At 38.6% G+C, this 72,089-nt stretch overlaps 3 protein-coding genes, 1 long non-coding RNA gene and 1 other non-coding gene across 5 annotated transcripts; 4 read left to right on the top strand and 1 right to left on the bottom strand.

Annotated features, from left to right (window-relative positions):
• The first annotated feature begins 33,652 nt into the window (after positions 1-33,652).
• On the top strand, positions 33,653-37,794 carry LOC141614877 (uncharacterized). The gene is made up of 3 exons (XR_012529435.1): positions 33,653-33,814; positions 36,105-36,200; positions 37,595-37,794. It is a non-coding gene; the product is annotated as an uncharacterized LOC141614877 (long non-coding RNA).
• A 12,145-nt stretch (positions 37,795-49,939) lies between these two features.
• LOC141613465 (uncharacterized) lies at positions 49,940-50,410 on the top strand. Its single transcript, XM_074432200.1, has one exon. It carries the CDS (start codon positions 49,940-49,942, stop codon positions 50,408-50,410), a length of 471 nt encoding a protein of 156 aa, XP_074288301.1.
• Positions 50,411-53,874: 3,464 nt separating this feature from the next.
• On the top strand, positions 53,875-54,510 carry LOC141613464 (uncharacterized). Its single transcript, XM_074432199.1, has one exon. The coding sequence runs from the start codon at positions 53,875-53,877 to the stop codon at positions 54,508-54,510; it is 636 nt and encodes a 211-aa protein (XP_074288300.1).
• Positions 54,511-56,589: 2,079 nt separating this feature from the next.
• On the top strand, positions 56,590-57,228 carry LOC141613463 (uncharacterized). The gene has a single exon (XM_074432198.1). It carries the CDS (start codon positions 56,590-56,592, stop codon positions 57,226-57,228), a length of 639 nt encoding a protein of 212 aa, XP_074288299.1.
• Positions 57,229-63,241: 6,013 nt separating this feature from the next.
• On the bottom strand, positions 63,242-63,348 carry LOC141615430 (small nucleolar RNA R71). Its single transcript, XR_012529851.1, has one exon. It is a non-coding gene; the product is annotated as a small nucleolar RNA R71 (small nucleolar RNA).
• Between the last annotated feature and the right edge of the window lie 8,741 nt (positions 63,349-72,089).

Raw genomic sequence — 72,089 nt, 5'->3', positions numbered from 1 at the left:
AAATTATTATAAATACAGAATGTTGTAATTTATGACTCGGGAACTCATTGCGGTACAAGTAATTATGAATTACTAGGTTAATTTTATAAGTGACATATTTTATTAATATGTTGATTTTTAATTGTTAAAAATACATTTTATACACATAATATCATGGAACATGTTACATGTGACAATTGACAAATGACAAAATATAAAATGGACTTCCCATTTTATATAAGTGCCGATAAAATGGAGGGAGTGTAATGCTTAATTTATGTTAATTATTTAAGTGGAAACAAAATGATTACACACCTAGCTAGTAGCCATGCATACCTATGTTTTCTTGAGAAGAATAACTTGCCCATGCATTGGCTCTCCCTCTTTCACCCCACCGGTTTTCAAAGGCCATCATAGAGAGTTTTTCTCTCTAATTTTTCATTCACAACTTCACACATTATTTCTAGTGTAAGAAATACAAAAACTCTCTACATTTTTATGAAATATTAGAGAAATAAAATCTCCAAAATTCTTTTCTCTATACCGAAATAATAGAGACCAATACAATAGTTTTGGGTCAATTTTAGTAAGATTTATATTGTTCTAGTTCAAATAATATTTATCTTTTAAGAGGTTATCTTGGGTATACATCTTTGGGAGGGATTCTATCTTTGAATCCTTGTTCTTCCATTTGTAAGGAAAGCTCAAGAACAAGTGAGAAGGAGAACTCACTTGTGCCCTAAATCCGAAATACCCATAGTAAGAATGACGATTTCTTCCCTTTTCTAATTATGTTTGCATGCATAAGATCAAGATTTAATTTTATGACCAAATTAAATATCACATATATGGATATGTTGTATAATGAGATTAATTATTTTTTTAACAGTTCGGTATCCCTAGAGTACGAATGGGAGTTTGCTCGGCGAATCGCGGTAGTTGTCTTGCATTTTCTTGATAATGGTGACAAGAGTTTTGTTTTCTGCCTCTACCACTCCGTTGGTTTGGGGATGGTAGGGGGATGATCAATGTCGTTTGATCTTGTATTTGTTCAGCAAGGCCTCTGTTTCCGCCCGGAAGTGAGAGCCTTGATCGTTGTTGATTTCATGGGGTACCCCATATCTGCAGATGATGTTGTCTTGGATGAACTTGGCCACCTGTTTGGCGGTCAAGACTGCATATGACTGTGCTTCCACCCATTTAGTGAAATAGTCGATGGCGACGAGGTCGAAGCAATGCCCCTTGGTGCCTATCGGGTTGACTTTCCCGATGATGTCGATGCCCCAGATCGATAAAGGCCAGGGCGATGTCATGGTGTATAAAAGGGATGGTGGTATGTGTTGTATGTTGGCGAAGATTTGGCATTTGTGACAATGTTTGACATAGTTACGGCAATCGGCATCCATCGTGGTCCAATAGTAGCCTAGCCGCATGATTTTTCGAGTCAGCATCATTGCGCTCATGTGAGGGCCATATTCTCCGTCGTGAACCTCTCCCATGACTTTTTTGGCTTTGTGATGGTCAATGCAAAGGAGGAGAATCCCTTGGGTTGTTCTTTTGTATAGTTGGTCTTGGCTTATCACGAATTGTGATGCAAGTAAACGGATGGCTCTTAGTCCTCTTGGATCAGAGTTAGGAGGGAATTCATTTTTGGTTTTGTAGTTGAGGATGGCCTGGTACCAGAGTTCATCATGGTTTTCCTCGTCGTTGTTGATGGCACAGATATGAGCTGGCCCGCTCCTTCTCTCGACACATAGGGGCTTTGATGTCATGTCGTCATGTATGTTGACGAGCGCGGCAAGTTTTTCTCAGGCATCATCAAATTGATTTTCCTCTCGTGGCAAGTGGAAGTAGTCGACTTGGTCGAAGAACTCAGCCTCTTGATTGATTTTTGCTCGGTAGGGAGCTAAGCTGTCACTTCGAATTTTCCATGATCCGGACACCTGATTGATGATGAGCGAGGAATCGCCATTGACCGTCAGTCTCTTGATGCCAAGTGTGATGACTGCTTGTAGGCCGATGAGACATGCTTCATATTCGGCGGGATTGTTGTGGACGGAAAAGTCTAGCTTGACCGATATTGGAACGTGTTCTCCCTTTGGTGATATTAGAAGGATTGCTACCCCGAAGCCTCTCATATTAGATGAACCATCGAAGTGTAAGTCCCATGCGTCGGAGTCGGCATAAAGGATGTCTTCGTCAGGAAGTGACCATGTGTCGGTTGCTGGATCCTCGTTGACGAGATTTTTTGCTAGGAAATCGGTGACTGCCCTTCCCTTGATAACCTTGAGGGGTATGAATTTGAGGTTAAACTCGGATAGCATGAGTGTCCATCTAGACAGCCTTCCGTTTAGTACGGGTTTCTCGAAGATGTATTTGACCGGGTCCCTTGGAATAGATGTGGACCGTGTAGCTGAGCATGTAATGCCGCAGCTTCTTTGTTGACCATACTAGGGCAAGGCATGTCTTTTCCAGTTGGGTGTACCTTGTCTCATACTCAATGAACTTCTTGGTGATGTAGTAGATGGCTCGTTCTTCGCTGTCGACTGTTTGTGCCACCATAGCTCCCATGGCTATGTCGGTGACAGCCAGGTAAAGAGATAAGGGAATCCCTTGTTGAGGTGGCATGAAGACATGAGGTTTGGATATGATTTCTTTTATCCTGTCGAAGGCTTTTTGACAGTCGTCATCCCAATTGATGTGATCGGAGGCGCGAAGTTTCTTGAAGATTGGTTCACAAATCATGGTGAGCTTCGCTATGAAGTGGCTGATGTATTGAACCTGACCGAGAAATCCCCGAATCTCCTTCTCGTTCTTTGGCCGAGGCATTTGTTGAAGGGCTTTGATTTTGGTTGGATCAATCTCAATGCCTCTTTTGCTGACGACATGTCCCAAGAGTTTTCCGGAGGTGACTCCGAATGCACATTTTTAAGGATTTACTCATGTTATATTTTCGCAGACGAGCGAAGAATTTCCGCAGGGCGTTGATGTGGTCGTCCCGTTCTTTTGGTTTGACAATCATGTCATCGACATATACCTCTACCTCCTTGTGCATCATATCATGTAGGAGAGTGGTAGCGGTTCTTTGATAGGTTGCTCCGGCATTGATGAGACCGAAAGGCATGACCGTATAGCAATATGTACCTCACTGTGTAGTGAATGCAGTCTTGTGCATGTCTTCCTCAGCCATTTTGATCTTGTTGTACCCGGCATACCCGTCCATGAATGATAGGAGAGTATGCTCGGCGGTATTGTCCACCAGGATGTCAAAATGTGGCAAAGGAAAGTCGTCCTTTGGATTTGCCTTGTTCAGATCCTTAAATTCGACGCAAACCCGAATTCTTCCGTCTTTCTTTGGTACGGGAATGATGTTGGCCACCCAGTCCGAGTATTCTTAGCATCAGACGGATCCGGGGTGGGTCCGATTGGTTGTAATTTCCCTTGGTCCATAAGACCTTTTAGGGCGCTTCCATAAGTTGACCCTATGTTGGACCATATGGTTTATATGTTTATGTTTTGTTGATGACAAGGTGCCTTATATATTATATACTTGTTGCGTGTAATTGTTTGTTAAGTGTTTTAGCATTAACCTATTACGAGAAACCAAGAGGATTGTGACGATTACATGAGAAGTTCAAGTCTCTATTAAAGATCAAACAATCCAAAGATTCATTCAAGTATTATGAAAAGACGGAGTTAAATCCGGAAGATTAAATCAAGCTTGGATGTTGATGTAGCCTATACTCGAAGATCTCCTTGAAGATTAGAATAGTATAGGTGATTATCTCGTAATGGTAATCAAGTATGAGTTTCTTAATTAGTAAAGTTATAGCTTTGCAGCTATAACATTACTAGTAAAAGAGTTCAATGTTATAGCTCTTCTACTATAACATTGAAATGCGAGTTTTTATACACAACTTTTAAATGGTTCGAAAATTGTTTTGTAATTTCTTAAAGTTTATTTTATATGTTTTAATGAAAGTGTTTATTTTATAAAGCCCGGTTTAGTGAGGAATCCGGTTTTATGGTTGGCGTTAATTGATGGGTTTTGGGTCAACTTATGAGTTGGACTTTACTATCAATTAGGGTTTTCATCTGACCTCTCCTAAAACCTAAATTCTAATTATATAATAAGATTAGGGTTTGCATGGATTCACGAGCCCATGAGCCGTGTTATGCCGTGTTGCCTAAGAGATTAGGTAAAGATTTTATTCTATAAAATAATCTTTACATATCTTGTATATCTTACTTATATATTTGTTTATGGTAAAAGATTTTCTTGTTTTAGGAAATCTTATCATAATCTTAGAATTTATAGTAAAGATAATATTAGAAAGATTATATTCTATCTTTTAGAATATTCTTTATTATCTTCTATGGCTTTTAGGTAAGAGATAATAAGAAGATATAATTTATAATTACATCCTATTATTCGGCTATTAGGGTTTCCTTGAAACCGTGTAGCTCTCCTTCTCTTTGCCTATAAATACTTTGTCATTTGCAACATCTAAAATAGAGACCTTAAGCATAAAATTGTTTTCATATTTTAAAAGTGCAAACCGTGTGTTTTTAGCGAAAACCGATTTGCAAATTTCGAAAGGTCGTGTTCTACAAACTCGCATACTTGTTCTTCATTATCGTTATAAGATAATAGTGCTATAATTGATTTCTTACTTGTTCATTAACGTGAACTATTAGAAGAATCATTAGTGCTTTCTTATTAGCGTAAGTTAGTCACTCGAGTATTTAACGGTACTCATTGAGTTACAGCTAGAGTTAGTTGTACGAGTTGGGTTAGTAAATTTGTAATCCGGAGAAAGGTACTAAATTTATTAATCGAGAATAGTGGACGTAGGTTTCGACTTGTGAAACTGAACCACTTCAAAAATCCGTGTGTCTCTTCTTCTTTCGTTCTTTCATTTACTTTGCTTACAATCATTAGTTGATTAGTTAAAGTTTAATCGATAAACTTTAAATAATCAATTACATTCACACAAAAGAAAAAGCTTTCATAAAGTTTTAAATCCTCAATTCACCCCCCCTCTTGAGTATTTTGGATCAATAGACTCTTCAATTGGTATCAGAGCCTCGTGCTCTTGATTGCCTAACCGCAAAGAGGCTGATCTATCTTGTTTTTCATTTATCTTATTGTTTTATATTCCGCTGCCTATCACGTGATAAATGGATTCCAAATATCTCAAATGTCCCGTCTTTGATGGGAAGAAATATGGATTGTGGAAAAACATGATGACTCACTATGTGAAAGGACACGATTGGGAGTGCTGGAGGATTATCCAAAACGGACCGCATAAAATTCTTGTGGCATCCGAGGAAGGCACTACCTATGAAAAGAAAGAAGAGGACTATGTCGAGGCCGACTACAAGAAAGCCGAGAAAAACTCCAAAGCAATAAGTCTTCTGCAAAACGGAATGACTTCCACTGAGTTTGATCGGTTCTCTTCATGTTCCACGGCCAAGGAGATATGGGACGGGCTCGAATTAGCTTATGAAGGTACTTCCATTGTTAGGAAGCACCGAATTGATTTGCTTATGCAAAAATATGAGCTATTCATCATGGAGCCTAATGAGTCCTTAGATAGTATGTCCGCAAGGTTTTCAAGCATCATAAACGAACTAAAAACCTAGGTAGGAAATTCATGCGATCGAGGACATTGCTAGAAAGGTTCTTAGGAGCCTTACTAAAAAGTGGCGTGCTAAAGTCACCGCAATGGAGGAATCACGAGATCTTGAAAACCTATCTTATCAAGAACTTATCGGTGCTCTCATGGCACATGAAATTACTCTTAACAAAGATGACGCTGAACCAAGTCGTAATAAGAGTATGGCCTTAAATAGTGAGGAGGTTGACTCTGAATTAGAGGATGAAACCGTTTTGTTTGCACGACGTTTCAAAAATAAAATATTTCGAAATAAACAAACAAAATCATCCTACAACAACAACAACAAGTCATTCAACAAGAAGGTTAATGACTCAAAGTCGTCCTTTGCAAATAGAGGTTGCTTTAAGTGTGGAGAATCTGGTCATATGATCAAAGATTGTCCAACATGGGAGAAAATAAAGGACAAGACGAAACGTGAGAAGACAAAGAGAGAATTCAAGCAAGTTATGATGGCTTCGTGTTGGGGAGACCTTGACTCGAAAGATGACGAGGAATCAAGACGACGAAGTAGCAAATCTTTGTCTCAAGCATGTCGTCTTGACCTAATCTCCGACAAAGGATGACGATGAAAGCACAAATTCTCATTCAAACTATTGCTTTCTTGGAGAATCAGACGAGGATGACGATGAAGAGGTAAGTTATCTTGAGCTTAAGAAACGCGTTAGGAAATTGTCTAAAAGTTCTTTAATTCAATTCTTTGAACAATCTCTTGATAAGTGTCACGAACAGGATTTGGAGTTAAAGGATCTAAAGGAACAGATTCTCGAAATTGCGGAAGAGAATCATATTCTCAAGACTAAAGCTAAGAAGTTGAAGTCTAAAATTATAGCAGAAAATGCTACAACATTAGATTCTACTATGGCTGAAAAGAAGGAATTAGAGTCCAAAGTTATAGCTAATGAAGCTATAACTTCCGACCTAAAGCTTAATATTAAGCACCTTCAAGCCAAAGTTACAGCTAATGAAGCTATAACTTTAGAACTTAGAAAAGTCAGAGAACTTTTGGAAGCTAAGGTCAATTCTAATGAAGAAGTGATCTTGGATCAAAAGGAAGAGATAGATTCCCTTTCAAAGCAATTAAAAGAATCTAAGACCGATATGATCAATATTAAGAAACACCACACCGATGTTGTGTTCATTCTTAACAAACGATTCCAAGACTTTCGTGACAACTTTAAAAAGGACAATGATGTAGATCACACGAAATGTCAAGAGGAAATTAAAACCCTAAAAGACCTTCTTCTACACGCTAGAAAGGTACATGACAAATGGGAAGGTAGCACGAAAGTCCTGAACTTCCTAACCGAACAATCTGACAATAATATGAAGATGGGGTTGGGACATGAGTGCTATAGCCGTAGAGATCACTCTAAATGCAAATCAACACCTTCAGATTTTGACTTTAGAAAGAGGAAGTATGCTGATCTTCCGGAATACTTGATTTGCAATTACTGTGGTCATACGGGTCATATCCAAATCAATTGTGTCAAAAAGGCTCACGATTTACGAAAAAATGCCGAACATGCTAAAACTGTTAACACAGTTGTCGAGGATGAGGAAACCCCCATTAATGAACCTAACGAAGAAAGGAACAACAAATTTCGTTGGTTCTATGACATGGCCTTTGACTATTCTAAGAAACCTAGCACCTCACAAAGCCCTTGTAAATCTCAATCCAGTAAACCTACTCACAAGGCAAATAGTCAAGAGAGACCTAGAGAAGTTCCGAGACCTAGAGAAGTTCCGAGACCTAGAGAAATTCCGAGACCTAGAGAAAACCCTAACCCTAGAACTCCTCCCAAGCCAAACAAACCTAAAGTTAGAAAAACGGTCATTAGACGTGCTTGGGTTCGAAAAGATTTGGTATTTAGAGTAACTAATAATAAGGGACCCAACTTAGCTTGGGTACCTAAAAACTGTATCTAATCCTTTATTCAGGAAGTAGTGAAAGAAAACAACCAATGGTATCTTGACAGTGGATGTTCAAGACACATGACAGGAGACAAAAATCTATTTCTTTCACTCAAGCCCTTCAATGGAGGAAAAGTGACGTTCGGGGATAACAAAAAGGGAAAAGTGGTTGGCGTTGGCAAAATTGGAATTTCTAAGGATCACGCTATCAGTGATGTTTATCTTGTGGATGGTCTAAAGCATAACTTGCTCAGTATATCTCAACTATGCGACAAAGGTAACAAAGTAGTCTTTCATACTGATAGTTGTCGCATTATTATTGAAGGAACCAGTAACGTTATTCTTGAAGGCCACCGTAAAAGGAACGTTTATATGGTAGATTTAAATGCTGTGCCTACTAACTCGTTTTCATGTATGAAAGTTACACTTGATGATCCTTGTCTATGGCATAAACGGTTCGGTCACATTAGCTCACTAACCTTGAATAAACTCAAGAAGTGGGACTTGGTTGAAGGACTGCCTAAGATCAAGTTCGACCAAGAAAAGATGTGTGACACGTGTGCTAGGTGTAAACAAGTAAGATCATCGTTCAAACCTAAACGAGTAGTGAGCACAAATGAAGCCTTGGAACTGGTACATATGGATCTTTGTGGACCTATGAAGGTAAGAAGTATAGGAGGATCCAGGTACGTCTTTGTTCTTGTAGACGACTACTCAAGGTATGTATGGCCTATCTTTCTTCATTCAAAAGATGAAACTTTTGATGAATTTGATTGTCTTATAAAACGTGTTCAAAATAAATATAAGACTAATCTAGTATCTATTCGTACGGATCATGGCACCGAATTTGACAATCAAACCTTTATAGAATATTGTCGAGTTAATGGTGTAGGACATAACTTTTCTGCACCAAGAACTTCTCAACAAAACGGTGTCGTTGAACGTATGAATAGAACCTTAGAAGATATGGCACGTACAATGCTCTTGTGTAGTGGTTTACCTCGTAACTTTTGGGCTGAAGCCATTAGCACTTCTTGCTACATCCACAATCGTGCTATGATCCGACCTATCCTTAAGAAAACCCCCTATGAACTCCTTAGAGGTCGAAAACCGAATATCTCCCATCTTCGTTGTTTCGGGAGTAAATGCTTTGTACATAATAACGGTAAAAACCGTTTAAGCAAATTCGACCCTAGAAGTGATGAGGCGATTTTTATAGGATACTCAGATCATAGCAAGGCTTATAAAGTCTTCAATAAGAGAACCCTCTGTATTGAAGAAAGTGTCCATGTTATCTTTGATGAAGATAACGTGTTCGATAAGCCTTTACAGGATGAGGAAGAAGACTTGGATGAACCCGACTTCCGTCTCACAAGAGATGACCCCCCGGATTTGGAATTAGAGGATAATGAGATTGAGGGAATAAACGATGAAATTGATCGTTCCTCAAAGGATAAAGGCAAAGTTATAGTTGATGATACTATAACATTGACTAAAGACAAGAACTCCCAAAACAATGTTATAGATGATGTTATTCTTTGTAACATTGAATCCAAATCAAGGTGTAGAGTCCGAGGTTATAATCGGCTCAAATACAACACCCGAATTGGATTCAGGGGGAACTTCCTCAAATTCCGAACCAAGTGAAGTCGGGTCAAGCTCAAATAACGAGGATGAACCAAGTACTTCGACGAAGTGGAAATACAAGAACTCACACCCTATGGACAATATTCTTGGGAATATTAAGAAGGGTGTCCAGACAAGACGTTCCTTGAACAATTTCTGCTCTTTCTACTCTTTCCTATCTATGATCGAACCAAAGAACATCAATGAAGCTCTTGCTGAATCGGATTAGATTGTAGCTATGCAAGAAGAGTTACAACAGTTCGAAAGAAACAAGGTTTGGCATCTAGTTCCTAGTCCAAAAATCGAATGCATCATTGGAACTCGGTGGGTCTTCAGGAACAAATTGGATGATGCCGGAGTCATTGTCAGAAACAAAGCAAGATTGGTGGTCCAAGGATATAATCAACAAGAAGGAATAGATTATGACGAGACTTTCGCACCTGTTGCTCGTCTTGAAGCTATTAGGCTTCTGATAGCATTCGCCGCACACAAAGGAATGAAGCTCTTCCAGATGGACGTCAAGACGGCATTCTTGAATGGATATTTGCAAGAGGAAGTCTTCGTTGAACAACCCCCTGGTTTTAATAATATCAAATTTGAGGATCACGTGTTCAAATTGGATAAAGCCCTATACGGATTGAAGCAAGCACCTAGGGCTTGGTACGACAGATTATCCAAGTTTCTACTTGACAAAGGGATTGATGAGAGGATCCGTCGACAAAACCCTATTTCTAAAAAAACGAGGATTCGACCTTTTGGTTGTTCAAATATACGTCGATGATATCATCTTTGGATCGACCAACCGAAGCCTATGCAAATACTTTTCTGAATTGATGACTTCCGAGTTCGAGATGAGTATGATGGGAGAATTAAAATTCTTCCTAGGTCTGCAAATACAACAAACAGATGAAGGCATTAAGATCCATCAACAGAAATATATCAAGGAGTTGATTCGGAAATTTGGAATGGAAAATTCACATGCTATGCCTACTCCAATGGTCGAGAACAAGAAATTGACATTGGATGAAAACGGTAAATCAGTTGATGAGACTACTTACCGTGGGATGATTGGGTCACTGTTATATTTGACCGCTAGATTACTGCTAACAGAAGTCAGCGACAAGTAGGGTCGATCTCCACAGGGAGGCGGTGTACTATCTATTTGTCTATTCTATCCGTCTGATGTCACAAATGTGGGTTGAATTGATTGTGTTGACTAAACTAAAAAGGCTAAAGAAGAGAAATGAATAAGAGAATTAACAGTAAGAGGAACGGAAGTATGCTAGGAGTCGGTCCACCGTGGCAGCTATCAGATCTTATACTATCGGGAATACTAAGGCGATTAGACTATTGATAAGAAGAGCTATGGTCGTCACCTTTCGGTCCTTAAACCGCCCTAGAGCGTAAACAGCTTAACTTTCGCCCTCACTGCTATACCCTATTGTAATTAAGCAAGCCTTCCCTTCCAATCTTTCGATCTAGGTCGGGGTTAACTAGATTTATGGTCTCCTGCATGCATTCATTCGACCGGATAACAGTTAAATTGCCTAATACAATTCCTATCGCAAGACTAATCTATTTAATACAATTAAAGCATCGCTACCACGGCTTCCCGAATCCTAACATACCAGGGGGATTTAGCTAGACATGGAATAAATAAGTACAATAAATAAATAGGGAGAGGGAATAATAAACATTAAAATAAAAAAGAGAGAAAAGAGAGAAGAAATTACTGAAATTAAGGATCCGGAAATAAGAACAGAGTAACAGTAATCAGTAATGTAGCAAAAGTGTCAGGGCGATATAATGACAAACTGACTTCCTATTTATAAGAAAATAGGATTAGGATTAAACCTAATGACGGAATTAGAGCTAAAAAGCCCAACCCGTAGCGAAGTCCACTCGATCGAGTAGAGAAATCACTCGATCGAGCAAACTCAGCCAGAAAACAGCTCGATCGACCATTTATAGTGCTCGATCGACTGATTACACATAAGGGACTGGTCGATCGACTAAGGAAGCAACTCGATCGACTATTTATTGCACCTAAAACCACTCGATCGAGTAATAAATCACTCGATCAGGTGGGTCTTGACTTCAGCAGCTACAATTCTCGTTAGTTTGACTTTGACCTGTCCTTTTAGCTCCCGAAACACCTTCACGCATCCCAAGACAACTATAATTCCCGCTCCAAATCTACTCTTCCTCCAAATGCATGCTAATCGGACGGTAAAAGGCTTGATTTCCGCTACTTTATGGCTCATTCCTGCAAATAAGACAAGAACTTCCAAAGTATGCAATTCGGGGCATTTCGTAGCATAAAACCACGATAAAAGCATAGAAATACGTGCATAAAATAGGCTAAAAAGACTATATAAAATGCACGTATCATTTAGCGTATGCGTTTGTGCGAGATATCAATCGTCTCCCAAAGAATCGCATATGACGGCCGTAAAACGAATTTTGCGTTATTTAATTGGAACGGCCAACTTATACCTATGGTATCCAATGGAGTGCAATTTTTATTTAATCGGTTATTCCGATGCCGACTACGCGGGATGTTCTCTAGATAGGAAAAGCACGTCGGGTGTCGCCACATTTGTCGGACCGTGTATCATCACGTGGGGATCAAAGAAACAAAATTCGGTTGCTCTCTCAATCTTTGAAGCCGAATATATTCTTTGCAGGGATCGTATGTACTCAACTTTTATGGCTTAAGCAACAATTACGTGATTATGGTGTTGATGTAGGATGTATTCCTATTTTATGTGATAACACTAGTGCGATAATAATTTCTAAAAATCCCGCACAACATTCACGTACCAAACATATTGAAATAAGACACCATTTCATACGAGACCATGTTGAGAAAGGGAATATAAAACTTGAATTTTGTAGTACTGAAAAACAATGGGCAGACATTTTGACAAAATCATTAGCTAGAGGACGTTTTGAGACTTTACGGTTGGAAATTGGTTTAATCGGTGGCACCTAAACTAACACAATTATTTCCTAACCGTATGACTGGCTAGTTAAGATGAGATTATATGACTGTGTTCGTATTTTCCGTTGCAAGTACATTCTTATATAGTATTTTATTATTTTATGAGAATATTCCGTTTGCTAGTCTATTATATTTTGTGCTGTATACAAACCATAACTCTTGTTCATCACATATACATTCTAAGGTTTAGAGATTCATAAACCAATGACATTCATGATTGGTTTCTTTTAGGATGTGAGTAGTACTCCTTACATGGCATGTAACATCAAATTGCATAAGCATGAAATTTGTCTCTTATTGCCTGTATACACTCGGGTTTGTGGTGGCGACACATGTGGAGAGGCGACCCTTCCTTTACGTTTTACCTATTAACCTCACATTAGCCAAATTTGCCTTGTTTTGACCTATTTATTCAACTACATTCCATATGGCCTACCCTTGTCAAGCTAGTCTTGTTGGTAAGTTTGGAAGTCTTGTTGTGGTCAATTTTGTTGCTTTTGTGATGAATATTGGAAGGAAGAAGAAAATGATGGAATGAAACAAAAAAAAAAAAAAAAAAAAAAAAAAAAAAAAAAAAAAAGAGAAAAAAAAAAAAAAAAAAAAAAAAAAAAAAAGGAGAAAAATGATACTATATGAAAAAAAAATGGAAAGATAAAAATCTCTTATTACTCCTATTCTTATCATTCCATATTACTTGAGGAGAAGAACTTGTTGATGTGAGTGAGTTTGTGCCATACTTGGCATAGTGTATGATCCTTTATGTTGGGTTGGAAAGTGGAATATGGTTACCTTTGGTCGTGATCGGTGCTAGCTTGGCTTTTACCTCCACATATCCAAATTATTTTGCCCCTTCTTACCCAATTACCTCACCTCACATTCATATGTAAGTCCTCGACATGTGTTTTGGACCTCGATTGGTTGGAGTGTATATGTACGGTTACTAGAGATATCTATCATGTTAGATTGCATGCATGCTTTTGTAGGTCGTAGTTAGGTGAGTGACTAATTTTCTTCTCTCCTACAAAATCTCTATTCATCTCGGTTTGTATTACACACTCTATATTTCGAGCTTGCTTATGTTGAAATCGTTCTTATACTATAATATGTGCTTTAATTAATATATATTTCTTGCCTCGGTTGATATCATTCTAGTCGTTTTATGTCTGTTCTCGTCTTTTCGATGATGTCAAGAAGGGGAAGAAATAACCATGATTTAGTATTTGCCTAAGCTTGCTCCTTGTCAAGACCAATTGTCTCTTAAAGTCCTTAAAGCTTGTTTTTGAATATAATTGTTTGATCTTGCGTTAATCTTTATTATCAAGATAATGGTATTATATTAAGGGGGAACTTTTTCATTAGTCACAATTTTAGGAGACTTGCCATCATCAAAAAGGGGGAATTTGTTGGACCATATGGTTTATATGTTTATGTTTTGATGATGACAAGGTGCCTTATATATTATATACTTGTTGCGTGTAATTGTTTGTTAAGTGTTTTAGCATTAACCTATTACGAGCAACCAAGAGGATTGTGACGATTACATGAGAAGTTCAAGTCTCTATTAAAGATCAAACAATCCAAAGATTCATTCAAGTATTATGAAAAGACGGAGTTCGTCTGGAAGATTAAATCAAGCTTGGATGTTGATGTAGCCTATACTCGAAGATCTCCTTGAAGATTAGAATAGTATAGGTGATTATCTCGTAATGGTAATCAAGTATGAGTTTCTTAATTAGTAAAGTTATAGCTTTGCAGCTATAACATTACTAGTAAAAGAGTTCAATGTTATAGCTCTTCTACTATAACATTGAAATGCGAGTTTTTATACACGACTTTTAAATGGTTCGAAAATTGTTTTGTAATTTCTTAAAGTTTATTTTATATGTTTTAATGAAAGTGTTTATTTTATAAAGCCCGGTTTAGTGAGGAATCCGGTTTTATGGTTGGCGTTAATTGATGGGTTTTGGGTCAACTTATGAGTTGGACTTTACTATCAATTAGGGTTTTCATCTGACCTCTCCTAAAACCTAAATTCTAATTATATAATAAGATTAGGGTTTGCATGGATTCACGAGCCCATGAGCCGTGTTATGCCGTGTTGCCTAAGAGATTAGGTAAAGATTTTATTCTATAAAATAATCTTTACATATCTTGTATATCTTACTTATATATTTGTTTATGGTAAAAGATTTTCTTGTTTTAGGAAATCTTATCATAATCTTAGAATTTATAGTAAAGATAATATTAGAAAGATTATATTCTATCTTTTAGAATATTCTTTATTATCTTCTATGGCTTTTAGGTAAGAGATAATAAGAAGATATAATTTATAATTACATCCTATTATTCGGCTATTAGGGTTTCCTTGAAACCGTGTATCTCTCCTTCTCTTTGCCTATAAATACTTTGTCATTTGCAACATCTAAAATAGAGACCTTAAGCATAAAATTGTTTTCATATTTTAAAAGTGCAAACCGTGTGTTTTTAGGAAACCGATTTGCAAATTTCGAAAGGTCGTGTTCTACAAACTCGCATACTTGTTCTTCATTATCGTTATAAGATAATAGTGCTATAATTGATTTCTTACTTGTTCATTAACGTGAACTATTAGAAGAATCATTAGTGCTTTCTTATTAGCGTAAGTTAGTCACTCGAGTATTTAACGGTACTCATTGAGTTACAGCTAGAGTTAGTTGTACGAGTTGGGTTAGTAAATTTGTAATCCGGAGAAAGGTACTAAATTTATTAATCGAGAATAGTGGACGTAGGTTTCGACTTGTGAAACTGAACCACTTCAAAAATCCGTGTGTCTCTTCTTCTTTCGTTCTTTCATTTACTTTGCTTACAATCATTAGTTGATTAGTTAAAGTTTAATCGATAAACTTTAAATAATCAATTACATTCACACAAAAGAAAAAGCTTTCATAAAGTTTTAAATCCTCAATTCACCCCCCCCTCTTGAGTATTTTGGATCAATAGACTCTTCACCCTATGTTGGTGAACACTCTTTGAGGGCGCTCCGCTCTCTTGGTGGTTGGCTCGAGGAGGTTGACCTCGTCAATTTTGTTTGTCTGAACATAAGGGCGAGATCCAGTTGATGTGGATCCCTGGTAGCCTCTACCGGTGGTTTTGGCCAGGACACCCTTTCGAAGGTCGTCTTCAATGCGGGTTCCGAGGATTTGTAGATCCTGGAATGTCTTGATGTTTTGGTATCTCAGTAAGTTGGCATATACCAGGCGGAGATTGTTGAAAAACTTTTCCACCAAAGTTGACTCACTCGGCTTGCTGACCAACTGAGTGCTTACTCTCCTCCAACGGGTCAAGAATTCGGTGAATCCCTCCTTATCATTTTGAGTTAGGACCTCAAGAGTACGGGCATTGGCTTGGATTTTAACATTGTTGGCATATTGCTTAGCAAATTCATCTGCAACCTCATCCCAGGTAGTGATATTCTTCGGGTCAAGGGAGTAGTACCATTGACGAGGGATCGGTTCCAAGGATGATGGAAATATCCGGGTGAAGAGTTCCTGTTTGACCCCTTTTATGGCCATGTAGTCTTTGAAGGCTCGGATGTGATTGAGTGGGTCCTCCACTCCCTTGAATTTGGGCACATCAGTCAAGGTGAAGTTGTCGGGTAGTTGATCCCCAACGTGTTCAAACCTTCGATTGTTCTCAAGGTGGATGTTTTTACCCCAGGCTAGGAGTTGTTCTTCCAAGAGCTTGAGCCTTTTCTCAGTTTCAGTCAAGAGCGGGGTATTGTGTTCCCCAGTTTCCTTGTTTTACAGGATGTCGATACGGGTCTCGACACGGTCCAGGGTAACCTTAAGAGCCGTGAGTAGGCTGGCTAGCCGAGCAGTTGTGACATCTCTGTTGTCATTGTTGTTGGACGAAGTTGAAAACGGGGCCATGGTTCTGAGTCAGAAAAACGGCTCACATTACAACTCAATCCGACATGGTTCGAAGACAAAACGCAGACAACAGGAAGGACGGAACAAATATCAGACTCAACAAGATGAGGGTGACTGTGTGTGGTACCTCGGTGCTGACTTGATTTATAATGTGACGGTGTTGACCGGACTTTGACCCGCGTCCAACGTAGTGGTGTGACGCCGTTGGACGTGTCTCGTGGTGAGACGACTCATAAGTAAAGACCCATAAGTATGTTTGTTTCGACTCGATAGACACGAGGCAGAATTGGAATGGTGGACTCAAGTCGAAAATAGAGATTTTCCAAAAGATTCGTTTGTCGCTTTATGGATGGCTTCCGAAGATAGGGATCTCCGCAAGTCGGTCAGTTGAAGGGTTGTCTTAAGTTTGTTTTCAAAAGACGGTTTGAGTTTGAGTCGGCTCGGAAAATAATGTATTGTTTCCCAAGGCGGTTTTTGAAATTCAAAATTGTATGTTTTGAAAATCGGGTTTTGAAATGTTTGAAAAGGTCTCAGGGACGGTGCATGGTCCCCGGGATCTCTAAAGTGTTTTTTTTTGGTAGAATGTGAAATTCTCATTAAGCTCAATAATCAAACAGGTTACAAGATCCATCAACACATTAGAATACATAACTCACAGTACAATCAAACTCGCTACAAATCTCTCACATTAGCATATAAGGAGGTTCCTAGCTTCAAGCCAGGGACGACTTTTTAGTAGCTTTGCTTCTGATTTTATCACTTGCAATCTGAACTTTACCATGCTTTGAACCTGCTGCAAAACTCTATGAGGTCTAGGTATGCACCCATCATGTTTTGCAGAGTTCCTACATACCCATATATTGTAAATCAAGCTAGCAATGCCAGCCATGACGATCTGTTTCTTCAACAAACTTCGAATTTCCAATGCAAAGATATCTTCCAAGGAAAAACTAGTCCAGTGAAGTCCCACCAAGTACTCACCAACTCGCAAGCAATTCTCGCTAAACCGACAAATCAAAAATAAATGGTCCTGAGATTCTGGTCCCGCAAAGACAAATGCTACACACCCATCGAAACAACCCCAACTTCGAGAAGGCGCCGCTTAGTAAGCGCCTATTCTTAGCAAAGAGCCAAGATATGAAGTTAACTTTAGGAAGGCAAAGACGATTCCAAACAAATGGGTGCCAAGGCACCTGCACACCAGCAGCCATCAGACAATCATAAGTCTGCTGGGTAATGAAAGGCTTCAACCCATTCTTTGAACATTAATGGCCGTTTGTTTATCTTTGACCTTGCAAATTTGACGCCACACCCAACTGGAATTTACAGTGGGAGAGTAAGTCCACCAGTCAGCCTGCTTGATGTAAATATGATGCACCCATCTCACCCAGAGGCTGTCCTTCTTATTTGCAATCCACCAGGTATATTTGGCAATGCTGGCCACATTCCGAAAGAAGCAATCAAGAATTCCCGGACCTCCTTTATTTTTATCCTGGCAAACTCTCCCAGACACTGCAGAACTCTATGGTACTCATTATCACCAGACCATAGGTAATTCCTGCAAATGATGGTCACTCTGTTGAGGATGCCCTTAGGAAGAAGAAAAATACGAGCCCAATAACAGTGAAGCTGTGATAGCACTGTTTTAACAAGGATTAATCTCCCAGCATAGCTAAGCTTTTTAGCCCCCCAACTCCTGATTCTAAGCACCATTTTGTCCACTAGCTTGTTACATTGATAGTTAGTAAGCCGTTTGTAGGAAATGTCACTTCCCAAGTACCTGAAAGGGAAACTTCCTTGCTGAAAACCAGTGATATTCAGAATGTGAGCAATTTCAGAATCAGGTACTCCATTCATGTACACATCAGATTTGTTGGAATTGATGGTGAGGCCAGAAGCTAAAGAAAAAGTAAGCATAGCCCTCATGAGAATTTTGACAGAGCCAGTATTCCCTTTGCAGAAAAGCAACAAGTCATCTGCAAAAGCAAGATGACAGAGGCCTAAAGCTCTACACAAAGGATGATACTGAAAGTCAGGTCTGAGTGTCACCACATCAATGATTCTAGTAAAGTACTCTAAGCATAAGGTGAAAAGAAGGGGAGATAAGGGATCCCCTTGCCTCAATCCCCTTCTCCCTTTGAAATAACCAAATTGAGAGCCATTCAAAGACAATGTGTAGGAGGGAGTAGAAACACATTGCATAATCCAATTGATCATAAGAAAGGGAAATTTCAGGGCAATGAGCATGTCTTCAACAAAATTCCACTCAATAGAGTCGTAGGCTTTCCTAAGGTCAATTTTCATCAAAACTCGAGGGGAGCATTGCTTCCTGTTATAAAGCCTCATCAAGTCTTGGCAGATGAGGATATTGTCAACAATCTCTCTCCCATGAATGAAAGCACTCTGATTAGGGCTGACAATATCAGGTAGGATCTTAGACAGCCTAGCACAGATGATTTTGGAGATGCATTTGAATATAACATTGCAACACGCAATGGGCCTGAAATCCATGACAGTCTCAGGGAGATCTTTTTTAGGAATCAGGGTCACCATTGTAGAGTTTAGCTGCTGCAGTAACTTGCCATTCTCAAAAAATTCATGTACAGCAAGAAGAACATCTTTACCAGTGATATCAAAAGAGTCTTTGAAGAAACAAGAAGTATAACCATCCGGGCCAGGAGCCTTATCAATGGGAATATCAAAGAGAGCCTCCTTGATTTCAACATCAGAGATCCTCTGAATCATGGCACTAGCTTGCTGATGATTAATACATTTGCCTCTTCTCACAACCCCCAGGTTCACCCTAGTAACTTCTTTAGAACTTCCCAGGAGATCTTTGTAATAGGTCAAGAAGGCATTCTCAATGGTCTTGTTATCAGAGCAGAGAACCCCATTCTGATCCTTGATGGTCAGAATTTTGTTGAGAGCTCTTCTAGCTTTGATAGAGCTATGAAAGAACTGTGTGTTCTCATCATTGCATTTCATCCATTGAACTTTAGCTTTTTGATTCAAGAACATATCCCTAGCCTCACTGAGTTCTTTGTAGGAAATAGCAGCAGCTCTTTCCTCATTCTGCAATAAGGTATTCTGAGGGTCCTGATGTAGCTTTTTCTGAATATCCTCAAGCAGGAGGTGAGCCACCTTGGTGGTGTTAATAATGTCCCCAAATCCCTCTTTGTTCAGTTGCTTTAGAGGGTATTTGAGCATTTTAAGCTTCTTAACTACCTGGAAACTCTTGCAACCTCTGATATGTTGCTGCCAAACATCCATGACAGTGCTGTGAAACCTCTCATCTTTGCCCCACATATTAAAATATTTAAAACAAGAAGGTTTCCTAGCAGACTCATCCCACAACCTAATGATGCAAGGGCTATGATCAAAGAGTCCCTCAGGTAAGAAGGAAGCAATTCCTGAGGGGCCACTGTCAATCCACAGGTCATTAGCTAAAACCCTATCAATTCTGCTAAAAACACGCTTATTCTCTTCTTGTTTGTTGTTCCAGGTGAAATAAGCACCTTGGTTCACAAGGTCATAGAGCCCACAGCTATCCACACACTGTTGAAAATCTGTGATCTCAGCTAAGGTCACCTCAGAGCCAATACGTTCCCCTATGTGAAGAACATTGTTAAAGTCCCCCATGAGAAGCCAAGGGCCATGAACAATGGATTTGCACTGGAGAATAGACTGCCACAGACTGGTTCTCTCAGAGTCTTTGTTACATGTATAGATGATGGAGCAGGTCCAAGAGTAGCCAGACTGTAAGTGATCAACAGAAACATGAATAGCCTGTTTATCCTTCATAATCAGAACTACATGAAATAGGCTAGGATCCCAAAGGAGCCAGATCCTACCACTCTCATGGATATCATTATTATTGAGAAAATTCCACTTATTCCCTAAACCATCTTGAATAGAAGTGATGTTATTGGTTCTAACTTTAGTTTCAACTAACCCAAACAATCCTACATTATTAATATGCAAGAGACGCCTAACATCACCTTGCTTATTCTTTTTATTCAAGCCACGAACGTTCCAAAACCCGATGCTAACCATTGAGATGTTGAGAGGAGGGTCCCTTTCCCATGCTATTCAACAGATTCTTCCTTATAGAATAGCTGAGAACATCAACAAAGGTGGGTCCTGAAGAGATCCCCTCCCCTTTCTTGGTTAGTCTATTGAGAAACCTGGCAGGAGTCAAAGAGTTCAACATTGAGCCCTGATATGGCATGGGTGTGACTACCATATGTGGCTGCAATTGAGGAAGAACTACATCAAGCTGCCTGCTCTTGGCCTGTTGAGGCACAGGCAGATTCTCAGAGACTTTTGCTTGGGGGACAGGTACCTTAGGTTTCCAAACCTGCTGCACAATCACTACTACAAAAATCATCATAGACATCAGACATTTTCATCAATATGCATCAGATTTTCTACTGATGCACAGTTGACACATGTATATTCTATATGCTTATACATCAGTCTTAAGTCTGATGTCTATTCGAAAATAGGCATCAGACTTTCATGAAATCCGATGTCTATAAGTTTTATAGACATCAGATGTTTATAAAAATCCGATGTCTATTCGAGATCATAGACATCAGACATCTTAAAAAACCGATGTCTATACTTTTTTTTTTTCATAAAAAAAAATAAATTACGCTATTGTTATACATTAATCCTACACATGATCACAAATGCAAGGTAATTCGATAATCAACAACAAATATCCTTATACAATTAACCGATTATTCCAAGTCAATTACCAAAAGATATTTAACCAACTAACCTATCAACAAAAATAACGCTTCATCAACGACTCATTTTCAAATTCATACTTAAGCCGCAAGAGTATCCATGCCACTCTCAAATTCATACTTAGCAGTAGGCTGTTACAACTCCAACTCCCTTTCCTTTCTGAAGATGGAACATGCTAGGAATGAAATTCAAAAGATCCTAGGATAACCCTGTCACTCAATCTCATGATACCGTACATACTCTAGAAATCTAAACCATACATACTCTAGAAGTTCTTTCCACAACAAAGCGACCAAAGCTCTCGAACCTCGTTCATTTGTTCAATTGTCATTTGCGAACCTGAAACACACTACATACAAGAACAAGGATTAGGAAGAGGTACAGTGTAAACACTTAGAAAATACGAACAATATCTATACATAAAAATTCAAACAGTTCGAGACAATAGATCAAGATACCTTTACTATGTCGTCCTCTGATGATACGTAACCTACGGTAATATCATACATCCACTTCATAACATAATAACCGCACTCAACTCTGCGGCTGTTGAGGGCACTACATTTATACAAAATTAAGAGTAAGTAGGCAGCCGACAAGGACACTAAGTGTATGCAAAATTAAGAGTAACTCTGCAGCTGTTGAGGGCACTACATTTATACAAAATTAAGAGTAAGTAGGCAGCCGACAAGGACACTAAGTGTATGCAAGCAAAAGTTCCTAAATTCATGGAGATATATAGAACAACATATAATTTATGATGCTTGCATATCGACAGCAAGATCAGCATACATATGCACCAACATACAGGAGCACCATCCATAATCTAAGTCTATTAGTGAGTTAACTAGGCGTAATTGGTTCAGTTTGCTACTCAACACCTCAATCATACATATTAAACAAGATCAGCCAGTTTGAGCACCAAATCGGCACCAAATCTACGTATTGGACAAACATTGCCATCATATGACAGTAAGGCTCCTTACCAATCAATACAAAGAAGAAAATGGTAGCAAAGTCTGCAAAAGGCGCAGTTCATACCAAAGGCAGTTCAAGGCACATTTCATACCAAAGGCATCTATACTCGGCGTAATTGAATTTCTAAGGAAAACAGCTGCCTTTGCTACCATAATTTATAAATAAATACTCCAAATTACAAATATGCACATGTTTTGAAGATACTAGTTGGGATATGAACCGCCAAGTTATTACATAACTTACCTGCGAGTTGTTTACCTAAACTCAAAGAAAAGAGTATATACTGATCAGCACCAGCATCTAGCAGCTAATCCAGACAAAAGTCAAAGTTCAAGCCCTCTTCTCCTTGACAATGAGTCAACGAATCAACAATTTCCACTGCCCGAAATGCTGAAAAATGGCAAGTGAGAAAAAGAATCAGATATCAAGATCACATTCATAGTGTACAAGAACAAAGTGAGATCCTTCCACAAGACAATAAATACACAAAGGGCTCTATTAGTTTTCCAAGAAAAAATTAGCATAAATTATAACGTTTCCAGAACAGCTCCATACCGCCAATTTAGAGGTCGATTTGAACTGATTGAGGAAAAGACGGACTGAAACCCCACGGATCAGTACCGTGGTAAGAGCTATCGACGCTGCCCTAAAATGCGACAAAACTCAAATCAGCTAGTTTAAAAGCTTAAAACTTTTAAACCGATTAATACACAACCAGAGAAGAGTATTTTAGAGCATTTCTGACGAACCCGATCTAGTAAAATAATGTACCCTATCGATCACATATTGCAAGGCAGCAACAGGAAACGCGGAATCTGCTGCCGCAATTGCAACTTCACTCAAAACCAGATCTTGGGAAGCTATCACCTCCGTAGATACATCAGTTATAGCCTCAGCAACATCACTCAAGTACCCGACTTTATCAACTCCTTCCCCAATATTAGTCGACATAAACCTATGATGATAATAACTACCTTCATTAGTTTACAGCTCAGGGCTCTATGATGATATAGTTGAGGGCCTTAACAATAAAACGATTAATAATAAAAAGCAAAAGGTGTAGTAAAAGAAGGCAATTTCCAAGTAAAAGTGTAGCTGGGAAGGAGAGTAAAAAAGGTGATGAAGAGAAAATGAGCAATTGCAACCACCACCTCTCAATCAAAACACCAAGGAAGCAACATACATAAGGAAAATTTCGAAAATCACCATGTTTGTTCACAATATGCAGATAACAAAAACTCAAATCTATTAAACCACAGTAGTAGCAATTAGATTCAATATCCCAGAGAATAAGAGCGCTAGTCGTGTATATCAACTTCCTCCAATTTCTAAATCATAAAACCTTAATTAAAGTCTTCGCATACCCAGAATTCTGGACCAAACAGCAATTGAAACCCAACGAATTTCTCAAAACTCATTGAGACAATTCATCAAATAAGTATAGGCATAATTAATTAGCCTGGATAAAAGCAAATTAAAGACAACAACCAAACGGAAATAAATAAATTACGCACCTCAAGTAAATTAATCCTTCAAAATGTGATGGCAAGGGAAGGACAACCAATGTAATGTAACTCAATTAACTAAAAGTATCTGCCTGGTACCTGTTAACCCAATGAAAACTAAAATTAAGGAATAACTACATCAAAATATGATTTAGACATATGATAATCTTACCATTACACCTAAATATCCTAATATGGGTCTCATAATTCCAGTATAGCTAACTTAGAAATTTGCCCAAATGGAACCTAAGTTATCCTCTACCTCAATTAATCAAAACGTCTAAAGGAACTGGGTTTAGAAAGGTGTATTCTTTATATCCTCTACCTCAATTAATCAAAACGTCTAAAGGAACAGAAAAACGAAATGAATCGTACCTTAGTCGGCCTTTGGACAAATCCTAGTAACATCGCCCAAAATGCGAAATGAATACGAACGACGATGACAACTGTGAAACGATGTGCAACAAGTTTAGCCCAATAAAGCAACAACATCATACAACAAACAAATTTAAATTGAATAAAAACCCCCAATTTTAATAACCCTAAAAATCAAGTAATATTAATTTAATCCTAATACTTCAAATACAGCAGCAATTGATTATCAAACAAGAACAGTAACAGCATACAACAAACTAATATAGTCGATTTAGCATGAAAATGGATCAAAAATATACATATAAACCTTAACTAAAATGAAATTATTGGAATGGTAGATTATACATACTGTGTTCAGAAACTTTTCAAATGTGAGAATGGAAAAAAAGGAAGAGAGGATGAATCGCCAAGTGAAAGATTGTGTGGGTCGAATGATGAGAGATCGAGTGGTGGTTTTCGAGGGATTGTAATGGTGGAACCCGATAGTAGAAAAGATGGAAGGGAGGATGTAATGTGAGAGTGAGAAAAGAATACGGTCTGCTTAGAGAATAGAGAGTGACTGCGAGAGGTTTGGTCATTCTTTACCTATTTTGGGTGAATTTTATATACATCAGATATTATAAATGTCTGATGTCTATTCAATAGGCATCCGTTTTATAAAAAATCCGATGCATATTGAATTGTATAGACATCAGTTTTTTTTAAATATCTGATGTATAAACTTATGCATGGGATTTTTTGAAATATCTGATGTCTATTGAGCGATGTCTATTATGATTTTTGTAGTAGTGAATCTTAGGTTTCGCCTTAACTGGTTTTTTCTTACAGAGACCAGTCTCATGTCCTATTCCATGGCATAGGTTACAGGAGACTGGTTTCCATTCATAATGAACCTGCTGCGTCTGACAAATATCATGTTCATCTATGAACTCAATTGCATCAGGCAGCTGCTCTCCCACCTTAACCTCAACCAAGTATCGAGCGAACCCTAAGTATTCCTTGTCTTTAGTAGCCTGATCACTGCAAATTGGTTTACCCACTAAGCCTACAATCTTAGGCAAGGCCAAACCCCAATATTTGATGTCCAGGTCATATAGACGAATCCACACAGGCACAGCCACAGGTTTATCCTTAAGAAGCTTCATTCCAGGAGTCCAATCCTTGACAATGAAAGGTTTATTGTCAAAGAAGAGAGGGCCTGACTGAAGAGCACGTTGCTTATCCTCCGTTGTCTTAAATCGGATTAAACAGACACCATTCGGTTGATAAGCAATAGAAGCAATCGCTAAATTGTTCCAAATACGTCTGATAAAACCTCCTAGCACAAGACTCGGTGGATTAGCACCAAGGACAAAGCATGAAATCGCAGACGCCCAATATTCCAGTTCCAGATTGACATCAGAGGCGTCAATTTTCAGAGAAGGACGCTTACCAGACTCTGCAGACTTCTGTTTCCTTCTATTGCTCACCACCGTCTATTCCTCATCATCAGTTGATTTGTCCTCATTGATTGATTCCAATTCCTTATCAAGGTTGAAAGCTCGAAGATCAGTCGTGCAAGAGCTTCCCACCTCAAAAACTTGTGATACAGGTTCACTCAGATTTGTATTATGTGTCTTACTAGTACTAATTTTTGTAGTAGATTTAATAATAGATGATGAATTATTATTTTTTTGTGTTTTAGAAGTACTATGCGGAGACGAGACTCGCTTGTTCCTCGCCATTGCTGAAGGATCTCTAAAGTGTCTCGAGAAAAGGGTGTGTGCTTTTCTCGAATTTTGAAAGAGCCATTGTCGGCGTGAGACGGGTTAAAATCCGTGTCTTGACGCGGCAATTATAACGGCGTAAAAAGGTGTTTTGAAGTGGCTGTAAAAAACCGAGTTTGAAAATCGTTATTATGACGGCTTAGAAAGGCGTGTTGAAATGGTCGTAGGAAATCGGGTTTGAAAATCGTCATTACGACGGCCTAGAAAGGCGTGTTGAAATGGTTGTAGAAAACCGGGTTTGAAAATCGTCATTACGACAGCCTAGAAAGGCGTGTTGAAATGGTTGTAGAAAACCGGGTTTGAAAATCGTCATTACGACGGCCTAGAAAGGCATGTTGAAAAGCAACGGTCGACGAAAGACCGAGGTTTGAAACGGCCGTTATAACGGCGCAAAAAGGTTTTTTTAAAAGTTTGAAAATGACACGAAAGGACTTATGATCACATAGCACATAAGCACTCAAAGTTCAATATATTATGCATAATGTTGACACGGGTTTTGGCTTAAAAGGGTGGGTTACACTCCAAGCAATCAAACCCCGATTTGCGAGAGGGATACTAATCCAAACAAAATGTGTAAGAAGGGTGCCCTAGCCTCGTGCTCGAAGGTGATGAAAGCCCTTGGACGAAACAGAAATGTGTAACGTCAATGGTATGCTTGACACAATCGGGATTCGAAATGCGGGGATGAGAAAACTTACGCCGACGAGACGAGCCAATTGGTCGAAAAGGGTTTGGTTATGGACCCGGACAAGGAACCCGACCGTGACCGTAATATCAAGTAATGCATTTCAACCAAGACCTCATTCGAGTTTCACCATCTAGGGATCACAAAGACACAAGTGTCCTAGCTCTCCCCAGCAGAGTCGCCAATCTGTGGACATGGCCACCTACATGCCAAGCCGATATGTTGGACGTATAACGGTCTTTTGAAAGCCACGCTCGGCGGCATAAAGAATGATTTCGACCGGATCGTTTTAGATCGGTCGGTTTCGTCTCGGTAAGGGTCTCTAAACGATTGGAGATGTTCGGAGTCTCCACCAAGCATTTGTGGGATGCTTGGAACCCGTTCGAATCCACTTTATACCTAGGTCAACCAAGGCAAAAAGCGGTGTTTAACATAGGTACTAAAGATAAGGAATCGTCCCTCTTTAGCATCCTATCTCTAGAATGACTCTCGTACGCCCTGGATAAGGTCGTCCACTATCCAAAGTTTCTGAGTAAGAGGTGAAGGTACATATAGGGAAGCCCTTTAATCAGACACCCAATCCTGCCCGCGGTAGCGGCCTCTACTGATCGATCTTGGTTGGTTGAATGCAAAAGTTGATAAAACGGTTTAAATGCATGCATGCGCATCAATTGGTTTAAACCTAACATGTGAGAGCTTTCTATGTCGGTTGATTTAATCCAAGTATCAAGTATAAGATGTCAAGTTGGATTTAATGTTGATTTGCATGCAAGACGGAAATTAAACATCCATTTACCAAATTAGGTTTATGGTGCATAACGTGATCCATTTGTCTTAGTAAGGCAATTTGCAAATACGGTGTTTGAATGAGCAAACTAGTCATCTGATCCATCCTATATCCGGGTTGACCGAAGTCGGGATCGTCCTAGACTAGTGCTGGAAAGGGAACATACCCTGCATCAGGCAGCCAGAAGAGGCGCGAGGCTATTGGCGATGCAACAGGGTCTCCCCTGGTGTGGAAAATTGAAAAAGGAGTGGCCTGTTTAAGCGCGGATCATTCAACGATGGAAGACGTGTTATGACCATTGAAAAACGTTTATAAAACATGTTTAAAAAGGGGTATTTGAACCCGTTTTGTTTTAAAAAGGCCGTTTAGACCGCTTTTTTGTTGATTTGAAGAACGAGACTTGAATAATCGTCATTGTTTTGACAATATTCGATGTCAGGTTCGACTTTGCAAGCTTGACATGATTAGTTTTGAAAATGATTATGAACTAATGGTTTTAAGTTCATTTGAATATAATTAGTCATTATTCATCATCCTACTCGGGTTAAAATCCGACATGGTATGTGGAACCAAGGATGACTTTGTATTGGTGACGAATGCATTTGTTTTGATAATGTGAATAAATGATGAAAGGCTTTAAAATACCCTCCAAAATGTAAAGAAATGAAATAAAAGGCTTTAAAATATCTTTTAAAATGTAATTAACCAAATATTATCACCGAAACACGGATTAAACCGTCATGGTATTAAGAACCAAAGGTGAAAAATGTTTTATCTTAAAAATTTGCAAAAATGATTTGAAAATACTTGAAATGGTAAAAACCGATTACAAATATGAAAACGAAAATAAAGGAGATGAAGAGACCAAACACGGTTTGGACTTAAGGCTGGGCAGGGTCCTTTAGGCGCGAGCCTATCTGCTACGTAAGTAGCTTCTGCCTCAACCAAAAGTCCGGTTTTGGCTCATTCTTCCCATGTTTTGGACCATGTTATGCATGATTTAGCATGTTATAGTCATGAAACATATGAAAACATGATAAAAGAAGATTTTTACACCCTCATACTTACATGCTAGGCTTATGGCGAGAAATCGACGTAAGTCTATCAACTCGTTTGGTCGAAAACCTCAGTTTAAAACCGTTTTGGTAAGTAAAAAGAGTGTTTTGTTAAGTTTAGTGATGGTGTAGTGGTCGAGATGGTCGGTCAAGTGATTTCATGCATGATGACGGTACCAAACAATGTGTAAGGCTTGTGTTTATGATAGGTAGGTCGTAAACACGTGTAGGATTGTGACTTAAGAAGTCGAGTCGAGAATTGTAAGGGAGAAAAGAGGGGGCAGACACTCGCGTAACTCTCAAATGGTGGCATTTGAGGGGTATTTATAGGAAAATGAGTGGTTGTGTGAGTTTTGAGCGACGTGGCCACCTGGGCTGCTCAAAGAGGCGCGAGCCATGTCGCACGTCTTCGAGGTGTCTTGTCACTATCACACGAACGCAATCATGATTTGTACTATCCTAGGATTTGGATGAACATGTTTGGTACTTGACTATGTAAGATTCCAGGAAATCTTAACATAGAAGCATTTGAATGGTTTGTTTTTTGTGTTTGACTCGGTTTGACTTGTTGTTAGAGTCGAGATTTGAATTTTGAGTCGATTTTTGGTCCGGGGTCGGTTTTGAATCTAGTTAGTGTAACTGCGACCCCGTCTCCATGCATTAAACACTCCAGGTACTTTTGAAAAGTTTTGAAATGTTTTATTTTCGAAATCGTTTTAGGTTTTCCGATGTAAAGTTGTACACAAACTGTCGATCAAACGTTGCGATTCCTAAGCATGTTGTAGTCTGATAATCATCGGGTATTTGTTGGATTCTCAGCATATACTGGGTATCTACAGTATCCCAATGGGAAGTTCAAGGTGTTTTAGAAGGATGCCATTAATCACCATATGGAGGACATCATGGAGCACGAAGAACAATTGCTAAGGTCCTACAATCGGGCTTCTTTTGGCCTACCATGTTTGAATATGCTAGAGAATTTATTCTCCATTGTGATCCTTGCCAAAGGACCGGAAACATTTCTTGGAGAAATGAGATGCCATAACGAGGAATATTGGAGGTAGAAATTTTTGATTGTTGAACCATATAGTATATATGTTTATGTTTTGATGATGTCAAGGTGCTTTATAATTTATATACTCGTTGCACGTAATCGTTTGTTTAAGTCTTTTAGATTAGACTTATTGATTACAAGCAATATAGGAGAATTGTGATGGAAGTATATGGTGATCAAGCCTCAATTGAAGATCAAAATTATCTGAAGATTCATTCAAGTATTATGAGAAGACGAAGTTCGTCTAAAGATTAATCAAGCTTGGATGAGAATTACCCTATGCTCGAAGATCTTCTATGAAGATTAGAATAGTATAGGTGATTATCTCGTAATGATAACTAAGAGTGAGTTTCTTGTATTGGTAAAGTTATAGCTTTGCAGCTATAACATTACTAGTAAAAGAGTTCAATGTTATAGCTCTTCTACTATAACATTGAGATGCTGAGTTTATTTTACACGACTTAAATTGTTTCAAAATTGTTTTGAAAATTGTTTAAGTTTATTTTAAATGTTTTAGTAAAAGTATTTATTAAATAAAGCCCGGTTTAGTGCGGAGTTCGGTTTTATGTTGAACGTTGGTTAGTAGTCGTTTTAGGTCAACTTATGAGTTAGACCATGCTACTAATTAGGGTTTTAATATAGCTACTCCTAAAACCTAAATTCTAACCTAATATTGAGCTAGGGTTTACATGAGTCACGAGGCATATGAGCCGTGATATCTCGTGTGACCTAAGATATATTTTGTAAAGATTTTATATATCTCTACATATCTTTTATATCTTACTTGATATGGTTGTTTATGATAAAGATATTCTTGTTATAAAAAATCTTATCATATCTTAGAATTTATGGAAAAGATAATAATAGAATAAATTGTATTCTATCTTTTGGAATATTTTTTATTATCTTTTAGGCTTTAAGGAAAGAAATAATAGAAGATATGATTTGTTTACATATCTCTTATTTCGGCTATTAGGGGTTCGTGAAAACCGATTAGCCTAGCTTCCTTCCTTCCTATAAATACTTTGCTTTTGCAACATTTAGATTAGTGACATTAAGCATAAAATTGATTTTATTTTCAAAGAGCAAAACCGTGTATTTCAACGAAGAAAACCGATTTGCTATTTTCAAAAGGTCGTGTGTTTTAAACTCGTATGTTCATTTGTCAAGTTATCGTTATAAGATAATGGTACTCAATATATTTCTTACTTGTTCATTAACGTGGACTTTTGCAAGAATCATTAGTGCTTTCTTATTAGCGTAATTTAGTCACTCGAGTATTTAACGGTACTCATTGAGTTACAGCTAGAGTTAGTTGTACGAGTTGGGTTAGTAAATTTGTAATCCGTAGAAAGGTACTAACTTTATTAATCGAGAATAGTGGACGTAGGTTTCGATTTGTGAAACTGAACCACTTCAAAAACCGTGTGTCTCCTTCTCTTTTGTTCTTTGTTTACTTTGTTCATACTTGATCATTAGTTGATTAGTTAAAGTTTAATCAATAAACTTTAAATAATTAATTACTTCCATACAATCGAAAAAGTTTTCAAAGTTTTAAATCCTCAATTCACCCCCCCCCCCCCTCTTGAGTATTTCGGATCGATAGACTCTTCAATTGGTATCAGAGCCTCGTGCTCTTGATTGCCTAACCGCAAAGAGGCTGATCTATCTTGTTCTTATTTATTCTATCGTTTTATATTCCGCTGCCTATCACGTGATAAATGGATTCCAAATATCTCAAGTGTCCCGTATTTGATGGGAAGAATTACGGATTATGGAAAAACATGATGACTCACTATGTGAAAGGTCATGATTGGGAGTGCTGGAGGATTATGCAAAACGGACCGCACAAAATCTTGGTTGAATCCACTGAAGGCCTGACCTATGAAAAGAAAGACGAGGACTTTATCGAGGCCGACTACAAGAAGGCCGAAAAGAACTCTAAAGCAATAAGTCTATTGCAAAACGGCATGACCTCTACAGAGCTCGACCAATTTTCTTCGTGTTCAACGGCCAAGGAGATATGGGATGGGCTTGAACTAGATTATGAAGGTACTTCCATTGTTAGGAAGCACCGTATAGATTTGCTAATGCAAAAATATGAGCTCTTCATAATGGAGCCTAATGAGTCCTTGGATAGTATGTCCGCAAGGTTTTCAAGCATTATAAACGAACTGAAAAACCTAGGTAGGAAGTTCAGTACCGAGGACATTGCGAGGAAGGTTCTTAGGAGCCTAACTAAAAAGTGGCGTGCCAAAGTCACAGCAATAGAGGAATCACGAGATGTTGAAAACCTTTCCTACCAAGAACTCATCGGTGCTCTGATGGCCCATGAAATTACTCTTAACAATGATGACGCTGAACCAAGCAGAAATAAGAGTATGGCTTTAAAAAGCAAAGATGTCGACTCAGACATAGAGGATGAAACTGTCTTGTTTGCACGCCGTTTTAAAAATAGAATCTTTCGAAACAAACAAGCAAAATCATCTTACAACAACAACAACAAGTCGTCCAACAAGAAAGTTACAGAATCAAAGTCATCTTTCGCAAACAAAGGTTGCTTCAAGTGTGGAGAATCCGATCACATGATCAAGGATTGTCCAACATGGGAGAAAATCAAGGACAAGGTGAAACGCGAGAAGACAAAGAGAGAGTTGAAACAAGTAATGATGGCTTCGTGTTGGGGAGACCTTGACTCAGAAGATGCCGAGGGATCTGAAGATGACGAAGTAGCCAACCTTTGTCTCAGCAGCATTAGTCTTGACCTAATCTCCGACAGCGACGATGAAAGCACCAACTCTCACTCAAAGTATTGCTTTCTCGGAGAATCAGACGAAGATGACAATGAAGAGGTAAGTTATCTTGAACTCAAGACGTGTTAAGAAATTGTCTAAAAGTGCTTTAATAGAATTCTTTGAACAATCCCTCGATAAATGTCAATAACAGGATTTGGAGTTAAAAGATCTGAAGGAACATATTCTTGATATTGCAGAGGAGAATCACACTCTAAAGGCCAAAGCTAAGAAGTTGAAATCTAAAGTTATAGCCGATAAAGCTACAACATTAGACTCTGCTATGGCTGAAAAGAAGGAATTAGAGTCCAAAGTTATAGCTAATGAAGCTATAACTTCAGACCTAAAGCTTAATATTAAGCACCTTCAAGCCAAAGTTATAGCTAATGAAGCTATAACTTTAGAACTTAGAAAAGTCAGAGAACTTTTAGAGACTAAGGTCGCATCTAATGAAACAGTGATCTTAGACCAAAAGAAAGAGATAGATTCCATCACCAAGCAATTAAAGGAATCTAAGACCGACATGATCAATGTTAAGAAACAACATTTAGACGTTGTATTTATTCTTAACAAACGATTCCAAGACTTTTGTGATAATTTTAAGAAGGATAATGATGTAGATCACACGAAGTGTCTAGATGAAATCAAAACCCTAAAGGATCTACTCTTACATGCTAGAAAAGTCCGTGATAAATGGGAAGGTAGCACAAAAGTCCTAAACTTCCTAACCGAACAATCTGACAATAATATGAAGATGGGGTTAGGACATGAGTGCTACAGCCGTAGAGATCACTCTAAATGCAAATCAACACCTTCAGATTTTGATTTTAGAAAAAGGAAGTATGCTGATCTTCCTGAATATCTGATTTGCAATTACTGTGGTCATATGGGTCACATCCAAAACAATTGTGTCAAAAAGGCTCATGATATACGAAAAAATGCCGAACATGCTAAAACTGTTGACACAACTGTCGAGGATGATGAATCCCCCATAGATGAACCTAACGAAGAAAGGAATAATAACTTTCGTTGGTTCTACGACATGACCTTTGACTACACCAAGAAACCTACACTACTACAAATCCCTTATATTGATGACGCTTTTGCATTGACGCTTTATTAGAGTGTCGACCTCATAATTAACCCTCCAATTTATTATTTTGGAAAACCGCCTAAAAACATTTTGGAAGACGCACTTTTCTAAATTTCACCTAAAACCCCGCTAATAACTAGAGGTGGCAATCGGGTCAGTCGGGTCGGGTTTGGGTCGGGTCACGTCGGGTCGGGTCATATCGGGTTCGGGTCATATCGGGTCAGCATACCATTTCGGGTCGAGTCGGGTCGGGTTCGGGTCGTTATCGGGTCGGGTCATTTCGGGTCAAATGATGTATCGAGTCGGGTCGGGTTTGGGTCGGGTCATTATCGGGTCAGGTGACTTAATCGCATTACTACAATTTTTAACCATTAAATTTAGTTTTTAACCTATTATTTGGTTTAATTAATTCATTACTAAGTCAAACTTATCAATCTAAACACAAAATCATTTTCTTTTTGATTAAAATTAAGCTTAATAATTGTCGAGTCATCAATTTAATCGGGTCAGTATCGGGTCGGGTCAATATCGGGTCGGGTTCGGGTCACTGATAATCGGGTCGTGTCGGGTTATGGGTCGTGTCGGGTCGGGTCGGGTCGGTTTCGGGTCACATTGTTTTCGGGTTCGGGTCGGGTTGGGTTTGCTTGGGTTCGGGTCGGGTCACTCGGGTCGGGTCAGACTTGCCAGCTCTACTAATAACGCACCCATACAATACATTTATTTTGTCATTTTCCAAAAAGAAAAAACCCTAACCCCCTAACCTGGAAATTTGTTCTTCGATCATCATCAAGGATGACTAAATTTTCCAATTAATTCTGATTTTTCAATTCACAAAGTTACGATTTGCCTATCACACATCGAAGGTACGATTCTACATACTGCTCTATTTTCTAATTTGTTCTTGTTTTGATTTTATGTATTCTTCTGCAATTTGTGTATTAATCGATGATTTGTGAAATTGTGGAGTCGTCTCTAATCAATCAATTGTTTTATTTTGCTATTCGATTTATAATTAATCAATCGAATTTGGGAATATAATTAATCAATCGGATTTGGGAATATAATTAATCAATCGGATTTGGGCAATACCCTCTTTGTGACCTGATCCATGTTAATGTGTAGGTTCAAATTCGTAGTAGTGTAGGCTCGCTTTTTTTGCTGGTTTCTAATTGCTAATTTTGTTGCTAAATGATGCTTTTGTAACTGCTACTTTGGTAATTTAGTACCATTGATTATCAGCTAGCAAGGTTTATATTTTCATTTCACTTTTACTACCAGTTATCTGCTTAAGACTGAATAGGAGAATTGCTAGATAGGCGAATTTGTGAAGACGCAAGTTAGTTTGAACTAATTTTTACTACCAGCTATCTGCTTAAGAACTGCATCCCATCTTCTACAACCACTCAACTTCTGATTCATCTATACCAATTACCATGTACTCATTCCCTATAATCAGCCACAAATAAGTTTTCAGGCACATTTACTTGTTTGTTTATTCTTTATAATCAGCCACTAATTTGTACAGAAGTTTATTGTCAAAACTTGCTGTGAACATTTGACACAGACTATATTTTAGGGTTATTCGATTTTTGTTAGTTGTCTAATCTCAAATATAGATAATATTTAAAAATGATCAAACATTCAAACACCATTTTAGATTATATGATGATGCTATAGTCTTAGTTAAGGATTTTTGTTTCTCTTTAACATCATCTTATCCTTTAATCTTATAATGTACCATTGCTCTTTCTTTTCATTGTTCTTACTATTTCGTACTCCATATATCTTCTATAAGTGACAGGGCCTGCCACTATATTGGCCATACATGGTGTTAAATGCCAGGACTGTTATGCTCATGTTATTACATCTTAGCTTGTTGTTTAGTTTGACGATGTTGAAGCGCAGGTTGATTTCTTACTTGACCGTCAATGGTTGGTAGCACTTCAAAATTTACCTACGTTAATTTTCAAAACATGATGATCTGGTTATTTCAGTCTCTGATTAATACAATGGTTATACTAAGTTTAGCTGGATTACCAATGTTATACCAATAATGAGCTCATTGAATCAGTTCCTTTTGTATATTGTAGACTAGTTTTCGTTACTATTGTGTGCATCTTGTCAGTCCTTTAGGTTTACATCTACTACTATATCCTTCCCAATTACTCCCTCCTTTTCGGTCAATTGTTGTCCTTTGGTTTTGGCACAAAGACCAAGGAAAGAGGAAGGGCAATTATTAAATGACAAGTGGAACAAATTGAGTGTGAATGATCAAATTGCTCATCAAGTTCATTCTTAAAATACAAAGGACAACAATTGACTGAGATACCCAATATGGAAAGGACAACAAATGACCGGGATAAAGGGAGTATTTGTTTACCTTTCATTAAAATAGTGCCCACATAGACTATGAAAGGTAAATAAATGATTAGATGGAGGGAGTATCATTTACAGCTTTACAACAACAGTGGGGGTGGCAGGTTAGGTCCCTAAATTAACATCTTTATTTGAAAACTATGTTTGGTGTCAATTCTATAATATTAGGTAGTTGACATAACTAGTTAACTTTAATGGCAGAATCAGACTATTAATTTGTGTAATGTGGTCAATCTAGCATAACTATCAACTTTTATGGTTTGTTGGTTTGAGATAGTTTAGGATGGTGGAAAGCGGAATTGGTGTTTTGGTTAAGTAACACAATGATGAGTAAATTAGTTATAATATATTTCACTCAAGTTTCGTCGTTTAACTATTTACGTTTGATAATTTTTATACATCCTTGTCTAAGTTGATAGATGAACCTTTTATTTCTGTTAATGCCATTTGCTGCATTGCTTTATTTTATTTTCTATGTGCTTTTATTGCAGGTGTGAACAATATTAAGTATACTCCTACAAACCCATACTTTTTGGGTGTTATCCTATTAGTGTCTTACGGTAGTTGCCGAGTTTAGAGATCTTTTCCATAATCCCGAACCTCTGGTGGTACTCCATAATAACGTTTCATTGGAGTATTTTTGGTGCATCAAAATGTTGTCCGGTCAATACTAATCGATGTTTTGTGTATAAGTGGTTCCTCACATTCACTTGTAGGTACCTCGATTGTTTTATGTTCACATGAGGAATAATTCACCAACTTTTTTATTGGTTTCAGGTTAAATGACATATCATACAATAAAGATGAAGGGATGATGCCTCTATTAATAAGATTATAGTTGTATATGAGCATACAATTTCAGATTTTTCTTCGGTAAGTTTATAGCTGTATAACTTTTAATACCTGTCTACTTAGTATGTTATTTTTTTTTCATGAAATTATGTTTGTCCCGTTTTTATTGTAGGCAGGAACAATTTCGCATTCTTATATAAAAATTGGTACCATTTAGAGACACTTAAGTTCTCTAAAAATTGTGTCCATATATGTCAGAATAAGTATAGAAATTAGCATTTCATGTTTCAAGTTTGTAGATGTGTATCTTATGTTATTGTCTAAGTTTACAAATGAGAAGGCAATCAATAATGACATATAATGATGTAGGGTAAGCTTACAAAAAAGCAAGAGGTGCATTGGATGATGGCTAAGACGGTCTAGGTCTATTCTTAGGTTCTTTTTCATATAGTTGTCTGCCAGATGACAATATGTAAACATGTTTTGTGAGTTAGCCGCTTTCTGCCATTATAAAATGCCTTTGAGGCCTTCGTCCTCCTAGTTATACGCATATCAAAGACAAATAAACTATGCAAGAATTGTATTGTGTCTATCCTTTGCTTGCACATAATCTACTCTGAATGATTAGAATTATGAGGGGCTAATGTTTGTATATAAAATGCTCTGATAATCTGATTTTAGCATGTTTGTCGTACCTTTTTCACGTCTTATCTTATGCTCTCATCGGTGTTTAAAGTCTCCATTATAACATTATCAATCATAAAACAGGAAGATTCATAGTACGTTTATTGTTGGTGTAGAACTTAACTGTGAACTTGGTCTTTTCCTAGTACTCGTTGATGTAATGTTGCTTAGCCAGAGTATATTGTTTTCCCTCTGATTTTTTATTCTTCAACTTTCTCACATTTACCTCTTATCATTTATAACTTTTGTAGACAAGCTTGATATACTAAGATCTTTTACCTTTTCTTTTCAGTTACGGGAGCAAATTCTTGAAATTAAAGAGTATAATTTGGTCTAGTTTCGGTCTAATTTGGTCAAGTTTCGGTCTGATGATTGTAGTTGTGGATAATCTTTTTTCATGAAAAATACATTGTTGGACTATTGTTGGACTTGTTAACTTCATTGATGAATTGGGTATCTCAATTTGATGGCTTTTCAAGCTAACATTCCTAATGCCAGTGTCTTTGTTTGTTGAGCTATCGGTTTTTGCCATATTTCAATTCCCTGTTTACCTCTCGGTTTTTTTGGTATCATTTTTTGCTTTACGTTTGTACTTTTATGCTTTGTCTGATTTGCGTTTGCTCCTCTGTAATTGCTTGCTTTTGGCCATTTCGACGGTTTTATATATTTTCTTATATTGTGTTCCAAATGTTCGGCTAAATGCCTAAGAAAATTGTGTGTTGTTATTTTTGTGAAGTGTATATGTACTAATTAAATATATTTATATAAATTATTTTTTTTGCCCGTTATAGGTTTCAGATTCATCAGATGGTGACGATGCGCCTTCATATGTTGATTGAAGATGCACTTTCATATGTTGATTGAAGTCCCTTTAACATTGTGCCTACATGATTGAAGCCCCTACGACATTCAAACTACTAAGTGTCCTTGTCTAGCTAGTTGCGTAGCATTTTTTACGACTATTTTGGACAACTTTATGTTGGATTTTACTATCGCCCTGGTCTCTTTTGATATTATTAATTCTATCGTACTATAAAGTACTTACTAGTTTATATTAGTTAAATTGTCAATGCTAGTATAGTATTTGTGACGGAGACGATATATGTATCAAACGTATGCTTATTTATAAAAGTACGCGGGACTTCATTTTATATATATTGCATTATGTTTTTTCATGATTTAGTAATAGCTAGTAGTACTATACTACTTATAGATGGGTCTATTTAATTATTTTCTATTATTTTATCACGTAATCAAAAAGCCAAAATTGTACCGTGATATAAGAAGTGTCAATATATAAATAGTTGACGCCTAATTTTGTCTCATCGAGTGACACATAAAAGCATCAATAGTCGCTGAAGACGCTTAAAAGCATCAAATTGGTCAACAAATAAAAGAGTCAATAATCAATGAAGACGCTTACAAGCGTCAAAATTGTTGACAATTAAAAGCGTCAATAGTCTATGAAGACGTTTAAAAGCGTCAAATTTATTGACAAAAAAAAACGTCAATAGTCACTGAAGACGGATAAAAGCGTCAACTTTGTTGACAATTAAAAGCGTCAATAGTCCATAAAGACGCTTAAAAGCGTCATATTTGTTGACCCAAAAAAGCATCAAAAAATAACGACGCCCCAAAAATTGACGCTTTGTAAAAGCGTCAATAAACAAAAAATTGACGCTTTAAAGCGTCAAAAAATGGTCGAAAAAGCGTCATAAATACAAGGGTTGTGTAGTAGTGCTAGCACTTCACAAAACCCTTGTCGACCTAAACCACACAAGGAAAACAGTCATGGTAGACCTAGAGAAATTCCTAGACCTAAAGTAACCCAAAAATCACAAAAAATCCCTAAATCCAAAACTCCTCTTAGACAAAGTAACCTAAGGTCTAGAAAAATGACCATTAGACACGTATGGATACGAAAGGATTTAGTATATAGAATAACTAATCATAAGAGACCCAACTTAGCTTGGGTACCTAAAAACTGTATCTAATCCTTTCTGCAGGTAGTAGTGAAAGAAAACAATAAACGGTATCTTGACAGTCGATGTGCAAGACACATGACCGGAGATAAGAATCTGGTTCTTTCACTCAAGCCATTCAACGGAGAAAAAGTGACGTTCGGAGACAATAAAAAGGGAAAATTGATCGGCGTTGGCAAAATCGGAATTTCTAAGTCACACGCGATCAGTGATGTATATCTAGTGGGCGGTCTAAAGCATAACTTGCTTAGAATATCTCAACTATGCGACAAAGGTAACAAAGTTGTTTTTCATATTGATAGTTGTCGCATTATTATTGAAGGAACTAGCAATGTTATTCTAGAAGGCCACATAAAAAGGAATGTATACATGGTAGATTTAAATGCTGTGCCTACTAACTCTTTTTCATGCATGAAAGTTACACTTGATGATCCCTGTTTGTGGCATAAATGATTTGGTCACATTAGCTCACTAACCTTGAACAAACTCAAGAAGTGGGACTTGGTTGAAGGGTTACCTAATATCAAGTTCGACCAAGAAAAGATGTGTGACACGTGTGCTAGGTGCAAACAAGTAAGATCATCATTCAAACCTAAAAGAGTAGTAAGCACAAATCAAGCCTTGGAACTAGTACACATGGATCTATGTGGTCCTATGAAGGTAAGGAGTAGAGGAGGATCCAAGTATGTCTTTGTTCTTGTAGATGATTACTCGAGGTATGTATGGCCTATCTTTCTTCATTTAAAATATGAAACGTTTGGTGAATTTGATTGTCTTATGAAACGTGTTCAAAACAAATATAAGACTAATCTAGTATCCATTCGTACGGATCATGGCACCGAGTTTGATAATCAAACCTTTATAGAATTTTGTAGAGTTAATGGTGTAGGACATAATTTTCTGCACCAAAAACTCCTCAACAAAATGGTGTCGTTGAACGTATGAATAGAACACTGGAAGATATGGCTCGTATAATGCTTTTATGTAGTGGTTTACCTCGCAAGTTTTGGGCTGAAGCCATTAGTACTTCTTGTTATATCCATAATCGTGCTATGATTAGACCTATTCTTAAGAAAACCCCTTATGAACTCCTTAGAGCTCAAAAACCTAATATCTCCCATCTTCGTTGCTTTGGGAGTAAATGTTTTGTTCACAATAATGGTAAAAACAGGCTAAGTAAATTCGACCCTAGGAGTGATGAGGTTATTTTCATAGGATACTCAGATCATAACAAGGCTTACAAAGTCTTCAATAAGAGAACTCTCTGTATTGAAGAAAGTGTCCACGTTATTTTTGATGAAGATAACGTGTTTGATAAGCCCTTACAGGATGAGGAAGAAGACTTGGATTAACCCGACTTTCGTCTTTCTAGAGACGATCCCCCGTAATTGGAATTGGAGGACAATAAGATTGAAGGAACAAGTGATGAACTTGATCGTTCCTCAAAAGATAAAAAGGAGAAAACCAAAGTTATAGTTGATGATACTATAACATTGACTCAAAATAAGGACTCCCAATCTAATGTTATAGGTGATGTTACTATAATATTAAATCCAAATCAAGGTGTAGAGTCCAAAGTTATAAACGGCTCTAATACAACACCTGGATTGGATTCAGGGGGAACTTCCTCCAATTCTGAGCCAAATGAAGTTGGGTCAAGCTCAAATAATGATGAAGAACCAAGTACCTTAACCAAATGGAAATACAAGAGCTCACACCCAATGGACAATATTCTTGGAAATATTAAGAAGGGTGTTCAAACAAGACGATCCCTAAATAACTTCTGCTCATTCTACTCTTTCCTATCCATGATCGAACCAACAAACATCAATGAAGCTCTTGCAGAATCAGATTGGATTATAGCCATGCAATAAGAACTTCAACAGTTCGAACGAAATAAGGTTTGGCACTTAGTTCCTAGACCAAAGGATCGATCTGTCATTGGCACAAGGTGGGTTTTTAGGAACAAACTAGATGATGCCGGAATCATTATCAGAAACAAAGCAGGATTGGTGGTTCAAGGTTATAATTAACAAGAAGGAATAGATTACGACAAGACTTTCGCACCCGTTGCCCGTCTTAAAGCTATTAGACTTCTAATAGCATTCGCAGCTCATAAAGGGATAAAGCTCTTCCAGATGGATGTCAAGACAGCATTTCTAAATGGGTATCTACAGGAAGAAGTCTTCGTAGAACAACCCCCCGGATTTAAGAATATCAAATTTGAAGATCACGTCTTCAAGTTGGATAAAGCCCTATATGGATTGAAGCAAGCACCAGGGGCATGGTATGACAGATTATCCAAGTTTCTACTTGACAGTGGATTCAGTAGAGGATCTGTTGATAAAACACTATTTCTGAAATCCGAGGGTTCTGAACTTTTAGTTGTCCAAATCTACGTTGATGATATTATCTTCGGATCGACCAACCGAGGCTTGTGCAAGTATTTTTCTGAGTTGATGACTTCCGAGTTCAAATGAGTATGATGGGAGAATTGAAATTCTTCGTAGGTCTGCAAATTCAACAAACTAATGAAGGCATTAAGATCCATCAACAAAAATATATCAAGGAATTGATTCGTAAGTTTGGTATGAAAAATTCTCATGCTATGCCTACTCCGATGGTTGCAGATAAAAAGTTGACATTAGATGAAGACGGTAAACCGGTTGATGAAACAACTTACCGTGGGATGATAGGATCATTGCTATATTTAACTGCAAGTCGACCGGATATCATGTTTAGCGTATGCGTTTGTGCGAGATATCAATCATCTCCAAAAGAGTCGCATATGTCAGCCGTAAAAAGAATTTTACGATATCTTATTGGTACGGCTAAGCTCTATTTATGGTATCCTATGGAATGCAATTTCGATCTGGTCGGATATTCGGATGCCGACTATGCAGGATGTTCGCTAGACAGGAAAAGCACGTCAGGTGTTGCCACTTTCGTTGGACCGTGCATTATTACGTGGGGTTCAAAGAAGTAAAATTCGGTTGCCCTCTCAACTGCTGAAGCCGAATATATCACTGCAGGACTGGTATGTACTCAATTATTATGGCTTAAGCAATAATTACGTGATTATGGTGTTGACGTAGGATGCATTCCTATTTTATGTGATAATACCAGTGCGATAATTATTTCTAAAAATCCCGGACAACATTAACGCACAAAGCATATTGAAATAAGACACCATTTTATTCGATACCATGTTGAGAAGGGGAATATAAAACTTGAATTTTGTAGTACTGAAAAACAATGGGCAGACATATTGACAAAATCATTAGCTAGAGAACGATTTGAGACTTTACGGTTGGAAATTGGTTTAATCAGTGGTACCTAAGCTTCTGTATGTGTTTAATTTTCTAATGAGTGACTAGTTAAGATTAAAATTATATGACTATGTCCGTATATTACGTTGCATGAATAATTTCGTTTATAAGAAAATATTTATCATATGTATTCAATTTGTATTTTAGAATTTTCTTAGCATACAAACTTTATCTTTTTACAAAATAAGTTAAGATACACCATATCTTTTAATTTCCAAATTGTACAAAAATTTCTCCTAAATTGCTCCACAAAATCACACACCTCACATCTCCTATTCCTAATTCAATTTATCCTACTTACCATAATTTATCACTTACCATGATTTGATACTTACCAAAACACTTATGCCACTCGCCTAAGACCTAGACCTAGACTACTATAATTACTCCCCTTGTTGCCGTGTAACCTACACCCACTTGCTCACTTTTTCTCTTTTTTAAAAATCTCCTCAAAATCTTTTACCATCTTCATCATTATCACACTCAACCATCACCATCACCATGAATACTCACCATGCAAAAACTCGTTCTTCAACCCGACATCAACACCACCGAAACTACAACAATCCTCCATCACCACAACCTTCTACTAATTCTAATTTTCCTACTTTTCCTTCACCACACCCACAATCATCCTCTCCCCTGTTTCACGGTCGAGATGATGCGATGTCCGAGGGAAAAAGGTGCCGTCTTTTTAAGGGAAAGAACAAAGTTGTTATTGATGAGGGGAATGATGTTGATGAACCCGAAGTTATTATTAGGAATAGTGTTTCGAGGACTCTACTCCGAGATGTCTCGAAAAACGCAACAAGAGAAGGCTTGAACCAAGTCCGGTTAACACATGATGAAAGTATTCTTGTTTCTCGTGTCTTGCCTTACTCAATCCATGGTGGAAGGTATTATCCTAAGTCTTGGTTGACTACTATTCTGGCTCTTAAGTTTTTCATTTATTTTCTTGATTTTCAGGAATGGAGTCATGTTAGTCAATTTTCGGGTCCAATTTATCCTGTGGAGGTTGTTCAATTTTTCGCTAGTGTGAAAATTAAGAAGGGAGTGTTGCATGTGACTGTCAATGGTGTAGATGTGACGGTCTTTGTTTCGGATTTTTGCTCTGCTTTTTCGGTTCCTAATGACGGAATTAATTTAAATCCGAGTCTTGAGTGGTCAAATGTTGTTGGTGAAAAGGAATTGGCAATTATGCAATATTTTGAGGAAGTCGGGTCGGATGGTGGTAACATTGTTGTCCGTCCTCTCTCTGCCAAAATTAAGTTCTTTCTCAATTTTCTTTGGATTACAATTGTGCCGAGAAGGGGAGGAAGGGACAAGGTGTCAAGTTATGAGGCGATAATTGTTTATTCGTGGTTGGAAGGTCAAAAGGTCAACTTAGTGAGTCTTGTGCTAAACCGTATTGTCCAAACAAGTCTCTTGGTTACGAAAAAAAAAATTTGCAAAACAATCGATATTCCATATGGGATGTGGGTGTCTCGGTTGTTAGAGGTCAAACAAGTTGTGGGACGGGCTAGTTACAGAGTTAGTGCTAAAAATTGTATGTGTGACCGGTTGATTAAGCTCATGGGTCTCGGGTTTGATGGAACCGAATTGGTGCTCTTAAAAGATGTTGGAAAAGTTGTTAATGAGACGGGTTTGGGAGCTATGGGTGCTAAGATGGAAAGTTTTATGAGCACTTTAATGGAAAAATTCGAGGAACAATCCACTACTTTCGCTACGGTTTAATCGCAAGTTGGACCATCTTGGTCTTTGGAGTCGGGTTTGGATTCTACTCGGGTTTATGCTTGGATGGATGAGGTGGATAAGAGGTTGTCGGGTTTAAGAGGGAGTTGAAGGCCATCCGTGGGGAAGTGTTCCCACATGGAGGTGCATTGGTGATGCATGGGAAGGCTATGGCGAACGATCAATCGCTTACTTTGGAGGCTACCAAGGCGTTGTCCTTAAAGGTTCTTAATTTTGAGCGAAGTCTTCAAAGTCTCGCTAATCTTGTGAGGAGTTCGTTTGACCGTCTTGATGCCTTGGAACATCGCACTCGTCCCGACTATGTGAACCCGTACAAAACCCGTAACATATGATCTTACCTCGCCTTGCCTCATTTAGCTCTTCCTATTTCTAGTATCTTTTTATTATCTTAGTGGTGTATTTTGCAAACTTTATTCGGCCCATTTTGGCATGTACTTGTGGATTATGGCCCAAGTACTTCTCTAAACATGTTGTTTATTCGGCCCATTGGCATTAAACATGTTTTCCTTAAGTTTGTATGATAATTAGATTTCTAGATGCTTATGTTTATGTGTGGTTTATTTGCTCTTTATATCGTTTTTATCTCTTGTCTCGTCTTATATTATTCTAGTCATTTTATATTTGTCCTTAACTTTTCGATGATGTCAAGAGGGGGAAAGAACGTCTATGGTAAGCATTTACCTAAGCTTGCTCCTTGTCAAGACCAATTGTCTCTTAAAGTCCTTAAGTTTTGATTTTATGTTAATCGTCTTGATCTTGCGTTGATCTTTATTATTAAGATGACGGTTTTATATTGAGGGGGGACTTTATACTTAGTCACAATTGTAGGAGACTTGCCATCATCAAAAAGGGGGAATTTGTTGAACCATATAGTATATATGTATATGTTTTGATGACGTCAAGGTGCTTTATAATTTATATACTCGTTGCGCGTAATCGATTGTTGAAGTCTTTTAGATTAGACTTATTTATTACAAGCAATAAAGGAGAATTGTGATGGAAGTATATGGTGATCAAGCCTCAATTGAAGATCAAAATTATCTGAAGATTCATTCACGTATTATGAGAAGACGAAGTTCGTCTAAAGATTAATCAAGCTTGGATGAGAAGTAGCCTATGCTCGAAGATCTCCTATGATAATTAGAATAGTATAGGTGATTATCTCGTAATGATAATTAAGAGTGAATTTCTTGTATTGTTAAAGTTATAGCTTTGCAGCTATAACATTACTAGTAAAAGATTTCAATGTTATAGCTCTTCTACTATAACATTGAGATGCTAAGTTTATTTTACACGACTTGAATTGTTTCAAAATTGTTTTGAAAATTTTTAAGTTTATTTTAAATGTTTTAGTAAAAGTATTTATTAAATAAAGCCCGGTTTAGTGCGGAGTTCGGTTTTATGTTGAACGTTGGTCAGTAGTCGTTTTGGGTCAACTTATGAGTTGGACCATGCTACTAATTAGGGTTTTAATATAGCTACTCCTAAAACCTAAATTCTAACCTAATATTGAGCTAGGATTTACACGAGTCACGAGGCATATGAGCCGTGATATCTCGTGTGACCTAAGATATATTTTGTAAAGATTTTATATATCTCTACATATCTTTTATATCTTACTTGATATGGTTGTTTATGATAAAGATATTCTTGTTATAAAAAATCTTATCATATCTTAGAATTTATGGAAAAGATAATAATAGAATAAATTGTATTCTATCTTTTGGAATATTCTTTATTATCTTTTAGGCTTTAAGGAAAGAAATAATAGAAGATATGATTTGTTTACATATCTCTTATTTCGGCTATTAGGGTTTCGTGAAAACCGATTAGCCTAGCTTCCTTCCTTCCTATAAATACTTTGCTTTTGCAACATTTAGATTAGTGACCTTAACATAAAATTGATTTTATTTTCAAAGAGCAAAACCGTGTATTTCAACGAAGAAAACCGATTTGCTATTTTCAAAAGGTCGTGTGTTTTAAACTCGTATGTTCATTTGTCAAGTTATCGTTATAATATAATGGTACTCAATAGATTTCTTACTTGTTCATTAACATGGACTTTTGCAAGAATCATTAGTGCTTTCTTATTAGCGTAAGTTAGTCACTCGAGTATTTAACGGTACTCATTGAGTTACAGCTAGAGTTAGTTGTATGAGTTGGGTTAGTAAATTTGTAATCCGTAGAAAGGTACTAAATTTATTAATCGAGAATAGTGGATGTAGGTTTCGATTTGTGAAACTGAACCACTTCAAAAACCGTGTGTCTCCTTCTCTTTTGTTCTTTGTTTACTTTTTTCATACTTGATCATTAGTTGATTAGTTAAAGTTTAATCAATAAACTTTAAATAATTAATTACTTTCATACAATTGAAAAAGTTTTCAAAGTTTTAAATCCTCAATTCACTCCCCCCCTCTTAACTATTTCGGATCGATAGACTCTTCATTGATGTATGGGGAATTGACTACCAAGGACCATTCGTATACTCTCAAGGAAACAAGTATTTTCTTGTGGCCGTTGATTATGTATCGAAATTAGTAGAAGCAATCGCTACCCCAACCGATGACGCAAAAACGGTTACTAAGCTTTTCATGAAGGTAATCTTTCCAAGATTTGGAGTCCCTAGAGCAATTATTAGTGATGGAGGGACACACTTCTATGAAAAGAAGCTCACATCTCTTTTGACGAAATATGGTGTTCAACATAGAACCGACTTGGGATACCATCCTCAAACAAGTGGTCAAGTTGCAGTTTCGAATAGAGAGATTAAGCAAATTCTTAAGAAGGTTGTTAAAAAAACTCATAAGGATTGGAGCATGAAGCTTTATGACATTCTTTGGGGTTATAGGACGGCCTATAAGACTCCCATAGGAGCCTCCCTTTACAAGCTAGTCTATGGAAAGGCATGCCATTTGCCAATTGAGTTGGAGTACAAAGCCTTTTGGGCAATCAAAGCTCTCAACCTTGATCTTAAACTAAGTGGAGAGAAGAGGATCTTGCAAATTCAAGAGTTGGAGGAATTCTGACTACACTCTTACGAGAATGCAAAGATCTACAAAGAAAAAACCAAATTGCTTCATGACAAGAGGATTAAGCAAAAGCTTTTCACAAAGGATACAAAGTCCTTCTATTTAACTCTTGATATCGACTTTTTCCCCGGAAGTTAAACTCAAGGTGGATGGGTCCCTATGTGATCACCGAAGTGGGAAAGTATGGAGATTTTGAGATAAAGTCGGAGGATAGAAACAATTTCAAGGTCAACGGTTAAAGATCGAAACCTTATTATGAAGGAGCATTCATAGGAGAAGTAGAGGTCATCCGCCTCAAACCTCTCTCACCATGACGAAACCATCAAATGAGAGAGTTTGGTGGAGTCCTCCCTAAACCACCACTTGTAAATATACTAACCCTTCTTACTTATATTTTAACTTCATTACATTTGCACTTTACTTCCTCATAAGCATGATTTTGGCATGAGAGTTGGTGAGGGAGTGCTACTAATCTTATTTGACAAGTGAAGGATATGACGATTCAAGTGTGGGGAAGCACCCTTGTCAATTAACGAAATAAGAAGAAAGAAGAGCAAAAAGGAGGAATCCACACGAGCAGACCTGAGCTCGTGGGAGCTAAGAGCAATCCGAGCGTCTCCAGACAAGATCCGCGCGTCCTACCGTCGGGACGTGGGGGCTGGAAGGCTTCAATTAGTGGGAGAAAGTCCTGTAAGCAAATCTGCACGCCCCAGAGGGGAGACGAGCGTCTCAGCAAAAATCCGCTCGAGCTGAGCTTAATCCGCGTGTCACAGGACTGCTTTGCCATTTCCTAAAATCCTGTAATAAAATCCGCGCGTCCCGACTGCAATCCACGCGTCCCTCTCTGCTCGTATAATTTTTCTACAGAACAGAAGACGCTCGAGCCGACTCTAATCTGCGCGTCTCCCTCCCGTGCTACTCTTCTATTTTCGACAAACATACCCTTCTCTTAACCACACACATTAAGACACATCATCCATCTCTCCTCAATAAAACATTGAATCCTCTCCCAAATACTCAAAAATACACCAAAAACACCCAATTGCATCTTCAAAATAAAAATACCCCAAACCTAGGGTTTGAAAGGATCTAAATTATAAAGATTAACCTCCCATATTAGACAAGCAAAAACTCTTGATCTAATTTCAAGATAAGAACAAGGGGATTCTTACCAAGAGAAAGAAGAAGAACAAGGGTCATAGTGTAATACCCGTTCTTTTAGGGACCCGTTGACCGACCTTAGACACCGATCTTGACCTTAGGAAACTTTACGAGTGATGGCTTGTGACGATGTGAGTCTTTGTGTGCTTGTTACTCGATCTAGCTGAGGCTACTCGATCGAGTAGCTTGGGAGCTCGATCGAGTAGAGGTCACTCGATCAAGTAAGTTGTTACTCGATCGAGTATCGGGTTGCAGCGGGGATTTATAAATCGTCAATAGAAAATCCCAATTCATTTCCCTACCTTCTTCCTAAACCTAGATGCCGTCACCTCCTTTCTCCTTCACCGTGGTTCACCTTCTTGAGGTCCTTGTGAGTGTCTACACCTTGGGAAGGGGATGCTTGAGTCGAGTAACGGTCTTGACGCCGGGTTGCTTTGTATAGGTATGTCGTCGTCATCATCAACGTCGTCCTTGTTTTCAGTTATATTTATAGAGGTAGTAATAGATAGTTGTGGTGGTTGTATAGGTGATTTTCATGGTTGATGGGTATCTTGTGATCGGACGCGGAATCGCCGCGGTTTGCTAAAGGTAGGTTCGCCTACTCAGAACTTTTGATTGTCTAGAGAGTCTGTTGATGTTGTTTGGTTGGTTTATTATCAGTATTGTTGATTGGCTATGATAGTTGGTTAGTCTTGTGTTGGATTGATAATTTTTGTTTAATCAGCTGGTTGTGGTTATTTGTCTATGGTTCTCGAGGTGTGCCCTCGGCTGAGTGGAGTCACTTGCGGGAGTGGCTTCACGCCCTTGATTCGCGTTTCGTGGAACCCGCCACGGGAGGGGATGTGCACATTAAGGAACATGGGTTTAACGCTCGGATAGATGAGTGGTTGGTTGGAGAAGATGTGGTGTGTGCGTTGTTGTACTTGTGTTATGTCTGCTTTTGTATATTTGTTACCTCAGTTGCTGACCTTGTGTGGTTTTGTTCTGTTATTGTTTATGTTATGTCTGACGTGATCCACTATGGTGAGCACTCAGTCTTAGCAGGTTATTGTTTGGATCATAGCTGGGTGCTTGGAGGGACGAGTCCATCACGAGTCACGACAGAAGCAGTTCACATAGTTGATAGTGGTTTTGAGTTATATCTTTCATATCGCATGTTGTTTGTAAATCACTTGTAACATAACACAAACGTTCTTTTATCGACATTTGATTATTACTGACCTCGGGCAACCGAGATGGTAACGTCCTTATCTGCTAGGGAAGGTCTTGTGAAGTCTCCTTGGTAGATGGGGGTGTTACAAACTGGTATCAGAGCGATGATTTTGGAACCTGTAACAAATGAGCCTAATGAACGTAGTAATTCTAATAAAATAAACCTGGTGTATGTTTGGTGGGAGCCCCAGCTGATGCTTGATTTTTGGTGAGTAGGCGCCCTCATTTCAAAATCACGACCCCATTGTGCTTAAGCCAGTCACCGGTTATGGGAATATCGAGTCGGGAATTATGTGCCTAGTGTGTAGAATGAATAAGTTAGAAATAAGCATGCTAAAAGAAGAAGGAGGCTTAGGCCTGAAGAATCAAGAAGTCTGGAATAAAGCAATGGTAGGTCGGTTGGTGAACTGGATTGCTGAGAAAAGGGACTCTATTTGGGTGTAGTGGGTCCAATGGAACCATATCAGAGGGAGAGAATGGTTTGAGTACACTCCTTCAACTAACTCCAGCTGGGTTTGGAGAAGGATCTGTAAGGTTAAGCAGGAAATTGCACATGGGTTTGTGGATGGGGTATGGGTGGTACAATCAACTGGGTACACACCTAGTGGTTGTTATGAGTGGCTTAGGAATACTAGACCTTCTATTTGCTGGAGTAAGGTGGTCTGGAATAAATGGGTATTGCCAAGCACCAGTTCATAGGATGGTTAGTGGCTCATGAGGCTCTAAACACTTTGGACAAACTGATTAGCTATGGGATGGATGTTGATGCTAGTTGCCTGCTCTATGGACAGGCAAATGAATCCTTAACTCATCTCTTTTTTGCCTGCCAGTACAGTAGGAGAGTGTTGATGTCTCTACAGCAGAATACAGGGTGCAGCTTCCCTTTGGTGATTGATCTAGATTGGTGGTCTAGTAGAGGAGGTACTAATGTCCAGAGAGGGGTCCATATTGCACTCTTTATGGGGGCAATTCACTCAATCTGGTATCAAAGGAACAAGTACAGAATTGATGCAGTCCTTGTGCACCCAAACCAGACTGCTTTGCAGATTATAGAAGGCGTGAGAAACAGAATTAGGGGACGAGAGAAGGAGATTGTGAATGCTAATGATGTAAATTGGCTACGTCATAAACACCTTATGTAACTAGGGGTTTGCATTACATGTAAATCCTATTTCTTTTTTATATATATATTACTCACATTTTACCAAAAAAAAAATAAGTTAGAAATAACTGTGATAGAGTCTCTGTTAATGTTTAGTATATGTAATTGTGATGATGAACTGTGTAGGGTTATGGTTGAGTAGAAGTGTGGGTGAATGTGGTAGAAATGCCGAAGTGTCAATAATGTATGACAATGTTGGGTGATGTGGTGGTAATGATGCATTCTAAGTCTTTCTATGCGTATTAGTTTATAAAGAAATTGTGAATCTTGCATGTGGTGATGATAGTAAGTAGTAAGTTTTGAACTAGTTGCAATGTTTGTCAAGTAGTGATTGGAAATTATGATGGATGTATTGTTAAGTACTTTTGTGTTATGGCATATTTAAGTCGAATGATTTACTGATAAATTGTTGTGACATATGATGGTTTATTGTTAGATGAATGCTCAGAATAGTGTGAGTATAAGTTGAATCGTTGCATTTGCAAAAGCATGATTAGAAGTGAGATAATGTGTTGAGTATATGCATGAATAAGTTAATGGTATGGTAAACGGTTTTGAGTAGTGTTTGATAAAGAATGAAGTAATATGTGTCATGTTTGGATGAAATAGTTGAGTTACATTTGCGTAGTAATAAGGTGTCGTGAATGAATATAATAATCAGTGACGATTTCCAAATACCTTTTGGAATCGACACGAGTTCTTGTTTTGCAGGAATCATCGACTAAACTCGTAACTTTTGACCTTGTTCTTAATCTTGCTCGACCGAGTACGTGTGCCTACCCCATCGAGTAGACCTCATTCGATCTAGTTGAGGAGTTATAAGATCGAAATAGCTTAAACTACCAGCGGAAACTCGATCGAGTAGCTCCAACTCGATCGAGTAGAGGCCACTCGATCGAGTGCCTTACTTACTCGATCGAGTAAGTGAACAGTACACGGGTAAAAGATGGGATTCTTATACCATTTTCTATCTTCTTTTCTTCTTATTTCTTTTCATACCTAAACCCTAAATCCTAAATCCTTTATATCTCTCTACTTGTTCTCAAAACTTGTGATTTAGTGCTTGGAATCTTGGTGTTCTTCTTGTTTAATTCATCCTTTTGCTTGCTAATCATTAAAGGTAAGAATGTTCATCCTTTCCTATGTTTTTAATTGATTATAAACATGCAGGTTGTTGGAATTTTTCTGAAAATTCGATTTATGTACATGAAATCTTGCTAGTAGTTGTTGTAACATGATCTATTTGCTTTAATTTATTGAGTATTGATGCTAGAAGTAGAAAAATCGAATTAATTTGTGGGTTTGTATGTACCGAATTTTCTAGGGTTTGGGGATTCAAATTGATTTTTGGTTGTCTTTTGCATATGAAAGGGGGAAAGTTAAGTAATGTATGTTATGGGTATCATGTTTAGTGTTGATTTTGATGAATTTTGCTCAAAATTTTGCCTTAAAACTCTGTCTTAAAAGTGCCCCAAGCTGAAAATCGCGCCAAATCTTTTGATGATTACTTATTTTAAAACCTATTTTGGAAGTTTAATGCCTTAAAATGTTAAGTTTATGTATTAATTGAGGTTAAATCTTTCAAAATTGTTATAGCTGTAAGACCGTGTGATGAGAATTTGAGAGTTGTATACTTGAAATTTTGGATTGTTTGGTGAAAGTGTGTACATGGTAGCTCTTTTTCCATGTCTATACATGAAAGTTTGTATGTTTTCAAGTAAGTGTTTGTTTGTATCTCTAAAATATGTGTTGAAAACAGATGCCGAGACTAACTGTTGGAACCCGTCAAAGTAAGAGGGGGAGGGCTTCTGAGCCTGAGATAGGTAAGGGGAGTGGGGGACCAATGGTCCCACCGGTGCCAGATTACCCTTCTGTTGTCTTTGCTGATTTTAAGCAAAGAGATGTTTTCGTTGCTTTACAGAGACCTCATTTGAAACCCACCCGCTGCATTGATACTACCATCTAGACTGACCTAGGGGTTGAGACTGATGTGAGACACATCTTTGAGACTTTGGGTATCATGACCAGGCTGTATCGTCTTATGAAACACTCCTATGCTTTTCTGACCTTGGAGTTCATGAGTTCCTTCCGTTATGATGCGGTAGAAAAGACCGCCGAGGAGGAGAGATAGAATGAGAGAGAAAGTTTTAGAGAGATAAAAACCTCTAAAAATCTAGCTTACTTTTTACGCAAGCAATGGCTCGAAGGAAGAAGCTATCTAAAAATCCTCAAAATTCATCTAATAATTCGTCCAAATCTAAGAATAATTCTACACCAAAATCACAAAAACATGATGATCTAAGATTACAACGTTCTAATAAAGGTAAAACGCAGCTGAATTTTTCATCTCGGAATTTGAGTCTGATTTGGAGCTTATTGTTGAAGAGGAGGAGCACAATGAACCATCTGAAAAGGAGCATTCGATATCAACTACTCAGAGGCCTCCACTGATTCAGATCACCAAGGAAGATGTTGCTGGTGAGATCAATTTTTGGTCGACCTCTGTTGTTTGTTATATTTTAGGGGTGAATCCTCCGAGTTCTGTGCTCTTGGGGTTTGTCAAGAGAGTATGGCAAGCGAATGGCTTTGATAAGGTTGCGTTCCTTCCCAATGGTTTGTTTTTAGTAAGGTTTAAGACTAAAGCTCAACAACAATTTGTTCTCAGTAATGGTCACCTTATTTTTGATAATAAACCTGTTATTATTAAAGAGTGGACACCGGATACGGAACTAGTGAACCATTAAGTTACTAGGGTCCCTATTTGGATGACATTTTTTGGTCTAGATGTCAAATATTGGGGAGGTGAGAGTCTTAGGAAGCTGAGTGGTGGAGTTGGGAAATTCATAAAGTGTGATGACCCTACTCTTCATAAACAGTACCTTGGCTTTGCTCGTGTTATGGTTGAAGTTGATGTCGCTCAAAATTTTCCTTCTGTAGTGGATTTCTTAGATGAGAATGGTAGGAGTCAGTCTGTTAAAATTGAATATGACTGGTTACCTGTGTCCTGCACTGCCTGTAAAGGGGTGGGGCATAAGGTTGATAAATGTAGGAAGGGAGTGGACAAACCTGCTATTAAGAAAGTCTGGAAACCTAGGAACAGTGATCCTAAACAAAAGGAGCCTGCTAAGCATAATCCACCAGTGAGGAAGCCTGTGCAGGGTCCAGTACAACAGCCTGTGGTGCAGAATCAGACTGTGATGCAGACTCCCAGGAATCTGGTTGTCACTCCTGTTATGGTTCCAAAAACTCCTACTGTTGAGAATACATTTCCTAGGAGGATAATCACAAAATTGATGAGGCAGGATAATGGAGAACAAAGGAAGTTTACTCCAGGAGGGCTTTCCTTCATGGACTCTCTGTCTCATTCATTGTAGAAGACTGGAAGGGGGTTGTTGGATAGCAAGTTGTTTGAAAAAGGGGGTTCAAGTTCTGCTATAGCTGATCATGGGTAGCTGTGGTACTTGGAACATTAGGGGTATGAATAATCCAAGCAAGCAAAATGAAATAAAAAGATTCTTAGCTATGAATAAAGTTGGCTTGTTTGGCATTTTAGAAACAAAAATAAAAAGTAGGAATTGGAATAAAGTTACTAATAACATTTGCTCTAACTTGGCTATATGTACTAATTCTAATCTTCATCCCGGAGGTCGGATTTGGATCATTTGGGACCCTGTTTTGTTTGAGGTGGATATTTTGGATGTCACTATTCAATGTATTCACACAAAAGTGTTTGATAAAGCTAGGAGGAAGGAATTTTATTATACAGTGGTTTATGGCCTAAATTCACTGGGTGACAGAGAACCTCTGTGGCAAAGTATTAGATCTTATCATCTGCAGCTTAATGCTCCTTGGCTCTTGTGTGGTGATTTCAATGCCATCATGGAGAGAAATGAGAGGATTGGGGGTGCTGAGATCACAAATGCTGAAATAAGACCTATGGCTGATGCTATAAGGGACTGTCAGTTGACTGATATGAAGGCTAGAGGGGCTTTTTACACATGGAATAACAAACAAGGGACTGATTATGTGATTTATAGTAGAATTGATAGGGTGTTCATCAATGAGGAGTGGCTTGAATAGTTCCCTGATAGTTTTGTCCGTTTTCTCCCTGAGGGACTTTTTGACCACTGTCCTGGTCTGGTTCACTTTGAGGAAGAGAGGCAAAGGAAGGGAAGCTCATTCAAATACTATAATATGTGGTCTATGGCCAAGGATTATAAGGAGGGGGTGATTGATGGTTGGAGTAGGGATGTGCAGGGCACACCCATGTTCAGAATTGTTAGTAAGTTAAAGGGATTGAAGAAAGGTTTGCTGCACCTTAGTAAGGAAAATTTTGAGGATATATAGAACTTAACCAAATTGACTGAACTGTCCCTAAAGCATTTCCAGTCCCTCCTTGTGTCTGATCCCTTGAACAAGGAGTGGATTGAGAATGAGAGAGCTTGTGCTCAGGATTTGACTGATATGATAAAAGCTAGGGATCAGTTCTTGAAACAAAAGGCTAAATGTGACTAGATGCAGTTTGGGGATGAGAATACTGCTTTTTTTCATGCTGCAATCAAGAAGAGAAGGGCAATGAATAGGGTGTTTCAGGTCAGGGACATGAGGGGAAGCCTTTGTTCTGACCCCAAGGATATACAACAGGCTTTTGAGGAATATTACCTGAACCTGTTGGGGACCTCTACTCCTATCAAACCAGTTAATAAAAAGATTGTACAACAGGGTGCTTGTCTTACTTAAGAGCATTGTGATATTCTGAATGCTGAGGTTACTGGAGAGGAGGTCAGGGCTACTATGTTTGACATTCCAGGGAACAAAGCTTCTGGGCCTGATGGCTACAGTAGCCAATTTTTTAAGGACAATTGGCCTATTGTGGGTGGTGAAGTGATCAATGCTATCAAGAATGCTTATGAAACTGGGAATTTATTGAAGCAAATTAATAACACTATGGTCACTTTGATTCCAAAGATTGAGATGCCTGAAACTGTGTTGCAATTCACACCTATTGCGTGTTGCAACACTATTTATAAGTGTTTGTCTAAGGTGATTTGTGCTAGACTGAGCCGTATTCTTCCTGATATTATTAGTCCTTCTCAGGGGGCATTTATCAAGGGAAGAGACATTGTTGGCAACATACTGATTTGCCAGGATCTTATTAAACTGTATAACAGGAAAAGCTGCTCTCCCAGAGTTTTACTGAAACTTGACCTTCAAAAAGCCTATGACTCCATTGAATGGTCCTTTGTTTCTGAGATGCTTGAGGCTACTGGCTTTCCTAAGAAATTCACTGAGCTAATGATGCAATGTGTTACTACCCCTTCTTATTCTCTTTCCCTCAATGGGGAAACCTTTGGGTTCTTTAAAGGTCAAAGGGGATTAAAACAGGGGGATCCTCTCTCCCCCCTTTTATTCACTCTTTGCTTGGATTATCTTAGTAGAATCCTGATGATTGTTCAAAAACATAAAAAGTTCAGGCATCACCCTTTATGTAAGAGGATTAATCTTACTCACTTTTGCTTTGCTGATGATCTTATCATGTTTTGCAAGGGTGAGAGAGCTTCTATTGATCTTTTGCTTAAAGCCTTCAACTATTTCTCTAAGGCTACTGGGTTGGTGATGAATAGTGGTAAGTCCAACTTCTATACTAATGGATTTCCTGCTAGTCTAGTCCAGGAGATTGAGCAGGTTACTGGAATGAAGAGAAGTGCAGTCCCATTCAGATATTTAGGTGTTAATGTTTCCCTTAAACGTCTGTCTATAATGGACTGCAACTGTCTGATTGAGAATGTGGTTGCTAAAATTAGAGCCCTGGGGTCTAGAAAACTTTCTTATGCTGGAAGAGTTGTGCTGATCCAGTCTGTCCTTAGCACCTTGCACTGTTATTGGGCTCGCATATTTATCTTGCCTAAGACTGTCATTGATGCAATTGAAAAGATATGTAGGCAGTATCTATGGTATGGTAAGGATCCCAAGGAGAACCCTGTCCTGGTTGCTTGGGAGAAGATTTGTAGACCTAAGAAGCAGGGGGGTCTTGGTTTCAGGGACCTTCATACTTGGAACATTGCCACTATAGGAACGTATGTCTGGTGGGTGCAACAAAAGACTGATCATCTGTGGGTTCGTTGGGTGCATGCAGTCTATATCAAATCTGCTAACTAGATGGATTATGAACCTCATAGTGGAGCTAGCTGGGCCTGGAGGAAAATTTGCCAGGTCATGAATAAGCTCAAGAATTTACTCTCCACAGGTGAGCCTTACACAGCTCAGAAAGGGTATTTCTTTCTAAAACCTCTCACTGATAAGGTTGCCTGGTATCCTTGGATTTTAAACAAATGGATCTGTCCCAAGCATTCTTTTTTCTGCTGGTTAGTAGCACAGAACAGGCTACTTACTCAGGATCGTTTGGTAAGGATGGGGATCCTTGACACTAACTGTTGTGAAGTTTGTGGAGTTATGGCAGAGGATCACAGTCACCTCTTTTTTGGCTGTGCATTCAGTAAACAATGTCATTTGCTGGTGCAGTTGTGGTGCAATGTACTGATGCCTGCACATGACTGTTTTCAATGGTGGATCAAATGGAGAATTCATTCTGTTACTAAGAAGAAGATAATTGGGGTCATCCTAGCAAGTCTCATGTATCATTTATGGCAACATCGTAATACTTGTAGGATAGACAAAATTGTAATAAAACCTGTGTGTCTTGTTCAGAAGGTGAAGCATGATGTTAGAGCTCGTTTGCAGATGCTTGATATAAAGTGTACTACTAGGTCTGTACTTGATTGGGTGAAGAAGCTATGAGGTACCCAGCCTTATAGTTTCATTACCTAGTTTGGGTCATTCATATTGATGTAATGGGATAATTTTTCTGATTAATGAAAACTACTTACATTTCCCCCAAAAAAAGAAAAGACCGTTGAGCTCCGTCTCATGAACACTAGCTTCTTTCTGATAATGGACATGTTTTCCACCCACCTCAGCCTTACTAGACCAGAGAAATGAGCCCTTAGGGACATCCCGACTGAGTGTGGAGCCAGTAGCCTCATGCCTTGCTTTACCGGCAAGCCACCCCCACCTCTAGCAACATGTTGATCAATGACGTGCAACACGTCACTCTGAAGATATTTCTTCGTGCTATGACGTGTTTACTTTATGATCGGAAAGATGTGAGTAAGCTTAACTTACATGAGGTGATGTTGCTTGCGGCGTACCTTAACCCCACTCGAGCCCCAAGAGTCTCTTTCAGTGCTCCGACCATAGTGTGTGCTAGCTTAGCTTTGATGGCCTCGTCTGACACCCGATTCTTGAGTTGTGGTGCCATTGCCACACGGTTGGCGGAGAGGTTGACCACTTTTGAGGCCTCCTCGGCCTATACAACTTTGACCCCGGCGATGCCTACCTTGGACCGTGAGTACTTTCTCGACACGAAGTGGTTGAGGACTTTGGAGGGTGATGGGTTAGCGTACAGAGTTTGGGGGATGAGTTGAATGAAGATACCCGACCCTGAGCACCTTCCCGTGACCGAGCCTTTACTAGCTGCAGTGGTGGCAGCCGATTCTGATGATGAGAGGGAGGTCCCCGATAGGCAGTTTTACCTCATTGACCCGGATATCTTGGAGGTGATGCCTGAGCCGAAGAAGAGGAATCAGGCTAGACCTGAGGATAGACAGCCTAGAGTGGGGAGAGGACCGCGACGGGTGAGAGAGAGGATGGCTGAGACCCAGCCAGAGCGGCATGTGCCTCCACAGTTTCAGTTTCCCAGCTACCCTTCCTTCTTCAGCCCTGAGATGAGAGTGAGTGAGCTCACGAAGAGAGTGTCTGCTACCTTGACGCTCTGAAACCTCCGTGAGATGGCATATGTTTAGGGCATCGGGACCGAGGCAGCGCAACCGGTGTGGTGGAGAGGTGTTGAGGATGACAGTGGGGTCTTTCATTCCTTTGGCGTGGAGCGGTCTACTTGGGAAAAGCCTATGAGTTACCCCTACGGTTGCTTGGCACCATGGCGAGTGGGAGCCGATTCAGGGGCTGGTAGCATCGCTGGGGAGGGTACAGTTAGAGCAGGCACGTCTGGAGGCGGTGGTGGAGATGAGATGATGGATGAGCAGGCTATGGAGTGATGATACTCCTTTTATTTCTATCTTGTTGCATGGACTTGTAGTTGATAGTACTTGTTTTGTTTGGCACTTTTATTAGACTTTGGTGTGTATTTTTGCCATAAGGCCGTATTTTGGATACTCTTCAGACTTTTGATGCAGGATGTTGGTGTCGGGAATACTTCCCGACTCTTGTTTATATTTCCTAGGACTTACAATGTGACGAATTAGGGAATTTTGACCTGTGGCTACTCGATCGAGTACCCCTCACTCGATCGAGTAACTGTAGGGGTGACATTCTGGTTGCATTCTGACCTTGACATACTCGATCGAGTGCCTGGTAAGCTTGATCGAGTAAGGTCAACTCAATCGAGTGCCTTACGAGCTCGATCGAGTGCCACTATTTGGTGCTTATTTCATTTAACCATTGATTTCTATCTTCATATTAGTGTGTCTTGTTATAATGTTTCTTGTTGTGGATGTCTTATATCATTGTTTCGTCTGAACGGTGGTTATATAATTGTGCATATTAGTATGATTTATAAAATTTTCGGGGGGTTTATATAATTTTGTATGCTAAATCAAATTGTCTCAGGTAACGTAGTGTACAATGATTACAGTTCTTATTCCATAATTTGTATGGTTGTATAATGAAGTAATTGATGCCATGATGGAGTGTTGATGATAGCATGCCTAATTGTGTGGTTCACCTTGCCAATAGTTTCATATATATGAGTCATGTGTATATAATGTCAAGCGAGTGTCGTAGTTAACATGAGTCAAAATGCATAGTATGGGTCGTTCGTAATGTCTATATGGAATAATATATTATTGGCTTGTGTATGCATAAGTTGTTTTGTTGGTGAACTTCGGGGACAAAGCTCCTTTTAAGAGTGGAAGAGTAATGTCGCGTGGAAAATGATGTAATTATAGCAATTTTATAATATTTCATGACAATTTTGAGGGATATTAAATGGGTGTTTGGGGAATTTTTTAATGGTTATTGTATAATTGAGTACTAATTCGCAATTGTTGAATAAACTAGCATGATGTTGAATCTTATTTCCAAGTCAACGTTCACTATGTTGTATTGAAATTGGATGTTAGTAGCAAGTAATAGAGTTGTTGTTAGCAGAATTGTGTTGTGTGGTTGAAGTAATAGAGTGGAATGAATGAGGTGTTGCTATGCATCAGTAATAGGACTGTCGTTTTTGAGTGTTTGTATCTGTTAGTTGTTGGCAAGTAATGGATGAAAGAATAGTCTGAAAGTTGTGTTGGTGTATGTTTGAGTAATAACATGAGATGAGTGCAAGTAATAATCGAGTTAGTTGTCTTTGTGTGCAATGTGTAATTGGTGATGCAATAGGAAGTGGGTGACCGATGGGGAGTCGTGTTGTGCAATATGTCCCAAGGTAGATGATGATGATGGTTGATGAACATGCATAGCGGGATGGTATTCCAAAGCGGTTGGGTTGTCCTGTGTTGGATAAATAGTGGTGGTTACCTCGGTTCCTTGACATTGTGTTGCGGGGGAGGATGAGTCGAACTTCGGGGACGAAGTTCTTTTTAAGGGGGAGAAGACTGTAATACCCATTCTTTTAGGGACCCGTTGACCGACCTTAGACACCGATCTTGACCTTAGGAAACTTTACGAGTGATGGCTTGTGACGATGTGAGTCTTTGTGTGCTTGTTACTCGATCTAGGTGAGGATACTCGATCGAGTAACTTTGGAGCTCGATCGAGTAGAGGTCACTCGATCGAGTAAGTTGGTTACTCGATCGAGTATCGGGTTTGTAGCGGGGATTTATAAATCGTCAATCATGAAATCCAAATCATTTCCCTACCTTCTTCCTAAACCAAGATGCCGTAACCTCCTTTCTCCTTCAACGTGGTTCACCTTCTTGAGGTCCTTGTGAGTGTCTACACCTTGGAAAGAGGATGCTTAAGTCGAGTAGCGGTCTTGACGCCGGGTTGCTATATATAGGTATGTCGTCGTCATCATCATCGTCGTCCTTATTTTCAGTTATATTTATGGAGGTAGTAATAGATAGTTATGGTGGTTGTATAGGTGATTTTCATGGTTGATGGGTATCTTATGATCGGACGCGGAATCGCTGCGGCTTGCTAAAGGTAGGTTCGCCTACTCAGTATTGTTGATTGTCTAGAGAGTCTGTTGATGTTGTTTGGGTTGTTTAGTATCAGTATTGTTGATTGGCTATGGTAGTTGGTTAGTGATGTGACCAATATTTGAGCATATTTAGTGCGCGAATTAGCCTCGTTCCTATGCTTTTTAGTGCATATTTGGGTCATTTACTATCTTTAGCCCTTTGTTTTGCATATTCTTTGAGGTTTTGTTTCCTTGGTAGGAAAGGAGTGCAAACCTTGCATTTTCATGGCAAAATAGAGCTAAATTGATTGAATTCAATGACCAAACATCAAAGTAAAGACAAGACTAAAAGGCCTTTGTACATAATGTAGTAGATGGGCAATGATGAAGAAATCCTTGCATCACCGACAAGATCCCGGAGGATTGTTGGAAGAAGGAAGAAGAAAAGAAGAAAAAGGGAAGCTGGGACAAGATCCGAGCTTCTTTACCATCGGGACGCCCGTCCAGCAGCTCCCCAGGACGCTCGTCCAAACCACCAATCCGCCCGTCCAAAACTGCCAGAGTCCGAGCGTCCAAGCCAACTGGCCGCTCGTCCAGCCACTTGAGAATCCGCTCGTCCTGACCCTTGGACGCTCGGATTGTGTTACAGGCCCACACGTCCTCTTCTTGCTCCATGAAAGATGCGGATATTTTTGAAAGACCGGCTAAAAGGAGATCCATATCTTTTCTAAGAGGAGCGATTCCTCAAGGACTTAATCGTCATTTAAGCCCTTAGTAAACCCTAATTTGTGCACCTAATCCCCACTATAAATACCCCATTAGTCTAATTAGATAAACATCGTCTTCTTATCAATCTTTAGTGTAGTTTATCATTCTAACGTCTCTTTAATCTTGTAATCAACCTCTAATCAAGTCTTAATACAAATCTCATTTCCTTAATTTCTCTTTTGTTCATCTTTTATTTTGGGTAATTGAAGATTATTTGGGTTATTATTGGGAGATTGACAACCTTCTAATCATTCATCAGGTACTTCTTTTATTCTTTGCTTATTATTTTGGAATCATCATTAGGTATAATTCTCTTAATTCCTTTTTAATTATTGTTAATTATCTTCATTTATTCATCATGTTTTGCTTTGTTAATATGATTGACAACCTTGTTAACATGATAAACTTGATAATGAGTGAGTAGTCACCTTAACTAGGGTTAATGGGGAATTGGGGGAAACCAACATGGGGATTGATTCATGCTTAATCTAATATGCTTTCATTATTAATTTGCTTGCTTGTTGTGATTTCAAGTTATGCACATGTTATGTTTGATGAAATGCGAGCCTATGAATCCTTACATTTTTACCCATCACCTATCTTTTCAATGAGACTTGTAAGACATAAACCAACTCGAGTCTCATTAGACCATGCATATTGTTGGATAGAGAGGATTAAGTCGACTTGTAGGTGTTGTACAATCTAATCGATTCGGCTCCGGGACCCAAACCTTCCTAGGGATTGTAAGATATACACTAACTCGATCCCATCACAACAATAATTGCTTGCATCTAGTTGAAAACATGTTTGTATGATAAAATCCCATGAATCCCCTATGAACCCATTGCACCCTAGTGCTTTTAATCAATTGTTTACATCTCTTTTTAATCATCTTGCTTGTTTACTTTTATTGCTATTTAGTTTAGTGATCTTCTTATCTCAACCCAAATCGTGACACCCCTAGACACCGCTACTTGCAATCGAAAATCCTACATCAATACCCGTCCCTTGAGATCCGACCTTTACTTGCCTCTTTACTAATAGTAGAGTTGTTTGTGGAGATATAAATATTGTTTTGGTCTAGGTGCTCCTAACGACAAGTAACCGAAATTAAGCTCCAAGTGAGTCCGACCAAAAATGGCGCCGTTGCCGGGGACGGTGTTAACTTGATTTGATTTTCTTAGATTTTTATTAGTTGTGTCTTTCTTTGCCTTGGGGAAGTAAAACTCCTCAAGGTTTGTTCTAATTGTTTTTGAGTTGTTTGATATTTTGCATGTCTAGAAGATCACAAGGTAACTTGTTACCCATTGATCACGAGATTGAAAGGACTTTGACAACCAATAGAAGACTTGCTAGAAACACCTTGAGGGGAATTGGTGAGGTTGTAGATATTCATTCTCTTGAGTTCATCAACCCTTTTGCAAGAGAAGGTGAGGAGAACTCAACACAAAATCAACCACAAAATCAACCCACAATGCCTAAGTTTTTATCACATTCCGTACCAACCAAGGAGAACCTACCCAATGGAACTCCCACACCACAACACTTAACCGGAAATTTCATTGCTAAATCCGCATTTATCCAATTAGTCGAAGAAGTCAATTTGGGGGGATGCCTAGTGAAGACCCTCACTCTCACATGGAGACTTTTTGTGACTATTGTGATGCGATTTCACAAACCGGTGTAACTCAAGACCAAATTCGATGAGTCTTATTTCCTTTTTCTCTAATTGGTACCGCAAAACAATGGTTGAAGAGCCTTGATAAGGCCACTCTTGGAATTGACTCTTGGAAGAAGTTGACTCTAGCTTTCTACAAAAAATTATACCCTCCGGAAAAGACTAACATGCTAAGAGCTCAAATTACGGGTTTTAAGCAAAGGGACGAAGAATCTTTGTATGAAGCTTGGGAGCGATTTAAAGGAACTTATCGCTCATGTCCTCATCATGGACTTAGCGAGTGGTTCTTGGTTCAACAATTTTGGAATGGTCTTTATGAAGACTCAAGAAACATTCTTAACATGGGATCAAATGGTATGTTCACCGAAGTTGACAACAATCAAACTTGGAACAAAATTGAGGAAATGGCGGTCCACAATTCACAATATAGTAGACCTCGCAAGGCTACTAGAGGAGGAAAGCATGAAGTGGACTCTATTACTCAATTGGGTGCTCAACTTAGTGCTCATATCGATACTATGAACTTGAAGTTCGAAAAGGCTATGGCTAAGCTTGAAGAAGCCTCAAAATCACCAAAGCAACATGTTAATGCCATGGTGGCATCTTCATCAATCCCAAATGGGATATGTGAGAATTGTGGAATTTTGGGACATGACCAAAGCGAATGTAGGGGAACAAGTGAGTAAGTGAATGTTTTTCAAGCATACAAGAGTGGTACCTCTTATTTCAACTATTACAATGAAAACACCAAATTCCATCCAAATCTCTCATACAAAAGCCAAAATGTTCAAAACCCTCAACCAACATACACCCCACCTCCCATGAGAAACCAAAATCAAAGACCCTTTGATAACCAAAACCAAGGTTACCAAAATCAAACTCCATACAATCAACAAAATGACCACGGTTTTGATGTTCAAAAAGCGGTCCTCCAAATGCAAAAGAATCAACAAGAATTTTTCACTCAAATGCAAAAAGATAGCCAAGCAAAAGACATCACCATCAACAACATCCTAGCCCACACAAAAATGTTAGAAACTCAAATGACCCAACTAGAATCTTCAAGCTCTCAAAGACAAAAGGGGCAATTACCACCTCAAAGTAATCCCCCAAGACATGAAACGGTTAGTGCCATTCACTTGAGGAGTGGTACAAGATATGAAAGGACAAAGAAGCAAGTTGAGGATGAAGTTGTGGAAGCTAGTGACAAAGAAGGAGTTATGTAAAACTCTAAGGAAGATGAACCAACAAATCAAGAAGTTTCAAAGAAAAGTGAAGAAAAGGCCAAGGAGAAGGAGCCCATTGTGATTAGACTTCCATTCCCAAGTCGTCAAGCTAAGCCTGAGTTTGATGACCAACTTGGAAAATTCATGGAAATTGTGAAGAATTTAGAAGTCTCGATTCCTTTCACGGAATTAATCAATCACGTGCCGGCCTATGCAAAGTACATGAAGGACATCCTTACAAAAAAGAAGTCAATCCGGAAGCTTGAGACTATCGCCTTCACTAAGGTGAGTAGTGCCATCCTTCAAGGGAGTTCACCTCCGAAACTCAAAGATCCGGGAAGCTTTGTGTGATCTAGGAGCAAGTGTGAGTGTTATGCCGTATTTGGTTAGTAAAAGGCTAGGGATGGGAGAACTTAAATGTACCGACATCACACTCCAAATGGCCGATAGAACAATGACGACACCGTTAGGGATATGAGAAGATGTTCCCGTGAGAATTGACAAATTCTTCATACCGGTGGACATTGTCATTGTTGACATGGAAGAAGACTCTGATATTCCGATCATCCTAGGAAGACGTTTCTTGCACACCGCGGGTGCGGTGATAGATGTGAAGCATGGAGAGCTTACCCTAGAAGTGGGGGATGAAACCATAACTTTCAATCTTGACAATACTATGAAAGCTCCCCGATTGCATGAACCATGCTTTATGGTTGATCACTATAGCCGGAAGGATGAAAGGAAGAAGTCGGAATTCCAATGGAAAAAGAAAGTTGATGATGCTCCGTTCAATGAGCAAGGTAATAGCAATAAAGAGAGCTTGAAAAGCTCACCCAAATCAAACAATGAAGAGAATGGCCTCATTGGCCAAATCAAGAAAGAAGGAGAGTTGTCTCTATCAACTCAAGAAATTTTTGGTGATCAAGTAGACGAAGTTTGCGGTCTTTGGGACGATGAGTTCGAAGGGATATTCAATCCCTATATTGGTAATGCTATGAATCAAGACCATCAAGAAGAACAACAAGTGCAAAGGTCTATTGAGGATCTTTATCATGATAATGAGCAAGCTTTTGACTACTTCTTCAAGGTGTTGAGTAACATCAACAACACCTTGAACATGCCCCCTTGACATCTCACATTGGATGAGAGTTTGGTGGAGTCCTCCCTAAACCACCATTTGTAAATATCCTAACTCCCTAACTTGCATTTTAATTTTTACATTGCATTTTTGTCATTTTTGGATTTATATTTTTATGCCTTGATCAAGATACTCATCATTTTGAGAGAAGTGAGGGAGGGACTTATGATTTTATTGATGTGTAGTGCTTTACCTTAGTATGGGGATAGCAATTGCCTAGGTTATCCATGCCTTTGTAGTGCCCTACAATGAAGAACACGAGAATTGAAGAATGAAAATGATACGGGTTATGCAGTACCCACGGATGGACCTGAATCCGTGTGGTCGAAGAAGAATCCGAGCGGCCAACTGGATAATCCGCTCGTTTTGCGAGAATCCGAGCGTCTAAGTTACAATCCGCTCGTCTGGCAGAGCTGTAGAATTCAACAATCTAGTCTGACATAGAATCGGAGCGTCCCAATTGAGAATCCGCTCGTCTGATTCTGGACGCTCGTCTTTCCACAAAGACCCTCGTCTTTCTGCTGCAACATTTTAAGATTTCTCCCTGTAACAGAATCCGAGCATCCGTCCAGAAAGACGCTCATCTCACATTGAAGAATCTGCTCGTCCTTGCTGAAAGACGCTCGTCCTGTGGCGTATTTTCCTGAGACAAAGCACGAAGAATTCGAGCGTCCCGACCCCTGGTCCGCTCGTCTTCCCCTGCTGTTTTAAACATAACGGGTCATTTAAACCCTCTTCCCTCATTCATTCTCATTTCTTCTACATTCAAACACTACCCAAAACCCAAAAAAAAACCCCAAAACCCTCATCCTCTCCATCAACAAAAATCAAATTTCCTCAACCAAATTCAACAAAATCAAATCCAAACTTCCTCACAATAAAAATTAATCACTCCATTTGCAACAACAATTGATTCAAACACCAAAATCTTCAACTTTTGAATCGATTTTTAAGGAAACAAAGCAACATTCTTTCATCTTAAATCGATTTGGGCATCCTTAGAAATTGAAGATTTCAATCTTTCTTTGGTGTAATCAAGCAAAGAAGAATGGCTAGAACTAAAGGAGGCAACAAGGCACCCCAAAAGAAGACACTTTCAAAAAGGCAACTAGCTCTTCAAGAAAAACAATTGTCAAAGGCTTTGGTAGTTTCTAATGCAAGGTTGGAGGTTCAACAACAACAACAAGATCCCCTTATGGAAGCTACAACATCAACAACTCCGGTTATTGCTCAATTATCCGATTATCCGGAGGTAATTTTCACTTTCGACTCTCATAGGGAGAAATTCATTCACTTTGCTAAGAAGACCATTATGCCTACTAAATTTATTTGTGAAGATGCTTTGACAAAGTTGGGTGTTCTTGAACAAACCAAAACTTTCTTTGAGTCTATGGGATTGGGTAAATTGTTTACCATGAAAGAATTGACATACCCCTCCCTCACCTTGGAATTTTTGAGTTCCTCGAAAGTCACAAGGGTGGAGACTCGAACCCATATCGAGTTTCGTCTTGCAAATGTTGATAGACGTATCACTTATGGCGAATTGAGTAAGATTTTAGGCCTTAGGGATACCCCGAAATATACAAATATCCCCGACAAGTATGACCCCGCTCCTCTTTGGGAGGGAATTTCCGGAAAGAAATTCATGCGCTTTCATGATTGTCGTGCTCTATTAGTCCACCATCCGGGCATTAGAGTGTGGCATAAGGTCATTGGGAATACTTTGATAGCAAAAAAAATGGCACTAATCATCTTACCAAACTCGATTGTGTTCTTCTTGAGTCGGCCTTGAACATAGGAAGGGAATTTACCAAGCCATATAAGGCTCTAAGACTTTTGGTTGAAAGATGGCTTAATGTCGATTGTGGTAAAGAGGGCACCGCTTTTACTGTCAATGGAAGACTAGTTACCCATTTGGCCAAGCACTTTAACCCGAATTTCAAAAACGACAACACTTATGTGGCGGTTAAAGGAGGCCATCTCATTGATATGGACACCATGATTCACAAGTTTAAGTGGGTCAAGCATGACTCTCTTGACAACAAACATGGGTGGTTAACCAATGAAGCTAGATCCTTCACCTTACCTTCAAAGATTTGCCGATTGAATGTTCACCGACCAAACTACCTTCTCCCACTCTCCGAAGAGACCGAGTATATCATTTAACAACAAAGGGGCGAAATTGCCGAGCCCTCCTCCTCCATTATTACCCCACCTTACCCCTTTGAGTATCATGAGTTCAAACCCAAAGATGTCGAAGTAGGAAATGATTACTTGACACTACTCATGAGGGAAATGCACAAACAAGCCTACACTGATAGAGTGGATGCTTACAAGGCCCAATATCCGCCCCTCTTACATCTAGCTAGGCAAGGACTTCTTGATCCATCTTGTCCTTTGCCTAGTTGGGCGGATAGGGAAGTATTCTTTCCTAGCATTCCTAGTGGTGGTAGACCGGGTGGAGAGGAGATGGGTGTTGAAGAGGGTGGTGACCAAGAAGGAGGAGAAGAGGAAGAGGAAAGTGAGGAAGAACAAGCAAGTGAAAGTGAGAGTGGACATAATTCCACATCTATGGAGGTTGATGATGCCTCAAGAGATGATGATGATGATGATACAATGGGTGAGGATTAGCAAACTTTTGGAGGCTCCTACATTCTTACACCTCTCCTATGGCTTGTCTACTTCTCTCGTATTTATTTTCTTGATCATTTTGAGGAGTCCTAGCAACATGGAGGACTAACACCTTGGTTTCATTAAGGTGTTCATTTTTATTGTTCCCATTTTGTAAAATCCAAAATGACAATTTTTAGTTTCATGCATTGCATTCCATGTGCATGAACTACCCCGAATTTCTTGACATTAGAAATAATGTCTACTTTGGTTTGGGGAAGTCCATTCATATGCATTGGGAGCTAATTTAAATTACGCTCTCCACCATAACAAAAACACATGCATCATGTAGTGTAGTTTAGAATAGTTTGCATTTAGTATAGAAATCATGCATCATACTTGCATAATTTCCTATCGTATTGACCATTGAGGACAATGCCCATACTAGTGTGGGGATGGGAAATTCTAACTTGACTTTTATTCAAAAATTCAAAAAAAAAAAACCAAAAATTCCCGAAAATCCAAAACCATTGAAAATTTGAAAAACCAAAAACAAGTTCATTTCCTTTGTAGTGTAGTCTTGTATATATTGTGTTTGTTCATCCTTGTTCACATTGATTGACTACGCCACATCCGAGACATGAGGATATTGAAGACCGCATGGTATGATCTTTCCAATCTCCTTTTTCCTCTTTATGTTAATGACTATGTGGCTTTATTTTGATTGATGCGGTAGAACAATGTGAAACTAGGATTTGCATTTAGTTTATATGGCATATTAGTTGGTAGAAGCATATGGATTAGGATATATAAATGTTAGTTGCATCATGACACGTAGTTGGCATGTTAGAAATTTTTTGCGAAATCATCTATTTGGGAAGCTTGACAAGTGTATATAAGCCCTAGTATATGTTCTTTCTTCTTAATACTTTGCTTGTTAGAATACTTGTAAAACACCCTAGGATGTGTCATATTAGTATCCTTTGACCCATAGATTAAGGCCTAGTCAAGAGTACCTTTTGGTGTGATAACTCCTTGGCTACCGTTTATTCCAAGGTAACCCTTGAAACCATGCAACCACCAATCATCCATATTCTACCACATTTTGTCATCAAAGGGAATGTGCACAAAAATTATTCAAAAATTTGAGTTCAAGAAATGAAATGAAAGTTGAAAAAGTTTGCAAATTGCATCAAATAAAAAGAGGAGCAAAAATAGACTCCTATGCTTCAAAAATAAGCACCCTCCCTACATATGGGGTGACTTTGAAAATGTTCAAAAAAATGCAAAAGTTGAAATTGTCAAGTTTTGAAATGCCAAACATCAAAAGAAATGGCAAAAAGAAAGTGTTCTCAAAAGTTATATGCCACAAGAAATTGGGGGGAAAAACAACAACAAAAGCAAACTCCCAAATGAAACTCAAATACTATCGATCCCTTTATCCATCATATCCATTTTTGTGCATGGTAGAGAGGGGACGACCCTTCTTCTTGTCTAGGCAAGAAGGGGAATTCCGCGATCCTCCAGTGTTTCTAACACCATAGGGAGTCTTCTCTTGACAAAAGCATTTAACGATTGAGGACAAAGGTACCCTAGCTTGACACAACTTGGAGATGATTTATTGGTATCCTTCTAGGCTTAGTAGTTTGAAGAAATCATTTCTATGAAGGAGTGTGTACCCTTGAATTGTTTCCCCTTTAGATAATTTCCGCCACTTAGATGAGGAAAGCGGCCATTCTTCTGTAGATGCATCCATTACTTGTTTTGTGCGCTTTAATGCTTGGATGTGTCGCCATTTTGCAAGACCCACATTGCCTTGCAAGAAGGCATCCTACCTCATGGTTGTCTTGTTGTGAGTTGAAGGGGCGGAGTGAGACCCGCTAATTGTCTCATATAGGCTATGTTAGTAGGTTAGTTTAAATAAGGGTCCTAGTTTTTGTCACCTCTTTACTCGGGACGAGCAAAGGTTTGGTTTGGGGATATTTGATTTGACCAATATTTGAGCATATTTAGTCCCCGAATTAGCCTCGTTCCTATGCTTTTTAGTGCATATTTGGGTCATTTACTATCTTTAGCCCTTTGTTTTGCATATTCTTTAAGGTTTTGTTTCCTTGGTAGGAAAGGAGTGCAAACCTTGCATTTTCATTGCAAAATAGATCTAAATTGATTGAATTCAATGACCAAGCATCAAAGTAAAGACAAGACTAGAAGGCCTTTGTACATAATGTAGTAGATGGGCAATGATGAAGAAATCCTTGCATCTCCGACAAGATCCCGGAGGATTGTTGGAAGAAGGATGAAGAAAAGAAGAAAAAGGGAAGCTGGGACAAGATCCGAGCCTCTTTACCATCGGGACGCCCGTCCAGCAGCTCCCCAGGACACTCGTCAAAACCTCTAATCCGCCTGTCCAAAACTGCCAGAGTCCGAGCGTCCAAGCCAACAGGCCGCTCGTCCAGCCACCTGAGAATCCGCTTGTCCCGACCCTTGGACGCTCGGATTGTGTTACAGGCCCACACGTCCTCTTCTTGCTCCATGAAAGATGCGCATATTTTTGAAAGACCGGCTAAAAGGAGACCCGCATCTTTTCTGAGAGGAGCGATTCCTCAAGGACTTAATCGTCATTTAAGCCCTTAGTAAACCCTAATTTGTGCACCTACAATTGCATTTTCATAACTAATATATGTACTTGTTAATAATGATGATGTCTCTTGATGTAGGACTCATTGGGTGCTAGCAGCCATCATGCCGACAAGGAATAAAGTTTTCTGGTTGGACTCTTTACATCATCAACCAAGCGAGACTTTTAAGCGCTTGATTAATATGTAAGTTTATAATACTGATTTATTTATAATAACATTAAGTTTCAATTTTTATTTATAGAAAAAAGCTCATTTTTGCCCCTAAAACAATGAGTTTCTGCCTCCTTTTTTATTTTTAAAAAAAAGGGCCTTTGAGAAGAAAAGAGCAAACGAGCAGGATCAACCCACGAAAGATTCTGATGTTGGCCCTGATTTTATTACGATAACAGGGGTACGTTCTCAAATACAATAACATTAAGTGCAAAATCCGTGTTTAATACTAATACAATACCTAAAGTTCAAGATTCTGATGTGAGCCTTCTCTCGTCTGTTTTTTTTATGTAATAATAGGCCCCTCGCCAGCCAGATAGCATACAATGTGGATACTACGCTTGTCGGTTCATGTTGGAGATTATTAGGCGAAGATATCTCATTATTCCAGAAAAGGTTAGTAATTTAATAATGTGTTTATTACTTTTTTTAAATTAGAGCTAATGTTGTCTTGCTTGCTGCTATATATACCATGATGTTGCTAATGTTGTCTTGCTTTGCTCGCTATATATACCATAATGTCTTCTCTTTGTTTTTTCCGCAAAGATATGCAATCAACCCGTCTACAACAGATTGAGCGACTCAAGTATAGATATAGACGAGGTAAGAGACATGTGGGGCAACTACGTCTTAGAATATACAAATGCATGATACTCAGAGTTTAGATCAACTTATTAGTAAATTTTTTGTTGAAGTTAGGGAATGATTAGTTCATGTAAATTCAACTCCTTGTAATTATATATATATATATGATGCTGCTGTTGTGGTTGAATTGAATCTATTGAGTTCTGATGAACCCAAATTTGTGATTTATCTTTGTCTTTGTATATATGGTGTCTTGATATATGCAGGTTTTGAATGGCATGAAACAAATTTAATTTTTCAAAACATTAGAGTTAAGTAATAAAACGGTTACGAAAAAAAAAAACCGTTGTGAATACCTTTCACAACGGTTAATAAAAAAAACACCGTTGTGAATGACTTTCACAAATACCCGCGCATAATATTCAACAACAGGTTTTAAACGAAGAACCGTTGTTAAAAGTCTTCACATTTTGAAGGTAAAGTTACAACAACGGTTTGCTTCAACTAAGAACCGTTGTTACTAACAATTGCAACAAAGGGTATGTATCATAAACCCGTTGTCAAAAGACTTCACAATTTTGGAGGGAAAGTTACAACAACGGTTATA

The sequence above is a fragment of the Silene latifolia genome, chromosome 11, assembly GCF_048544455.1.
Source record: "Silene latifolia isolate original U9 population chromosome 11, ASM4854445v1, whole genome shotgun sequence".
NCBI classification, from domain to species: domain Eukaryota; kingdom Viridiplantae; phylum Streptophyta; class Magnoliopsida; order Caryophyllales; family Caryophyllaceae; genus Silene; species Silene latifolia.
This window is presented reverse-complemented; position numbering and strand designations above follow the sequence as displayed.

Coding starts and splice junctions, on each gene's coding strand:
- LOC141613465 (XM_074432200.1), top strand. CDS start 49,940: ATGGGTATTGCCAAGCACCAGTTCATAGGATGGTTAGTGGCTCATGAG.
- LOC141613464 (XM_074432199.1), top strand. CDS start 53,875: ATGGGTAGCTGTGGTACTTGGAACATTAGGGGTATGAATAATCCAAGC.
- LOC141613463 (XM_074432198.1), top strand. CDS start 56,590: ATGGATTATGAACCTCATAGTGGAGCTAGCTGGGCCTGGAGGAAAATT.